Source organism: Electrona antarctica, assembly GCF_951216825.1.
Source record: "Electrona antarctica genome assembly, chromosome: 24".
In the NCBI taxonomy this organism is placed as follows: Eukaryota; Metazoa; Chordata; class Actinopteri; order Myctophiformes; family Myctophidae; genus Electrona; species Electrona antarctica.
The window spans coordinates 27,180,226-27,252,314 of NC_136803.1; the positions used below are offsets into that span (position 1 = coordinate 27,180,226).

A 72,089-nucleotide genomic window follows, 5' to 3' on the forward strand; every position below is an offset into this window, starting at 1 on the left:
TTATTTGAAAATATAATTCATCAAATGATTATACATAATCATCAATAGAAATGATTACAAATCATGAATTGATCATTCAATGTATGACAAACTGGTCGATCTTTCTACAATACCATACAATAAAATAAATATTGACTTCCTTGTTCCAACAGTACCACTATTGCATACCATGTAAATTTACTTTAAAAACTTGCTTATCGTTATAACCATTATAATTACACCTTCATTGGGGTTACTTAAGTAACAGTTTTGGATGGCTTTCCACCCAATGGCGACGATATTAATAGAGCAGTCGTTTTTTCACGGACAAAGTGTACATTACACACTTGTAAAGTCTGTTACAGACCTGTAAGGGTCCATTTGAAAAGAGCTGTGAAAAGGTACGACAAAGTTTGATCAAATTGACTACTTTTGTAAGTATGTTTGTAAGTATATTTTGATGCCAATACTTAAAAATACAGGTAAAAATGCAGGTAAAACTTGTATTTCTGCTTTGTGGTATTACTTTTACTGAAGTAAAAAAAAAAGTAAAAAATTGTCCTAGCAGACAGAGACCTCAAACTAAATCACTTCTCTCACTTGGACGTTCACTCTTTAACTCTCTAAGCACCTGCATGTATGATACTTTTATTAAAAATCCTTAGTCCACGTTTCAACAGAAACTTTCATCTGAGGATGGCAGGGCCAAATGATCCCTTTTAGCCCATTTTGGGCGGGAACCCCTTTTGGTGTTAGCATCATGTTATGCTTCAGCTATTGAAAAATAGCAGATCTACAAGCTCATAGCGCGCCACCGAGTGGCGCGCTACGAGCTTGTAGGTCTGCTATTTTTGAAAAATCGACGACTGACATAGAAACATAGCTTTTTCAGAAAACTGAAATGGTTAGGCGTCAGATGATCATGGGGCCAATTATAATCACCTCCTGCAACATCCATTTATAGCATTACAAAGTGCCAGACGAACAAAAAAGCCGGGGCAATATTCAGAACAGTTTAGCTCCCCTTAACCTTTACCGTCGAGAACTAACTCTTGCCGACTAATTATGACTTGATAAAACATATATAGATAGATTCATTGTAATATCTGCCAAGATAGGGAGTATGAATTGGATGGAAGGTGGAAAAAACACACCCTCGTTTCAATCATGCACTTCGCTAACACGTGGTTTAGGCATTTCGGAAACCAAATAAAACATAATGTCTGAGGGTTGTCTTGTTTAAGCCACTTCAATGTCTTATGAGCCTAGTGTTCAAGGCATTACCGTTCATCTGCAATTTTGGGGGGAAGGGGGTGCACGACATCTTCCTAAAAACTTTCACTTGATAACACTAGGGTTTCTATTTTTTACTATTGAAAGGATCATGCTCAACATGCCAGCTACACGGAGAATGGACATGATGCAAAGGGAACCGGGGGTTGAGATATCCCCCAATGTCAACACAAATAATTTGTCATACAATGACATTTATACTTTGTCATACGATGACGCGTCACGTGTTCAGTTTGAAACCGGTCATTTTCGGCCGAGTGACGCGGTCGCACGACTAAGTATGGATGAAGCTTTACAGTAGTCGAGAGCTTCTCAAAAGCTAGGAAAGAAACAAAAACCCAACATGGAAGCCACATAGATGGTGATGGACCAATCACACAAGGCCGATCAGTGAACAGACCACCCTACTGTAGTTGACTTTTAATATATATATATATGTTTTAACTCTACTGTTACCTCAATGTGACTTTCACCATAATGTTTTCAAACCCACAAACGATCGTTTAGCAAGAGATGCTCTTGTAAACCAATCCATCTAAACATCCAGTTTTCTATTGTTTTAGTGAAGCCGGCGAATGAGAATATCCAGAAATGTTATGCCGTCTCTTATAGCGTGACAGTATCTATTCCACTCTGAGCGCATGTCCCCAAGACGACATCAAATACCATACTCATCTTCTCGTTTTGCTTTTTACTGTCATAACTCTATCATCTATTGCCGATCTCTAAATGTCCAAGTGCTAACTGTTGAGAACAAAGCCAGCATCGGCAGTCCCAACACTGTGTCGAGATCCGATCCCGGCACCATCAGACATGCTCAAGCTCACGGGGTGAACGAGGTAGCCTGGCTAATAAGCCAGACTCAAATCACACTGTCGTGTGGTATTTGAGTCTGGAGATGCTGTGTATGGATCTTGTTTCCTGGGGGGCGGGTTCAAACATTTTCTCTTTGACGCAATTGGTCAGAGCTACTGTCAGTCAAAGGTCTCAAACATTGAACGTCACTGTACCAAAGCCCGCCCATATTGCATACCGTGTCCCGATTGGCCACACCAGTTATCTGGTGTAGGAAATGGGCGTACAATTGAGCCTCTCCAGACCGTAATCCGCCGGCAGGCTTATTAGCCAGGCTATGAACGAGGGGCCTTCGATCTCTACACGCCTCAAAAAATGAAAATCGTAAAACGCTATGCTACTGAAAAACACTGGCCAACCACAAACTGAATGTCAAACGGTTATTATTATTATCTGGCAAGTGGAAAAAAGTGCTGGTCGACAAAACCAGCAGGCAAACCCAGTAGTCATTGAAAAAACCCGGACCTCCGCGTCAGCGCCTTTGTTCAGCAGAGTTGTCCCATGAAAGGCGGGTACTAAACCTCCGCGGAGAGTGGAGGTTGATACTCCGTCGTCAGCATGCAAACAGCTAAGTGGTGAGGAGGATTTACATTGAGCACGGTGGGGGGGATCAGGGACAGCTGTGTGTCTATGTGCAGCGGGGTTCCATCCAAGGCCGGTGGCTCCTCCCAGGCACTTATAAAGCCTGTACATGTGTACCATCCAACCGCACTCCCCCTGCGGACCTCGCCGAAACTTTATCGCCCCGGGGTCAGTCTGCACCGCATGTCCGCTGAGCGTGCATCCATTGAGTACTGTTAGTGCAAACGAACCCAACAAGTCCCCAGAAAAGGAAGAAATACGGACGGTTAAAATAAATCAGAGATCACAGCAATTAGCTAATGGTGGCTCTCTCTCTCTCTCTCTCATGCTGATTAATCAAAGAGTTTTGGATCGACAGGGTTTCCCCGGCAGGCTGACTGAACACAATCTGACTGTGTAGCTTGTTGGACTTTGTTAGAGAAGGAGAAAAGAAAAAACAGGACAACAAATTAGTATCAACATGAAAAAATGATAACAATAAGAACAATTTGGGAGCCTTCTTGGTTCTGTTGCAGTGTTTTCTTTTAAGGGGGCAAGGTGTTGTGGGGAGGTTCAGTTCAGGCCATAAGTAAAATTGGCAAAAAAGGAGGGGGTGCTCAGAGCCGGTGCCGGGAATCATGGCTGTAGCTACCCGGCGAGCTGCGGTTGCGGTGGGGCTTGTAGGCGTCCTGATAGGGGTCCTGGTAGTCCTGGTAAGGGTCCTGCTGCTCCCCCCGGCTGTGCTGCGAGCCCGACGACATGCGGTTGCGTCCCTTGTGCGCGCGCTCGTTGTGGTAGTTCTCGTCCGACGTCATCAGGTTGCGGCGCTCGTTGGGGGTGGAGTGGTCTCCCGTGTGGTTGCTCTGCTTCATTCTTTGGCTCTGCTGGTCGCAAGAATGTTTAGCGAGAGAACACAGGTTACACACTGAGAATGTGAACGCAGAGGTTTAGGTTAAAAACGATCTGAATGAGAACTCAGGATCAGGCTAAACAATGACTTGGCGACAATAATATCAAGGCAGTCATTTCGAACCATTAAAACAAAAAATACAAATAACAGCCTGGCTTTGTGTGTGCCCTATTGTGATGTCATGTGTGATTATGCATATATAATATAATGCAAATATAATGATCACTTATGGCCATTCTAGTAGTTATGAATTCAAGGTAGAATTATTTATTTAAGGGCCTTTCTGTGTGGAGTTTGCATGTTCTCCCCGTGTCCCCTAGGGTAGGTACCCTCACAAAAAACATGCAGTAATCCTGGTCTCTAAACTGCCTCCCCCTGGCCAGCCGGGGCGCCTGATGGAGGGGAAAAGAACTGGTCGGAATAACGTGTTCCTTAATCCACGCGCTATGTCCGGCCAAGGAAATTCCCCCCTGTCAGGTGAAAAGAAGCAGCTTGGACTCCTCATGCATAGAAGGAAGCATGAGGTCATTCCGCTGCCCACCCCCCCCCCCCCCCCCAGGTTGTAGCGCCCAGGATTACATTGGATATTTGACACTGGGTGAAAAAAAAATGGGTTGCAAAATTGTGGGAAAAAAGAAAAAGTCATGCAATGTTTAACCCATTTCGGGGCGGGAACCCCTTTTGGTGTTAGCATTATGTTATGCGTTAGCTATTGAAAAATAGCAGATCTACAAGCTCAGCTTGTAGGTCTGCAATTTTTTTTTAATCGTGAAAATGCGGCACAAATCTTTGAATATATATTCTTTCAGAAGACATTTTTTTATTTCGATATCAGCTTTTATTTCCCTGCTTTGCTGAGCCTCTACCTGCAGTCCAGAGATGGTGGTGGGATAGGGAGAGAGGGCAGTGGGTCCCAGGTTCCGTCCCAGCAGGGGGTTGAGGGGCGTGGCCAGAGAGGTGTGCGTGGCCTTCCAGTAAGCCTCCAGATACTCGGCTAAGTGCTCGCAGGCGTCCTCCAGCTGGTTCTCGTCCAGAATGATGTCAAACATCTCCTGTTAGGAGGACCAGAGACCAAGAGAATGGATGAAGAGCGAGAAGAGGGTTTCTCTGCTGGGTTACGTAAACAGTACATGCTAGGGCATTCACTTCTAGTCATTTTTACTAGTTGACTAGTTGTTTAACTCTTAGCCTGCCGCCATTAATTAATCCCTCGATTGCGTATTGCCATGGTTTAATCACGCGTGACACTTACTTTGAAGAGCCAAGTATCCGTATCGCATTTTACTATGAAACCATTCCGTGTGTGTTGACGAAGCTGGTGCTCGTTCTCTCGGTCGGTGGTGGAAAAAGTGGACCGCGAGTATCACAGCGCCTGCTACAGGCCGTTGAAAACGCTTGTCTGGGACAAAGCGTCCTCTGCAATGTCGCTTCTGTGAGATAAAGCCGTCTGAAAACAGAGCCGGCAATGTTAGTGGATGCGCGCGCATTTTCAAAATGGCCGCGCCCATTGTGTCAGAAGCATAACAAAGCTAACGGACGGTAGATTTCGATACGATCGTATTAAAACATGCATTCATGAATACATCGCTGTTAAAACGGCTTTTCCGTTTGTGGCAGGCTACAAGATTCTACGTGTTAATATTCCTATGTTCCTGGCGGGTAAACGATTAACTACCTATTATGTAAAAAAATAAATATTTGTACATTTAAAAACTGTGTACATTGGTGACTATAACTATAATCTAAAGAGTTTAAGTTTTAAAAAGACAAAAAGAGTGGCTGCACACACTGATAGCCAAAGAGCCGATTATTTATTAGGATGCAGAGTTAAACAATAAATAACAATAAATAATCGGCTCTTTGGCTATCAGTGTGTGCAGCCACTCTTTTTGTCTTTTTAAGACTTAAACTCTTTAGATGTTTTCTGCCGTGAGCTGGCACCACTACTAAGACTGGTGTGCGTGTAGCATCCTCCTGCACTGTATATAACTATAATCTACCTGATAGTTGCTTAATGCCCTAGTACATGCAGGCTAGAAAACAGGTTTACACATTATGTAAAACACTTTATACATTCTATGTATTAAGGAACGTTTATGGCTGGGGACCCCCGGAAATGCTTTTGCCATGTCTCGCGACCCCCGCCCCTGCACCCCCTCCCCACCCCCAATACAAACTGACTGCAAAAATAACCTTATAATAGAGAAGATATATCATAAATTAATACTGAAACCAGATATAATCATTAAGGAAAGTTTATGCATGTACTCTTCATTTCAATATTCCAGCCATTCAGTTGCACAATTTGTTTTTTGGAAAATAATTTGGGCACCGAGTGCCGCGCTATGAACTTGTAGGTCTGCTATTTTTTAAAAATCGTGAAAATGTGCCTGAAATCTTTGAATATATATTCTTTCAGAGTTTCAGTTTTTAACTAAAATCTTTGCTTCTGGGGTGTCCCTGGAACAACATATTTTGAAATATTGAGAACCACTGATTCTTTTTAATTTTGACGTCAGGCCTAAATGGGTTAAGGTACCACTAAAATGAAGTTGTATCGTGTCTGTGTGGCTCCACTGAAAAAACCCCCCACTATAATAAAGTTTGTTATGGTTCTTATGACGATCTTACCGGTGGACACTGGGCCAGTTTGTCAGCCGCCACCAGCTGGACGTTGAGGTGTTTGCTCTGGGACTTTCCTCTGGATTTCACCAGCCTTTGCAGAACCTATAGATCACAGGATGGGAGGACAGAGGACACATTTAAGGTTCTGAATGATGGCACTAGACTAGGACCTGACATTAGAGCTCTGTGGTTTCCAATCAGGCTTTGATTAGGCCTGCATTGGTGCATTGGACGGTACAACACCCTGATAGGCGAGCGGTTTCGGATGTTATCTCCGTATTTAACCCATTTTGGGGCGGGAACCCCTTTTGGTGTTAGCATTATGTTATGCTTTAGCTATTGAAAAATAGCAGATCTACAAGCTCATAGCGCGCCACCGAGTGGCGCGCTACGAGCTTGTAGGTCTGCTATTTTTGAAAAATCGAAGAACGACACATAGCTTTTTCAGAAAACTGTCAGGATGTAGAAGACATTTTTAGAATCTGATCTCAGGTCAAAATGGTTTAATGTCCGTCATCAGCCGTTATCAACACCATTCAATTATGCAGCCAGTATGGACAGTTCCTATACTGATGTTCTGCGTCCGTGAGTGTAAAAACCACCACTTTGGCACAGCGAATTCCAAGGTGCAAGTGAGGCACTCGTCCAAAGAGGAATACTTTCCTCAGCGGTAGTGGTAGTCTTAATAGCTAGAAGTAATGTGTATTACGCACAGAAAAAAAGCTTGGAAATGATGCCATCTGGATACAGCCCCTTAAAGCAGCCATGTAAGACAGTTTCATGCTGTTTTCTCTTCGGAGGCAATACATTTCACTTCCGCATTTCCTTGGCCGCCTACTCGCGGTAGGCAGTATGCGGAAATGTCCATTTAACTTATGTTATGCTTTGGCTATTGAAAAATAGCAGATCTACAAGCTCATAGCTCATAGCACCGAGTGCCGCGCTATGAACTTGTAGGTCTGCTATTTTTTTTTAATCGTGAAAATGTGCCTGAAATCTTTGAATATATATTCTTTCAGAGTTTCAGTTTTTAACTCAAATCTTTGCTTCTGGAGTGTCCCTGAAACAACATATTTTGAAATATTGAGAACCACTGATATAGAAACATGAGGTTTTTCAGAAAAAAATAAATTTTAAAAATATTTTTTTGTCCATACTGGCTGCATTGAATGGTCTTGATAAGAACATACTGGCGATTATAGGTTGATAGCATTCGAAGTGGGTGGAGATAGGCCTGGATAGTGTGCAGGTAAATGTGAATCTGTGCAAAACCTCTAGGCCTGTGCAGCTACTCCATGAGGCAATTTATAATATAATTAGCCCATTCTCTACTGTAGAAGCAAAGGTGTTCACTTAAACCACTTATACCCCTACAATATGTGACCACATCTGACAAAATGGTCCTCATCTCGCCTAGAATGAAAAGGCACAACATGACAAAATAAACTCGATTTTTGTTTGGGTGTGATTTTCGTTTTTTTCATATTAACACAGTTTAGGGTTAAAATGGTCACATCTCCTTCAAATATTTTCCAATTTCATTGAATGATACATTTGAGCCATTGAATTCCATGCGTTGAATCACTAGGGTCAACGTGGGTCAACGTGCAACAAGACATATCACACCGCAGGGACAACGCTAAAACCGTCTTGACCCTAGGGCTTAAGATCTCCATATTTGGATATATGTCAGAACCGGTTCTGACATTCCACATGTTGATCCTTCCCCATTCATCCTTTCTCTTTGATGTCTCCCTTTTAACTTATACCTGTCCATTCAAATTTCAAACTAGACGGGCCTGCCCCAAAGTTATTAGTGCAGCCGCGCCCGGCAGCCGGCGAAAACTAGAGTTCTCAACAGGCCCGACCCTACCTGGGCCCTCATCAAACCCTGTACACTCAAGAGAATGTCCCCGCTATCAACCTTAGATCTCCATTATACTGTATGGAGCTGACCTGTTCTGACATTCCATATGTTAGTTGATCTGACCTCATCAAACCCTGTACACTCAAGACATGCTCCTTATATGGCCAGTACATAATACATGTACCCCCTCCATACCAAAGTGGCATGCCAGCCAGCAGTCTGCCGTCAACGAGGCAGATGCGTGCACGCAACCTTGCCCTCAGGCGTCTTACTGGTAATAGTCTTAGGCTGTTATATGGTTTGATTTGTCGTTTGTGACTGTGACTGGCATTTGATTGCATTTATCATCACTGAATATGATGTCATCAAGAGTCAGCCTAAGTTAAAACAAAGACTCTGGATAGTACAGAGCATTCTATTCCAAGCCAGATTAAAAACTGCCATGGCTTTTTGTCATCTCCACTGTTCTCCAGACTATCAGTACAAATTGGCATTTGTCAAGACAGAACAGACCAGAAGTGATGAATTGCATATTCTGGAGCGGATCTACCTGTACAAGCTCACAGTGCATTGAGTGCATCACGTCGTTGTGAGCTTGTAGATCGGCTATTTCTGGCAAATATATTTTCTGTACAGGGTAAAATAGATATAGGGTAGGTCAGATTCTTGGCCAAGTGAACTAATCATTCCAGCCTTGATGGGTTGCGTCTGTGTTCAAAGAAAATAATAGCCTACTCTGGTGTCAGTGAAAGTGGTGCAACGCTGAGATGGAATAGTACTATACAGCACATTTTGAAGAAAGACAGCTATAGGTGGCTCATTTACATTACATTACTGTGGTTGTAATTTAAATGATTGTTGTAAATGTATGCAGTCTCCAATCTCCATCAGGTGAGACAATCCAAAACCATTCGCGTGCTAGCATAGGACAGCACTTGACATGTTCACAGTCACAAACCATTGATATGTAGAGAGCCGTTCATGTTAATTTGTGCTACACCTCTCCATTTGTTGGTTTTCACATTCAAAGCCTCAGACCTGAGTGTGATTGTTTTTGTTCGACGGTGTGAATGTTTGAATAGACCCTCCTCTCATTTACATGGACCCATTGCTTTAGTATCAATGACTGCCATGATGTCACAGGGCAGCGCACTCGCCGCACTGTGAGCTTGTAGATATGCTATTTTCAATGTGCGGCACAGCGAGCGCACATTGATAGTACAGTACATCAAACCTTTGATGAGCTGTTGTGGACCATCTGGTGGCTTTGTATGTATTTGTACATACTATGTTGAGATGTGCTCTATGGATCGCTGTAGGACAGCTGTGGACCAGGCTCATATTGTTGCTAACAGCCTCTGATTAGTCCCTGTGGAGGGTTTTGGTGTCTGGTCTCAACCATCTGCACGATACCGGCTTTCTCTGTTTCCAGGAGGTGCCTTTGACTCAGAACTGAGTCAGAATTACTCAGCATAACCAATAACAAAAATAACACCATTCTATGTTTATGAATTGAATACATAGGACCACAGTGGGCGGCGGTGGCTCGGGTAGAGTTTCCGGATGGTAACCGCAAGGTCGCCAGTTAGAACCCGGGCTCCCCCAGAGTTAGTGTCGAAGTGTCCTTGAGCAAGACACTGAACCCCAAATTGCTCCTGATGTGCTTGTTGGTGCCTTGCATGGTTTCTGCCGCCATCAGTGTATGAATGTGTGTGTGAATGGGTGAATGTAATGCACAATCTATGTAAAGCGCCTTGGATAAAGGCGCTATATAAATGCACCATTTACCATTTACCATATGAAAGCTTACATTCGGTACTTTAAAAATTACTCTGGTCGAGATGAGGACCATTTTGTCAGATGCGGTCACATATATACTTCAGGCCCGGATTGGACAGTCTGGCAATTCTGTCAAATGCCAGAAGGGCTGGGCAGTCATGGCGCCGGGGCTGAGCCAAAATAAAAATAAGAACTAATAAAAAAGACATAGTAGCGTCCTTTGAGCGGTCTTTGGGCCGGTGAAGACAACACATGTCAGGGCCGATTTTCTGTGCCGTTCCGTGCCTTCATTGACCGCAGTTCACTAGGGGTCTGTACTTGCTCTTCACCGAAAATAGTAGCTCACAATACACCACGTTGCGAGCTTGTAGATCAGCTTTTTTCACTTAATGTTTGTCGCATAACAATGACAGTAGGGTTCATGTGGTTAATTGACTTGACCTTTTAAATGAGGGGGATACATCCCAGTGTTCAAAGAAAAGGGCAGCTGATTGTGCACACACTTTTCCATGCATGGTGACATGCAATCATGGATACATAAAAAATATCACGATATTGCATAAATACAGCAATATCACGGTAATAACGCAATTTTGGGCCCCCGCCTACTACCATTGCATGACATACACAAAAATGCCTGCATTTATAGGGTGAGGTTAAAGGAGAATTTCGGCTAAAAAGACTTTCTTACCCTTATTTGTAGTTGCTACATCCCCACCAAAGAGGTCCAGGTGTTATTTTGTGCAAAAACCCATTATTGGCAATTTCCCCTACCATAAGCCCTCAATGGGGCATTGTGTTTTAGTGCTAATTCACTTATTTCCATCGAAATAAGTAGTAAAGTGTGCCACTTGGGATACTATTTACATTATGAAGAGAGGATAAAACCTCTTTGGTGGGGACGTAACGTAACAACTACAAATAAAGGTAAAGGCTCATACATAGGCTGGATTTTCGGTGGTTAGGTGACCACCGAACTACAACATGACGTCACGAGCCGCGGTGAAGAGCAAACCACCGCCACCGCCTCAGCCCTTCTCGCTGTTTTTACTCACCACCGCTCAACGTCATTTCAGCTCCGGTGGTCAGCTCACCACCGGAGCGGTGGTCACCTCACCACCGAACATCCAGACTATGAATAGGCCTTAAGAAAGCCTTCTAGCCCGAAATTCTCCTTGAAGAAGATAATCAAGGCAATCTTTTGAGACATAACATTGCTTATAGCCTAAGATACTGCATGAGTGAGGGAGGGGACACTGACAGCCTTCATCTGTGCTATAGACGGATGCTTTCAGCAGGAGGGAATTCTTATTTAAAGTGTTCATGCGTGTTTGCCTTCATCAACATTCACAATCAATAAAACTCCAATTGAGACATTTTGTGTGACAACTGCAGTGGACAAAACTGAGAGATGCAATTAGTGCTCCACCGTTTTCCACCTGTGTCACCTGTTTTCCGATCAGCTACGCAAGACCAGACGGTGAGCCCCGTGTGTGAGCCACTAAACACTGCTGTTCTGAGGAGAAATAAAGGTCATTGAAGTTGGCTACCTTTGTAAGGTTTAAAGGAGATACAGTATAAATGTGTTAATGTCACAAATAGATGCTACTGTACACCTCACATCAGAGAGGCGAAGGCCAGAATGTTAACTAGGTTGCTAGGTGATGTTGTCAACAGCAATAGAGCGTGGCAGCGGTGGCCGAACGGTTTGCGGAACGGTCTTGATACCGGAAGGTCGCCAGTTCGTATCCCCGGACTGGCACGTTAAAATTACCACCGCTGAAGTGCCCTTGAGCAAGGCATTGAACCACTACCATGAAATGTTCTATGAGCAGGGCCTGGCTGTAAACAAGTAGCTGATGCTTAGTCCAGTTACCCTGGGTAAATATAGTAACTTTGCGCCATCTTGAAAGCCGCGAAAAATCCTGCTTAGGGTGCCAGATTGCTCAGGACCGGCCCTGGTAACTGCCTTCAGTTGGCCCCTTCATTATTTCCCTGTAAAATGGCCGATCTACACTGCGACATACTGTATTGTGAGCTTATCAATCTTTGCCGAATGTTCGGGGTGCTAGGAGATTCATGTGGTTGATATAGTTTAAGGTCTACCATATGCCTTACCTTTGGCGAGGAGACTTTCACATGGACAATGATGGGAGCCAGAGAGGTTTTCAGAAGCTGGGCAGGGTGGTTTATCGTGTCGGCATCCAAGACCACCAGCTGGAGGGAACGAGCGAGCTCGAAGATCCTCTCAATTTCACTCTGCACCTCCGCTAGAAAGGGGGGTTGGAAACAAAATGGACTATTTATATTGATTGCAATGACTCAATTCAACATTCACAACGTTTTTGGCATGGGTAGATATACTAAAAGCTATACAAGTAAATTATTACATTTACTTGTATAGCTTGTGTTGCTTTTGGAAGCGTCGTACTGTACCTAGGCTAGAGCGGGTGTTGGACCTCTCGATGATAGCCCTCTTACTGGGATTATTCAGAACGGACCGTTTGGCTAACGATATATCTGCTGTCACTCGTGTGATGGATATCCTGCAACAGAGGAGGAGAATTAAACCCTTTAACAAAATCCAATCGGAAGCTTTCGAGTTTCTTGAAAAGTGAAAGCTGCAAAATAGCTCCTGTGAGTGAAAAATGAAGCGAGTGGTGCAACTCCTTGTGGGGGTCCTCGCACAAATAATGTATTATTTGTGAAATCTAACTCAGGTCTCCTAATGAGTAGATTTTCTTATAAAACATTAAATATAACAATAATTAAATCAAGTCATTTTGAGGCAGAGACAAGCTTGTAGAATGTAAAGCAATGTGATGTTCTTATGCCTATAAATATATTAAAATGTAATTTTCCTTAACCCCTAAAATCAATCTTTATATTAGGGCTGCCAATCAATTAAAATATTTAATCATGATTAATCGCATGATTGTCCATCGCAAATTAATCGCATATTTTTTATCCGTTCTAAATATACCTTAAATCAGTGGTTTTCAAACCTTTTCATATCAATATTTATTCTGCATTTGAGCCACGGGACGCCATTTGATGAGATTTAGCCTTGCAGACCCAAACTAAAGAATAGCCTATGTTCACATTTCCATGCTGTATTGATGTTGGTAAATTAAAGTAATGCAGATGTTTAACAATAATTAAACTGTTGAGAGTGTAAAATGGAACCTCAAGATTTAAATATCTATTTCAAGTTTTTAATAATCTTATCACCATGGGAGTAGACAAATGCTTTATGCAAATGCATGTTTTTTATTATTATTATTGGAACAATGACAAACACTGTCCAGGATCCTCTCTCTCTCTCTCTCTCTCTCTCTCTCTCTCTCACACACACACACACACACACACGCACGCACGCACGCACGCAAGTCTCTCAATGCTCTATCAAACTTCACATGCATTAATTGCGCGTCAAAAAATGAGTGCTATTAAAATTAATTTGCGTTAAGACGTTATTATCGCTTTAACATTGACAGGTCTAATTAAAATATAAATTTCCTTAACCCCCAAAACAAATCTTTGTAACATTGTTACAGTCAGTTGTGTATTAACTACAGTACTACTAAAAGCAGGGCGAAAAGATGGGCAAGCTAGGTGTTAATTAATTTGCATGTCATTGTGTGAAATCCAATGCGAATTTAGACTTGTTGGTTGGTTGGTGTTGTGTAGACGAAAGCATGCACTCTCTATGTAGGCTACCAGACCAGAATAGTGACCATCCCCCTTCATTTCAAACACTACATGCAAATTAACCTTGCCCATGTGCTTGCATTTGTGTCATAGCTAGGACTCTTGACTGGAAGTTGAAACCAGACTCCTGTAGGCTACACTCTCAGAGATAAATGAGGATTCCATTGTGTAACTGTAACTCATTGATGGATTGACTACTTTATTTGCAAGAAACAGTTTGCAAGAAACACGCACATAAAGTACAGTTGAATACAAACACGAGTATGATATAAAGCGCTTTGGATAAAAGTGCTATATAAAAGCACAATTTACCATTTACCAAAATATGGCCTGTTTCCATTGAGGTCCTGTGTATTCAATTAATCAAAACATAGCCCAGGAGTTCTGTACGGTTACGAAATGTAACTCAGTTTCCACTTCATTTTGTGTGCAGTGGATGCATACTGTAGTGTAGTCTGTCTTCTCTAGGGAGATAGGACTGCATACGACGGCCTTTCTCAATTGCAAGACTCTGCTCACTGAGTCTGTACCCAGTCAAGTTTTGTCTTTGTTTTGGGTCTGTTTGGGTTGCGTCTTTCAAAGTAAATGGAACATGAAAACTAATGATACATTCAAAACAAACGACATTGTGTTAGGGTTCATAGTTGATTGATTTAATCCTTTATGAACAGTGTGCAGGGAAAAAAACACAGGAGAGCACAGTTTGAAGTGAATAAAATGCACCCTGGCTCCATTGTTTGGGACACAGCTAAAGGTGTTGGATGCGCCGTGGGGGGTGGGGTAATATGAACTGTCTTGCCAGGAAATTGTGAAGCATTTTAGCTCACATCTGTATTAAACTCCTGAACATCAGTAAATATTAATTAAAATACTCTATATTCTCTTGCATCCAAAGTATACCTAAAGTATTACCGATTTCCAATACTTTTACTTCTACTCCACATCTCAGAGGCAAATATTGTAATTTTACAGACAGACAGACAGACAGACAGACAGACAGACAGACCCTGACTATCTGTGCCACTATTTGTTAAATAGAGTAAATTTAATAGAGTTAAATATCTATAAGGGTCCATTTGGATAACAACTATCCATTTAGCTGGGGACCACCTGGAGCCCCTCAGGGACCACTGGTGGTCCACAGACAGGTTGAGATCCTCTGCTTTAGCAGTTCATGCAAGGATTTTACATGATTAGATTCCAGCCTTTGTTTATATTTTAATATATTTAAAGATTATAGCCCATTCAATATACCAATGTAAATAACTTTAAAGAGCTAATAAAAGCCATGCATTATTTTGTATTATGTGTAATTCCTGGGTGTTATATTTCATAGATTGTCCCTGCCTCAAAATGTCTTGATTTAAAGCATTCCTGCCTCATACTGACACAAAATGCCTGTGTCTGACCATTAGTTGCTCTCTGCTGCCATCTCCTGGTGACAGCATGGAATAAAGTGGTACCACCAAAGACGTGGTGCCACGTGGTGCCAGGGAGGCACCACCAGTGACACTTTGGAGTGCTCACCATACAGTTAATGTGTGTGTGTGTGTGTGTGTGTGTGTTAGGCTGCACAACAGTGACACTTGGTTGTGAAAAACGAACCAAACGCTATTTTCGTGCTCGGACAGACCCAGCCAGGGACCCATGCAGGGATGGACGCAGGGACACACAAAGCTCCGAAATGAAGTGGTTGTGCCACTAAAAAAACAACCTTATCACTTTAGACCGTTTAGGAGAAAGTCTACCTGAAAATCTCACTATACCATCAACAGCTTTGTAAAAATCACACCCGTGTGAACTGAGTGGTGCAACTCCCCCCCCCCTATCTCTCTCTCTGTTTCTGGCACAACAGCGCCACTTTTGCCCCTACTGGTACTCATAGTCACATAGTCACACACATAGTCACATTAACACGGACATTGCTGTTCCTTGGAGTGGTTGCACCACTCAAAAATCATACATTCTGCTGTTACAGGAGGCAAATTCATCAGGTTTATTATTAGCATGATTCCATGAGGTGAGCTCCCCTGCGGTAGCCTGGAAGCCTCTACTAATAAGCGTCTGAGCGTATCAGAGCCAGAAAGAAGGTGACACAGTGGGAGGCATGGCGTGTGCTTTGCAGTGCTGTTTTTGGCAGAAAACCTTGATTTTAGTTTTAGTCATAGTCTCTCGAATAGTTTTCATTTAGTTTTAGTCACATTTGAGTCACCTGGAATGTTTTAGTGTTAGTCTAGTTTTAGTCGACTAAATGTCATAAGATTTTAGTCGACTAAATCTACAGTTGATTTAGTCGAATAAATTGTATTTTGGCGGGCCTTGATGCCGTCGTTTTTCCACTTGCTGAAAATAGCCGATCTACAAGCCCACAACGCGTCGCAGCGCGACGCGTTGTGGGCTTGTAGATCGGCTATTATCAGCATGCAACTAATTGTAAAATGACTTCTACTGGATCTCTTGTCCACTAGTCCCTTCCTAACATTTTAGTCTAGTTTTTATTTGTTGACGAAATTGTCAGTATATTTAGTCTTAGTTTTAGTCATCATAGCTTAGTTTTTATTTAGTTTCCAATAGATTTCGTCAGTGGAAAAAGGTAGTCGACGAACATTTTTCGTCTCAGTTTTAGTCGACGAAATCAACACTGGTGCTTTGCCCGACAAAGTCAACAAGAGCAGTGAAACTGAGGGAACATAGTGTCACTCTTCTGAGTCATTCTCTCTCCTACCAAAAGTCCACCCGGCCTGGAATTGATGATATGCACACGGCTGCCATCTTGCTGCCAGCAAGGTGCTACCTAGGTGCAACTCCCCATAGACAGCCCATTCATCCAAACAGAACAGTCCTATCAAATTGCATTAACTAACGTCAAACCCACCAGCATTGCAGCTGTACGGAAAGCTTGAATTATCCTCCCTCTTTCTATCTGCAATGTGTTTTTTTTTTTTTTTTTTAATATATATATATATTTTTTTAATTTAAATTTAAAAGCACAGTTAAAGCATAATAACAATAATATTATTATACAAAAAACGTGGACAAAACAAAACAAGAAGAGACAAATCTACTGTACAGAGAATTTTTTTTCCGGAAGCAATCGATCCAGACTGAGATAGCGGAAAATAACTAACCTATAACATTTCTGATACAGGTAAGGACACATTTTCCATATAATTCAAATAAGGTTGCCAAATCTTCAAAAATGTTTCAAACCCTTTCGAATTTCTCAAAATATAAGTAATCTTCTCAAGAGGAACACAACTGTTCATTTCTAAGAACCATCTTGCGATAGGTGGGGGGGGAGTCAGACTTCCATGTTATTGCAATGCAATGTGTTTGTTAATACAAATCCACTGTAGACATGTTGTGAGCTACTCCCTGTCAAGACATTCCTTGCAGATGATTTTTTTTTAAGTGCTGGAGTTTGGAAGTGCTCGTTGACTATCACTCAACAGCCCATGTGTACCACCTGTTTAGAATCTGCATGTAATGCAGGAGGCTGCAGGAGGTTGCTTTGCTGATAAACTCTGACACTTTGAAAAATAATCATCTGCAAGGAATTGCTTGACAGGAAGTAGCTCATAACATGTATACGGTGGATTTTTATGAAACAAACACTTTGCAGATAGTAAGACGATAATTCAAGCTTTCCGTACAGCTGTACTATGTTGGTGAGTTTGACGTTATTTAATACAATAAAATAGGACTTTTCTGTCCATGGGAATTTTCACCTAGGTAGCACCTTGCTGGCAAGATGGCAGCCGTGTGCATATCATCAATAGGACTAAAGCCAATTCTGTTGCATTACCATTAGTAGCTTTATTCAGACAACAGGAAAATCTGATGTTTGTTTGGATCAAACAGGATCAAGACAGAAAAAATCCGGGCACACAAGAGTATAAAAAAAATCACACCCGTGTGAACTGAGTGGTGCAACCCCCCCCCCCCCCCCCTCTCTCTCTCATTAGCAGGCAGCACTATCTCTCTCTCTGGCACAACAGCGCCCCTACTGGTACTCATGAGTCACACATGAGTCACACACAAACATAGTGACAAACATAGGTTAACGTCACGGACATTGCTGTTCCTCGGAGTGAATGCACCACTCAAAAAGAGGAACAGCCATTATTTAATTAAAAAGCGACCATGAAACGTCTTCATCAGGGCGACAGACCTGACATTTAAAACACACACAAAGTAACCACTGCTGTCCTGCTTTAAACGGAAGCGCTGGGCTTGTTCAGCTTACCTGCCGTCAAATCTGTGCTTGAGGAAGTCAAACAGAGCTTTCTGCATCATATCCGTTACCTAGGACAGAACAAGAAAAAATCGGTCAACTTATTGGTAAAGAAATTAGCCTACAGTTGTTATATTTTATAGGCATTTATTTTTGCTGTCTTAGTTTGTTGCCTTTTATGTATTTTGCCGCCGACCCCCATCTGAAAATATGTCGTTCCAGGAACCCCTCAGAAGCAAAGACTTGAGTTAAAAATGTTCGCTCTGAAAGAATATATATTCAAAGATTTGTGCCGCATTTTCACGATTTTTCAAAAATAGCAGACCTACAAGTTCATAGCACGGCACTCGGTGCCGCGCTATGAGCTTGTAGATCTGCTATTTTTCAATAGCTAAAGTATAACATAATGCTTTAAACACCAAAAGGGGTTCCCGCCCCCAAAATGGGTTAAAGGATTTAGTAAACACAGGGAGCTATATATACTGGCAAAATAAGAAAAGTCTTTGAAAGTCTCTAAATAGTCTTTTTGCTAAATCAGGGGTTCTCAACGTTTTTTGGCGGGGGACCCCCAAAAATGCTTTGGCAACGTCTCGGGACCCCTGCCCCGCCCCCTCCCGACCCCCAATATAAATTAACTGCTACAATAACCTTAATAATAGAGACAATACACCATAAATAAATACTGAAACCAGATATAATCATTAGGGAAGTTGTATGCATGTACTATGTGTACTATGTAAACTCTTCATTTCCACTTTCCAGCCATTCAGTTGCAACAAAAAAAAATCACACCCGTGTGAACTGAGTGGTGCAAGGTCTTATATAGCCTGATCAGCTGTGGTCTGACGTAATGTCAGTGACCATAGTAACCATGCTCACCTGTGCACGGACACGTACACAGGTACACAAACATACAGACAAAGCTGGTTGTTGGAGTGGTTTGCACCACTCAAAAACCCACGGGTTGAGAACCTGTGCTAAATGATAGAAATCACCCAGAACTATCTACATTCTACGGTATGTGGCAGCCATGATAAGAGCCAAGTCTTATCTCTAAATGCTAAAGGAAGGTGCTTCAATGCTTTCTTATCTCCTTTAGCATTGGGAACACGGGCATCATCCTTTACCGCCCCACAGATTTGCCGCCCCACAATTCTGTGCACCAAGTAATATTAAAAAAGACAGTACAGTACCTATCAATAAAGGCTCAGAAAAGCCTGAAAGAATTACTTTAAAAGAAAGGAAAAAAAAATCGGCTATGAGTTATGTGGTGATTGAACACAGATCTGTAATTAGATCAGCCTATCATTCTGTCTATAAACCTCAGAATTAACCCATTTTGGTGTTTTAAGCATTACGTTATACTTTAGCTGTTGAAAAATAGTAGATCTACAAACTTGTAGGTCTGCTATTTTTGAAAAATCGTGAAAATGTGCCTCAAATCTTTGAATATATATTCTTTCAGAGTTTCAGTTTTTAACTGAAATCTTTGCTTCTGGAGGGTCCCTGGAACAACATATTTTAAGATGGGGGTCGGCGGCATATTACATATAATTTGTGGGGTCCTTGACATGAAATATTGAGAACCACTGATATAGAAACATGAGGTTTTTCAGAAAAAAATACATTTTAAAAAGACATTTTTTAAATTTCGACGTCAGGCCTAAATGGGTTAAAAGGAAACAATAACCCTGCACTCCTTGAATAATGTGCATGATGGACTGATGCGCAGCATAGGTAATATCAGTATTTTCTGCTGAATACTTAAAAAAAATAAAAATGTAATGTTTTTTTTTGTGGCTTTCGCCTTTATTTTATACTTTTTATGGAGGGACAGACAGTAGGCTGACAGGAAATGGGGAGAGAGATGGGGGGATGACATGCAGTAAAGGCCGTCGGGTTCGGGAGTCGAACCCACGGCACAGACTGGATTACCAGCCAAGGTGCCTGGACCGCTGAGCCACGGCCCAGGCCCTGCTGAATACTTTTAATCACTATTATTTTTATCTATTGGTTTTGTTAAGTATGGTAAAAAGCCTATGTAGTGTATGTGATCTTAAAGTAATAATATCCAAACATAGACCGTCACAACCACATGCATACATTTACATACATTCTCATGCACTCGCATGCACTCGCATGCACACGCACGCACGCACGCACGCACGCACGCACCATTCAGGGGCTGCTTCTCTGCTCTCCCGTTCTAATTTCAAACCTTGTTCTACTTTTGATGCTGATGCGTTTGCACCCAGAAGGTTGTTACCGCGGCAACAGTGCACACTGGGGGGGGGGGGGGGGGGGGGGGGGGGGGGGGAGAGTGATTGTGTTCTCTACTTGCAAGGAGAGGAGGAGGAGATAGAGAGATGGAGGGAGGGAGAGGAGGAGGGGAAGGAGAGATGGAGGGGGGAGGGAGAGGAGGAGATGGAGGGAGGGAGGGAGAGGAAGAGGGGATGGAGGGAGGGAGGGAGGGAGAGGAGGAGGGGATGGAGAGATGGGAGGAGGAGGGGGGGATGGAGAGATGGAGGGAGGGAGAGGGGGGGGATGGAGAGATGGAGGGAGGGAGAGGGGGAGGGGATGGAGAGATGGAGGGAGGGAGGAGGGGATGGAGAGATGGAGGGAGAGGAGGAGGGGATGGAGAGATGGAGGGAGAGGAGGAGGGGATGGAGAGATGGAGGGAGAGAGGAGGGGATGGAGAGATGGAGGGAGAGAGGAGGGGATGGAGGGGATGGAGAGATGGAGGGAGAGGAGGAGGGGATGGAGAGATGGAGGGAGAGGAGGAGGGGATGGAGAGATGGAGGGAGAGAGGAGGGGATGGAGAGATGGAGGGAGAGAGGAGGGGATGGAGAGATGGAGGGAGGGAGAGGAGGAGGGGATGGAGAGAGGGAGGGAGAGGAGGATGGGATGGAGAGATGGAGGGAGAGAGGAGGGGATGGAGAGATGGAGGGAGAGAGGAGGGGATGGAGAGATGGAGGGAGGGAGAGGAGGAGGGGATGGAGAGATGGAGGAAGAGGAGGGGATGGAGAGATGGAGGGAGAGAGGAGGGGATGGAGAGATGGAGGGAGGGAGAGGAGGAGGGGATGGAGAGAGGGAGGGAGAGGAGGGGATGGAGAGATGGAGGGAGAGAGGAGGGGATGGAGAGATGGAGGGAGAGAGGAGGGGATGGAGAGATGGAGGGAGGGAGAGGAGGAGGGGATGGAGAGAGGGAGGGAGAGGAGGAGGGGATGGAGAGATGGAGGGAGGGAGAGGAGGAGGGGATGGAGAGAGGGAGGGAGAGGAGGATGGGATGGAGAGATGGAGGGAGAGAGGAGGGGATGGAGAGATGGAGGGAGAGAGGAGGGGATGGAGAGATGGAGGGAGAGAGGAGGGGATGGAGAGATGGAGGGAGGGAGAGGAGGATGGGATGGAGAGATGGAGGGAGAGAGGAGGGGATGGAGAGATGGAGGGAGAGAGGAGGGGATGGAGAGATGGAGGGAGGGAGAGGAGGAGGGGATGGAGAGATGGAGGAAGAGGAGGAGGGGATGGAGAGATGGAGGGAGGGAGAGGAGGAGGGGATGGAGAGATGGAGGGAGAGGAGGAGGGGATGGAGAGATGGAGGGTGAGAGGAGGGGATGGAGAGATGGAGGGAGGGAGAGGAGGAGGGGATGGAGAGATGGAGGAAGAGGAGGAGGGGATGGAGAGATGGAGGGTGAGAGGAGGGGATGGAGAGATGGAGGGAGGGAGAGGAGGAGGGGATGGAGAGATGGAGGAAGAGGAGGAGGGGATGGAGAGATGGAGGGAGGGAGAGGAGGAGGGGATGGAGAGATGGAGGGAGAGGAGGAGGGGATGGAGAGATGGAGGGAGGGAGGGAGGGAGAGGTGTGGCGAGGGTGATGGATGAATGAAGCTGCAGACTATTCAGATTCTAAAGAATGGATGGAGGGCTGGAATGGAACTATTGAATATTTTATTTTTAGAATAATCGTGTTTTTGATGTGTTTTTAATTTCTATATCAACGATATAGAAATCAATTTAATCGATTAGTCTGATTAACCACTTAAGCCCTATTTTATACTTGTACGTCGTACGTTACAACGACGTCGTGCAAAAATCGTTGCTGCCCTTGCTCCTTTTTTTCGTGCACCTTGGCAGAAATAATTGCTCACGACACGCTGTGTCTCCGCTGGAGGCTAGCGTTCTATAAGAGGATCTTGTATGTCGTGTTTGTCTGTGCTTGTCCGGAGCTAATCTCGCACACCGCTGGACCGATCAGTACCACATTTCCTGTGCACACTGCCAGTAAGCCGAAGAAGAAGTGAACCGAAACTTGTATTGTTAGAACACGTGGCTGGTACCTAATTGTCTCCACCAGGCCGAAGGCATGGGGAGAGAGTATGTTTTGCACTCCGTCCGTGTGTGTGTGTCCGTCCGCCCGTCCGTCCTTCCGTCCGTCTGTTACCAGCTAATCTCCGGCACCATTAACCCGGTCGATGCCAAACTTTGCACACACACTCCCTGGATGCCAACGATGAACCTCTGCCCCACATTTTTCAGAACGGCCTGTTATAGCGCCACCATGAGGCAGCTTTTCACATTTTTTACCTAAAACTGCACCGATCTGCGTGAAACGTTGCATGCACACTCCCTAGAGGCCAAGGACAAACCTTTGACCTGCATTTTCCGCATCTGCCTTTTATAGCGCCACCAGGAGGCCCACTTTTGTAAAACACATTTTTTGATATTACTCCTCCAGATTCTGTCCAAAAATCTCACAAATCGTTACACAGTATCTCTATGGTCATGTGCTCAAGTAGGATCTGTCCGATATTTCATATTCCATCCTAATTGGCTATAATTGGCTTTCACAGTTTGCAAGATTGCCCCGTTTTCAACAAAAGCCTCAAATCATGAACGCAGCATGCAATTTACGTGAAATCTTTCACACATTTTCTTACTAGGCTGAGGAATATATCCCACCCTTTTCACATTGGCCTGTTATAGCGCCACCAACAGGTTGATTTTTGCAAAACACATTTTTGGAACAAAATGCCTCAAATCATCCAATTGCCATCAAAGGCGTATGAAGAAATGGCACCCTTTTCACATTGGCCTATTATAGCGCCACCAGGAGGCCACAACCCGACCTGCCCTGGTGGAGACCTGTGCCCCGAGGGGCACTTTTTCTAGTTATAGTGTGTTTCTATTAGTCACGTGCATTTTTTGCGTTATTTGAAAAACAGTTTAATTGCAGTAATACTCAGGATTTGTTTTAATTTTATTTTTATGTTTTTTGTGGCTTTCGCCTTTATTTAATTTTTTTTTATAGAGGGACAGACAGTAGGCTGACAGGAAATGGGGGAGAGAGATGGGGGGGATGACATGCAGTAAAGGCCGTCGGGATCGGGAGTCGAACCCACGGCACACTGCCAGACTGGATTACCAGCCAAGGTGCCTGGACCCAGTGGCGTGCACAGACATTTAGAGGGGCAGGTGCTCAAGTGAAAAACGGCCGGTTGTCTTAACACTCCCAACGCGGATCGCGTATCAATACGTTATCAATTAATCAAACGTCGGGTGCGGATCACGTATCAATACGTTTCAATCACTTTTTTATAGAATACTTTCATTCATCTTTTTACCCACCCGGACAATGAAGAACCATCGCCCTATCATTGCTGCTTACTCCCGCTCACGTGATCAGAAAAAAAAACAAAAAACAAAAACCCCCCTCCCCTCCTGAAAACAGGAGGGCTGGCCGCTTTACGTGTAGAAGCCAGTTGAACGCTGAACGGAACGCTGCCTATTGCCTAAACACATATGCACCAGATCGGCATTGCAATGCATAACATCTGCAACACACATGGACAGATGCATGTTTCCTTCTTCATACTGTAGCGACCAAACGATCCCCGAGCCTACAATACTACGAACTAACCACAGTATCGAGGGGCTGCCACGACAAGACAGTGTTCCGTTGGTGGATCACGTATCGCCATGCAGAGCCGTCATAATCGGAGATCGCTCAGACGTGTGATTGTAACGCTTTTTTATTCATTATAATTGTAGTGATAAGACCGCAATGAACGCGTCGGGGACGTAATCGACCCGGGTGTAATGTATAACGAACTTTTCCGCAACCTAAACCGTGGTGTTGTCATCTGTGGAAGTCATTTTTTCCTTCTCGTCGACATCACAGCCGGGTGACGCTTTTTTCCCCCTCCATCGCCCCCAAGCTGCATGCCTATAGCCTGGCTTGGCCAGCCTCATAGCGGGGATTCACTGAAGATTCTTCCCCGGAGGAAACATCAGTGAACCCTCGCTATGAGTCTGGCCGTGCCAGGCTAGCATGCCCAGGCATGTTCCCCTACACTAGCTTGAAAAACAAAATCAGCTGATGACAACGCGTCTCGCCGTTATACTATAGTTCTGAACCGAACGGTGGAATGGGACTTTTTATAGCCGTACGGATCAAGACTTTTGCTGCCCAATGTGCCCATGACCCCCCCCCCAATGTTACTGCGATCAAAACAATGAAAGCAGTGAGATAGATTAGGCGAGGCGGCAATCATCATCAAAAAGAAAGCATAGTTATGAAGGTTTATAGTCAGACATTGACAGGCAGATATAACAATAAACACAATAAATATGCTATACATCCTATACATCGAATGAAAGCCCTGAATGTGTACTTTTACGAGGAAAATAGTAAACATTGATCCCATGTACAGTTTGTCATAAATTGGATACTGGGTGGATGCACATTGCGCCCACCAGATATAACTGCAGAGAAGACATGGACCCGAACTCAATATTCACAAAATAAGGCCTATAGCGACATATAAATACTATATACCGTATGAAACAGAAGACTCTCTGCTTTCATAAGGAAAAAAATTGTACTGTAATAATAAAAAAATCACACCCCTGTGAAGTGAGCAGTGCAACTCTACTTCTCTACTTATTCACTACAGCTCGCTATATACGGACTGAGGCAGAAAGTCATGTAAACCTTTTATTTACAGTTTGGTCTGTAAACTTCTACTGTAATAATAAAAATCACACCCCTGTGAAGTGAGCGTTGCAACTGTTCTGTACTTATTCACTACAGCTCGCTATATACGGACTGAGACAAAGTCATGTAAACCTTTTATTTACAGTTTGGTCTGTAAACTTCTACTGTAATAATAAAAATCACACCCCTGTGAAGTGAGCGGTGCAACTGTTCTCTACAGTTGCACCGCGCAACTATAAAGAACAGTTGCACCGCTCACTTCACAGGGGTGTGATTTTTATTATTACAGTAGAAGTTTACAGACCAAACTGTAAATAAAAGGTTTACATGACTTTCTGTCTCAGTCCGTATATAGCGAGCTGTAGTGAATAAGTACAGAACAGTTGCAACGCTCACTTCACAGGGGTGTGATTTTTATTATTACAGTAGAAGTTTACAGACCAAACTGTAAATAAAAGGTTTACATGACTTTCTGCCTCAGTCCGTATATAGCGAGCTGTAGTGAATAAGTAGAGAAGTAGAGTTGCACTGCTCACTTCACAGGGGTGTGATTTTTTTATTATTACAGTACAATTTTTTTCCTTATGAAAGCAGAGAGTCTTCTGTTTCATACGGTATATAGTATTTATATGTCGCTATAGGCCTTATTTTGTGAATATTGAGGAGTTCACGTCCATGTCTTCTCTGAAGTTATCTGGTGGGCACAAGCTGCATTCAATAACCAATTACTGTCTAACTGTAGATGGGATCAATGTTTACTGTTTTCCTCGTAAAAGTACACATTCAGGGCTTTCATTCGGTGTATAGGATGTATAGGATATTTATTGGGTTCAATTTTATATCTGCCTGTCAATGTCTCTGACTTTAAACCATCCATAACTCTGCTCGCTGTTCAAGATAACCACTTCCAGGCAAATGCAGGTGTTGCAAAAAGGTCAATATCTCCAGAATGGAACATGGTAAAATCAAAATGTATTTTTTTAATTGAAGTGGACAAGTTCAGCTTTCTTTTGATGTAGGCGTGTGATTCTTGCTATAAGAGAACATTTTACTGTGGGCCCCCGAACAAGGCCTTTGTGCAATGTTAAACGGCAGCAACATCCAAATAGGCCTGTTGAGATCTTGCAGCAATCAAAGTGTTAATAGTGTGATATTTATAGATTTTGGGGCCTAAATAATATATTAGAAGCTTTTTATCAAGAATTGATCAATGTCACCATGGTCCACATACTGTACAAAAAAATCTAAATAAAAATAATTAATAATTATATATATATATATATATATATATATATATATTTTTTTTTTTTAAAGGGCACATTGCCAAAAGGGCTAGCACCCCCTAGTGTCTATCTGTGCACGCCACTGCCTGGACCACTGAGCCACGGCCCAGGCCAGTACTCAGGATTTTACTGTGTACACGGGGAGAAACAGACAGAGAGAGGTAACGACAGAGAGAGAGAGAGAGAGAGGACTTGGTGTCTCGTCAACCCTCGAAGTGAGAGCAGATGGTCGAGGACCACGTGACTGAGAGGCTACAGTATGTCCGCTCTCAGCTGCTCACCTCGTAACCCTTGAGCGAGGGTCCCACCAGCACCACGGGCCTCATGGAGGGAACCACGTCGTATGGGGGTACGTGTTCTGTCTGTGGGGGGAGAAGAGGGGGAAGGGACGCCAGTCAGTCACCAAGTGGACTCACTCCAGGGCAGGGCAAACTCGACGGACATCAGCAGTAACATCCAGCCATCCAATAGCCTACAGCTTAAAGGAACATACCAGCGTCAATACATGTCATCGTCTATTCACAGCCTCAACCATGTATTGTATTATTATTTCATAAACAAGACGATGTTCCTGTTCATGGCTTTATTTGTAGATTTATTTTTTCCCCCCCCGATAGTAATTAAAACATGAGCAAAACCTGATAAATAAGAGTAAATGTTGGCCAACGTTATTGCGGGATTTATGAGTCACGGGCGTATGAATTTCATTCGTAAATCTATCTTTTCTCCAGTGAACTATGTTCGGCTAGACTTTTTTCAACCACACGATAATGTAACGTTCGCCGTCTCGAGCGAGTTTCGAGTCTCTACATTTTCATACCATGCTGAAGTGAATGGAAGCCGCTAAAAATCCAATATACCAGCATACCATAGTATGCTTTGTAAAAAATGGTCAGCAGCAAAAATGTCAAGTACTGCAGTGTATAGCATGAGTCATTGTCAATGGACTGAACATGCCAGACACACCCGATATGGTCCTTTAAGATCTACAGGGTAGCGTTGCTTAAAGGGATAGTTCAACCCCAAGAATTGCTTTTTTTCCCTCTATCGCTTACTCACCCAATGGAGACTTGAATTCATGGACATTTTGTTGTTTTCGTCGGATTCCTACACAATGATTTGAGGAGACTATTTGTATCTCAGGTTCCCAAAGTGGGGTCCGGGGACCCCCAGGGGTCCTTGAGGGAGTTCCAGGGGGTCCCCAGCTAGATGATAGTTTTGGAACCAAATGGACCCTTATGGGTCTGTAACTCTGAGAGCGTACGCTCTTAGAGTAAAATTTACATTGATTTTACAATATTAATTGGGGTTCCCAGAAATAGAAATGCCATTAAATGGGGGGTCCGTAGACTGTCAAACTGGGGGTCCTTGAAATTAATTGATTGAGAATCTCTGCTAGAGCCGTAAAAATATTCTCTTCATGGGGGCCCCTGGCATATCGCTTCAAATGGGGGTCCGCGGGATAATTAGTCTCAATTTGGCTGTCCTTGACATGAAAAGGTTTGGGAACCACTGCCATAGGGAACCACTGGCGGTCATCAAAGTATTGACTTAGTAATGCAACAAAATACAAAATAAATATCCATGAATGCAAGGCGCCATGGGGGAGTAATCGATTTTTGGGGGGGTTAACTATCCCTTTAATATAACACAATGAAAAGAATCAGCATGAGGATGATTGCAAGTTGTTAGATTTTGTTATATTTAAAGCTGCTATAAGCAATATTATGTCAAATTTTGAATTACTTTTTTTATTTTTATTCAGACAGCCAGCAATGAGTAAAATGCTCCCCAGAAAAATGTAGTCTCTGTGACACATCTAGGGGGCTGCAATCTGCATTCAAAGATGTTCCTAGAAACTTTGTCATTGGTAAAAAAAAAAAAAAAACGGTCAAAATGACTAACCAATCAGGAAGTAGACTAATTTTCTTTGGGGAGCGTTTTACCCATTGCCGTCTGAATACCAAAAAAATCATTACAATTTTCACATAATATTCCTTATAGCAGCTTTGAGTAGAACAGTGGCGTTGAATGGGATGTCAACACATTTCCCTTTTCTCCCAATGAACACATTTTCCTTTTCTCCCAATAGAGCGTCGCAGTCCCGCCCTCTACCAGGGCCCAGGAAATGATTCTCCGTTCATTTTCCTCATAGACATTTCAGAAAGTATTTATTTAAAGACGTTTACGCCGCGGACAAAGCCAACTCTTGTCGTGACAAATCATGACAACAAACACAATTTTTTGGGCCGAACAAATAATTCGAAAGAAGAAAAAAACGGCAGGTTACAACACTTTTTTTGTTGTTTTTCTTCTTTGTAATTATTTGTTTGGTCCAAAATATTGTGTTTGTTGTCATGAGTTGTCACGACTCGAGTTGGCTTTGTCCGCGGCGTAACCGTCTTTAAATAAATACTTTTTGAAATGTCTATGGGAAAAATGCATTGGGAATCATTTCCTGGGCCTGGCGTCGTCATGAAAGGGGGCCGGACTGCGACGCTCTATTGTGGTCTAGATTGACGTGGCAGAATTGTCATTATACCACAGTTATACCTACTAAATTATAATACACTAGCCCAGCTAGAACAAAAGTATGTACTATTGCAATACCATATCATATACAGTAGTAGTACCACAATAACAATACCAAGGATTATTATAATAGCGTGTCATACTACAATACCATGTAATATATACAATGTCATACTACAATACCATGTAATATATACAATGTCATATTACAATACCATGTAGTATGTATCACGATAACATGTAGTATCACAATACCATGTTGTACCACAATACCACGCACTATTATAAAACCAGTCGTACTGTATGTCAATTAGTACAAATGTCGAATGTCATGGAAGGTTAGGACATCCATTAGAACAGAGGCAGACTAATGGTGCAAACAGGCAGGCTTATGATTTTTTTTTTTTTTTTTTTTATCATTATTCCAATGGTTTAATTTATTTAATTGTTATTTTTTTATTGCAACTAATACTATTTGCAGCCCCGTATGCACAATTTATACTGTTATGATCATGCAGTGTTGTTTTTGTCGACTAAAACTAAGACGAAAAATGTCCGTCGACTACCACTGACAAAAACTAAATGGAAACTAAATGAAAGCTAAGCTATGATGACTAAAACGAAGACTAAATATATTGACAATTTCGTCAACAGATGAAAACTAGCCTAAAATGCTAGGAAGGGACTAGTGGACAAGAGATACAGTATAAGTAATTTTACACTTGGTTGCATGCTGAAAATAGCCGATGTGAGCTTGTAGATCGGCTATTTTCAGCAAGTGTAAAAACAGTCATTACGATGGCATCAAGGCCCACCAAAATACATTTTAGTCGACTAAATCAACTGTGGATTTAGTCGACTAAAATCTTATGACATTTAGTCGACTAAAACTGGACTAACACTAAAACATTTCGTGTGACTAAAATGTGACTAAAACTAAATGGAAACTATTCAAGAGACTATGACTAAAACTAAAATAGAAATTTGCTGCCAAAAACAACAATGGTTATGATGTATAAATTGAACATAGCACCAAGTATTGCGACGGGACTGGTATTGCAGATTTTGGTAGCGTGGTAGTAACGTGCAATGCATCCTGGGATGTGGAGTCCTATAGCCTGAGTTATACTTGGTCGGAATGGGTCGCGCGTCGTGTCTCGCAAACATAAACAACAGATCGACAAGCCCACATCGCCTCACGCTGCGACACATTCAGAGCTTGTTGTTCGGCTATTGTTGGACGTGAGACACTGGCACGCGGCAAAGTATAAATCAGGCCTAACTGCTTGTTATTAGCTCCTATTGTTGTTTGTTTATTTGTCTTTTCTAACTGGCAATAACAAGATTCTAGTGGATGGCAAAATGATCCGGTGTTACCGTCACCAACTTACCACTTTCTGTTTCTGTTTTCCTGTGAGGGGGGGGGGGGGGAGACAACAGATAATCGTCAGTCACGATGGCATTGTGGGAAAACGTTTTATATCATCAAAGAAAAGAGAACATCGCTTGGTTGAAACCCAACAAGGGCATGACTAACAACAAGTTATATGTACAGTATATGTTGTTTTAACCCATTTTGGGGCGGGAACCCCTTTTGGTGTTAGCATTATGTTATGCTTTAGCTATTGAAAAATAGCAGATCTACAAGCTCATAGCGCGCCACCGAGTGGCGCGCTACGAGCTTGTAGGTCTGCTATTTTTTGAAAAATCGAAGAACCACTGACATAGAAAACATTTTCAGAAAACTGTCAGGATGTAGAAGACATTTTTAGAATCTGATCTCAGGTCAAAATGGGTTAAAAGAAGGATCTCTATTTGTCCTATTGTGATATTCACACAAAGTCACGAGTGCAGTTCAGAAGGGGGGGGAGTGTCATAGCCTTGCCGTTGGTTTCACACTGTGGTAAGCCCCACGCTCAGAACGCCTGCAGTCCTCAACTGGAGGAAGAGGAGGATCATGGGAAAATGTACCAACAACTCTACAAACTCTACGCACGCAGCAATAACAACATGAACTTAGGCTCTATATGCAGAGGCATGGGAATGCTTTAAGCGTGGGTGTCTCTTAGGGGTGTCAAAAAAAATCGATTCGAATTAGAATCGCGATTCCGTTATGAACGATTCAAAATCGATAATTTCCAAAAAATATATATATATTTTTTTAGATTTATTTTTCTGGTTACAGTTACAGGAGTTTTCACTACATGGTGTCTGTGATATGAAATGTAAGCTTACTCTAATCACAGTAAACATCATGTCTTCAGTCATTTTCAAGTTACTGTAGTCACTTCAGTTCAAGACTGGAGTAGATTGTGATGAAATCCTATGTATTGAATCATTCATCATTGAATCATTTTGAATCGAATCGTGACCCCAAGAATCGGATCGAATCGTGGGACACCCAAAGATTCACAGCCCTTGTGTCTCTCTCTCTCTCTCACACTCTTTCCTTCTCTCTGTCTACGATGGCTCAGTCGATGGAAGCCGGGTTGTCTATAGCTATAGCGGGCTGGCGAGTTAAGCGGTTGCGCCTTCCTCCCCCTCCCTTGTCTGATGCGCTCACCTGTGGAGGAGATGAGGGGTCGGACTGAGGCTGACACCTCATCCTCCACACTGGAAGAATTGGAGTTCCCCCCAGACTTACTGAAAGAGACAACAGGGGATAAAGAAAGACACAAACATACCATGGCATTAATGTGGAAAAAATAGAAGTGAAGAAAAAAGTTAAAGTAAAAATTTAAGAAAAAAGCGAAACAAATGATACAGGGCTAATATACATAGACTCTTATCGATATCGATCATCACACGCCTCAGAGCTAAGATGCTGATCAAGGACAGCTGAGAGAGAGGCTGGGTTGAAGGGGGACTATTGAGCCAAACGCACATTCCACATAATGTATTTTGAAAAATGATTCCACTAAATCTAAGCTAATTTTCTTTTCTATTTTTTTTGTCAGTCTGTTGATGTTGGACAGTTTAATATTACATCTGCTATCTCCATTGTAAAATGTTAGGGATTCATATTTTTTTAAATTAATAACAGGCATTAAGCCCATTTTGGTCGGGAACCCCTTTTGGTGTTAGCATTATGTTATGCTTTAGCTATTGAAAAATAGCAGATCTACGCGCTACGAGCTTGTAGGTCTGCTATTTTTGAAAAATCGAAGAACCACTGACATAGAAACATAGCTTTTTCAGAAAACTGTCAGGAGGTAGAAGACATTTTTAGAATCTGAATCAAAGGTCAAAATGGTTTAATAGACGACACACTCACACACACAAGTACTGTGTGAGTGTGAGTGTGTGCACATCTTGAAATAACCTTTGAGACCCGAGGCTAGATTTATGGAAAATTTGAAAATACTTGATACGTGACGAAGCCAAACGAACAAACTCGGCACAAACGGGACTTGGTTTTATAGTTCCCCTTTTAACAGGGCGATCATCACTCCCATGCAATGAAAATCCCTTAAATCCTGTGAGGCTCAAATTCAAACATTATTTATTCTAAAAGCAAATACAGCCCAGGTTATAGTGGTCAAGAGATCAGATCCCTTTGACTAGAGAGAGTCTAGGAAAGACGCGAAAACCAACCTAACCTAGAGTGGCTGTGCAATTATGCAGAATTAGCGTTATTAGCGTTGAGTGGATGCGTGTAGTAGGGCATAAACCCTGGGCGACAGAAAATTCAAGAGTGATTATGTGGACATGGCCGCTACTGTAGGAGGTTGGAGGGGTAACTACTAAATAATACAGCTCTGAAAAATGGCCACATTGCTACATTCTGCACGAAGAGGGAGGTCGAGAAATGGGTTAATAATCCAGTGATTCTCAGTCTGTGGGCCGGGCCCACTGCTGGACCGTGAATGATGCAAGTGGGCCCATCGATAATTGGCAAAACACTTAAGATTTGAATGATAATAATATAACAATTAACCCATTTTGGGGGCGGGAACCCCTTTTGGTGTTAGCATTATGTTATGCTTTAGCTATTTAAAAATAGCAGATCTACAAGCTCATAGCGCGCCACCGAGTGGCGCGCTACAAGCTTGTAGGTCTGCTATTTTTGAAAAATCGAAGAACGACTGACATAGAAACATTTCAGAAAACTGTCATTTTCAAACAGACATTTTTAGAATCTGATCTCAGGTCAAAATGGGTTAATATAAAACAAGTCATGTAAAACAAAACAAAAAATGTCATGGTGTTTTTGGAGAAGTATACTATGTTAGCTCCACTGATCCAAACTGGAATCGACTGATCGATCGTTATCAAATAAACGGGCCCTGACAATGCACACGGCCCACCCATCTTGCCCACTTAACAGAACACATATTCAAGTTGGGCCCTGATCCAGAAAAAGGTTGGGAGCCACTGGGTTAATGGGTGTATATATACTGTATACGGTGAGCCGAGACAAGACCTGGGTCAGGATACAGTTGCAAAATCCATACACGCCACCTAATAATGCCTGTGCATTTCAGAGGGTGATTGACGTGGCTTGGTAATTAGTACAAACTCAAGCCTCAAGCGTGTGACAGGACACGGTGGAGCCGAGAAAGAAATCTACACCTTAAAAGGTCAATCAAATCCATAATCCATCTTGACAGGAAGTTATCGTACAGTATATAGAATGTATTTTGTGTCAATTGTCTAGTGTAATCCTGGGCGCTACACTCCCTCTGCCAACCTGGGGAGAGCAACGGACTGAACTCATGCTTCCTAGGCTTCAATACATGAGGAGTCCAAGCCGTTTCTTTTCACCTGATAGGTGGGGAGTTTCCCCGGCAGTATAGAGACCAGGATTACTACATGTTTTTTTTTGTGAGGGTACCTACCCTATAGGGGACACGGGGAGAACATGCAAACTCCACACAGAAAGGCCCTTTTACCAACCCCCACCTAGGGTATGGGCACTGGTGACGCGGAGGAGAGAACACGCCCCCAGCGCTCACAGCGTCCCCAGTGGGAATCGAACCCAGGACCTTCTAGCTGTGAGGCGACAACGCTTCCGTGACCCTCGTATATGGAATTTATTGTCTGCTAATATGGAAAGAACCAAATGAACCCAAGTCTGGTCAATGGACACACACTGGATGTTATAATTTAGCTATTGAAAAATAGCAGATCTACAAGCTCATAGCGTGCCACCGAGTGGCGCGCTATGAGCTTGTAGGTCTGCTATTTTTGAAAAACCGTGAAAACATTTATTTCAGAAAACTGGAGGATTTAGAAGATTTTTTTTAAATTTTGCGGTCAGGCCTAAATGGGTTAAAGGAAGGGTAAGTGATATTTATTCATTAAAAAAGTTACATAGTGAGGCTTTAATTATCTGGATAGATATGAAGGCTCTATTTTCTTATTTCCTTTTTATTGTAGACTCCATCTAGAACCCGTTGTTGAGGACTGGGTTTTGCATGGACTTGGGCATAATCTATACTTTGTCGCACAACCTTTTTCACAAGTGAGGCTCAACAAAATATAATTGGTTTCAACTCGCGTGAACTTTTCGATAAGTGCCGCTAAACAAAAACACTTTTTTTCAGTTGAAAATACACAATTATTTTTTTATCGAGCGAAAGGCTGGGTGCGATGCCATATAAATGAGCCTTCATCATTTTGTAATTTCCTTTTCCTTTCCTCTGTGGGTTCTGTGTCTTACCCTTGCATGCGGCCTCTCTTCTGCTCCTGCTGCAGCCGGATGTTCTCCAGCTTCAGTGGGCTGGGGATGAAGCCGATCTCACAGCCCTCCTTCACCAGCCGGCCGATCCACCAGTCATTGTTGAACTTCTGAAGAGGTTGCAAGTGAGGGAAAAAAATCACACCCGTGTGAACTAAGTAAATGGTAAATGGTGCATTTATATAGCGCCTTTATACAAGGCACTTTACATAGATTGTGCATTACATTCACCCATTCATACACCGATTGCGGCGGAAGCCATGCAAGGTACCAACCAGCACATCGGGAGCAATTTGGGGTTCAGTGTCTTGCCCAAGAACACTTCGACATGTAAGACAGTAGGAGCCGGGATTTCGAACCGCTGACCCATGGATCATTGGACGACCTGCTCTAAGTGGTGCAACTCCCCTCTCCCCCTGCCTCTCTCTCTCCCTCTCTGTGTAATTAGCAGGCAACAGTGCAACACTATCTCGCTCTCTCTGTTTCTGGCACAACAGCGCCACTTTTGCCCCTACTGCTACTCATAGTCACATAGGTGAGGACATACTCTAAGGGACGGACGGACATTGCTGTTCCTTGAGTGGTTGCACCAAGGGGGCAGGCAGACTTTCCAACGTTGAAGCTCTAGGTCCTAGTGGTAGGAGGAGGGACTACAGGCGGACCCGTGGATTCATGACCGGGAAACCCCGTGCAGCTGGGCTTTAACATTGAGCGCTCGGTTGCCCTACGTCACCCAGGACCTCAAAGTTGAGGTCCGGGGAGGGACTTCCGGCAGTCTTCCGGGTGCTTCAAAACGCCACTGAGCAACTTCCACTGACATGAATAGCTGGGGGGGCGGAGCTTCGCGCCAGTTCAGTCTCTATTATATATATACTCTATGGGTTGCACCACTCAAAAAAGGGGAGTAATGGCCTGGGCCATGGCTCAATGGTCCAGGCACCTTGGCTGGTAATCCAGTCTGGCAGAGTGCCGCGGGTTCGACTCCCGATCCTGACGGCCTTTACTGCATGTCATCCCCCCATCTCTCTCTCCCCATTTCCTGTCAGCCTACTGTCTGTCCCTCCATAAAAAATATAAAATAAAGGCGAAAGCCACAAAAAATCATTAAAAAAAAGGGGAGTAATTACGCTGAGTTACAAATGCCTTTACTGTTAGTGATCTGTGCCACTTCCTCGTGAAAAAACAGCAACCTTTTGGCAGAGTACTCTGCCGTATAGTAGGACTGCAACTATCGATTATTTTCTTAGCCAACTTCAATCAGAGAAGTGTTTTTACACACACACATGGACATGCGTACGCGTGCACACAAACATCATTATTAAATCATTATTATTTTATTAAAATCTATTCAAATTTTAGTCGATTAATAACTCGACGAAAACTACACAGCAACTTACAATTATTCAACGACAAACCTTGTTATTGCAATGCCGACGACAGCCTGCTGTACAAATGTGAACAGTTCCATAGGGTGTGTTAAGATTTTAGAAGCATGCACTGTACCCTTATAAATGTTTCTGACCCACTCACGTACCTCTTTTATGTGTAGAAAGTCTCTGGCGTCGAAGGAGATGGCAGTGGCGGGCACCGGCACATCCTCGTCCAACGCACCGCAGTAGCTGACATTGGTCTTCACTGCAAAGGCCACGGCTTTGGTCTGAGTGGTGGCAGACGATAGAATGAAAGCAGCACAACGGTGAACTAGGGCATTCACTTCTAGTCATTTTTACTAGTTGACTAGTTGCCTAGTTTACTAGTCGACTAGTTGTTTAACTACCTAAATATTTGTACATTTAAAAACTGTGTACATTGGTGACTTCTTTACTATAATCTACCTGATCTTGAGGCCTACAAAATCGGGAAAAAAAACAAAACAAAAAAAACGTTATTTTTATTTTTATCAACTAGTCAACTAGTACCAACAAGGTCGACTAGTGGATTTACTAGTCGACTAGTAAACTAGTCGACTAGTTGCTTAATGCCCTACGGTGAACGGTTATGTATTCAGAAGTACTCGCTTTGAACACATGTAGCTAGAAGTACTTCTAGCTACATGTGTGGATAGCTACCTGTGTGGATGCACAAAAAGGTCCGGGGAAACCCTGGGGGTCCTTGAGGGGCTCGGCTATTTGAAAATAGCTGATATACAGCTATCTGTATAAGCTCAAAACTATCTATGGAAATATGCAAACAAAATGTGTTCACAATGTTGACAAATGTTCTTTTCTGGGGTCCCTGGAACAAAATCAATTCAAATGGGGGGGTCCATGGCGAAATACATATCAATTCGGGCGGGGACTTGACATGAAAATGTTAGTGACTTCTGCTTAATGCAGTGATTCCAAGTTGAACCCATTTTGGGCGGGAACCCCTTTTGGTGTTTCAAGGATTATGTTCTACTTTAGCTATTGAAATAGCAGATCTACAAGCTCGTAGCTCGAGCTTGTAGGTCTGCTATTTTTGAAAAGTCGTGAAAAGTCAAATCTTTGAATATATATTCTTTCAGAGCGAACGTTTTTAACTCAAATCTTTGCTTCTGGGGGAATCCCATCCCTGGAACTACATATTTTCACATGGGGGGTCCACGGCCACATACAGATAATTCTGGGGGTCCTTGACATGAAAAAGGTTGACCACCGTCCACCACTGACATAGAAACATAGGGTTTTTTCAGAAAACCGTCATGATTTTGAAGACATTTGTAGAATCGTATTCAGGTCTAAAATGGGTCACATTTGGCAGTGGTGTTACACAGGGACGTATTACCTTGGCTCTCTCCAGTTGTATGGTGGCCGCTTGCTCCCTCTCCTGTCGGCTCTGTCCCGGCGCCTGGCCCGGGCTCTGGCTGGGACTCTGGCCCGGCCCGGTCGGGACCTGGGCCGGCACCTCCCGCTCCTCCTCCAGAGAGACATCCGAGTCCGATGGTCTGCTTGTGTAGGAATCAGCTGAGCCCTGCACAGTGACACAACACAATCAATGGACAAGAGTACTATACTTTAGCATGAGATGAGAGAGAGAGAGAGATTGGTACACTATATATTAGTGATGCACCGAATATTCGGCCGCAGAAAATTTTCGGCAGAAAATGGCTAAAAATGCATTTTTTTTGCCTATTCGGTTTCGGCCCCGAATAGGCAGAAAATATATCCCAGAATAGTGTAGTGCAATTAATGCATTAAAAAGAGCTGAATAAATGTTTTATGGACCCATAATAGTGATTATTATTATTTAAGTTAAGTTTTGCCATAACCATTTATTTTGCCATAAATCAGGTAGCTTTAAGGTACGGCCATGAAAGCAATGGTAGGAAAAAGGATATATAATTCCTATATTCGGTTTCGGCCAAGAATTTCCCTTTCGGTGCATCCCTACTATATCCTATATGCCAATTTGCCCATTTCCCATTGCCGCAACCCATGCTTTGTTGCTCATCCTGTTCTGGGGCACCATTTTAAAATGGAAATAAACAGGCTTTCCAACGATATAAATGTATCGCCAAGAAGCATTGTTACAACAAAGACATAATCTACCAAAAAACATTTCCAAAGAAGAAAATAGGAAAATGTGATAGCAATTTCTTTGATTTAATAAAGGAGAATTCCATGCTAGAAGGCTTTCTTACCTTTATTTGTAGTTGCTACGTCCCCACCAAAGAGGTCCAGGTGTTATTTTGTGCAAAAGTGCATTATTGGCTATTTCCCCTAATATACAGTAAGCCCTCAATGGGGGTTGAGTTTTTGTGCTAATTCGCTTATTTCCATCGAAATAAGTAGTAAAGTGTGCCGCTTGGGATACTATTTACATTATGAAGAGAGGATATATACAATTTTTGAGCGAAATAAGCGAATTTGCACCACACCCCAATGCCCCATTCAATTCAATGCAATTCAATTCAATTCATTGAGGGCTTATGGTAGGGGAAATAGCCAATAATGCGGTTTTGCACAAAATAACACCTGGACCTCTTTGGTGAGGACGTAACAACTACAAATAAAGCCTTCTAGCATGGAATTGTCCTTTAATAGGCTTAGGTCTGTGCATATTCATTCATTCATAATGAATTGAAATGCCTTTTACTGTATTTAGTCTGTCACAGTATTTTTGTCTTTCTTATTCCTTTACTTAATAACTCCCAACCATATATCATCATCATGCATGGTTGAATGCATGCATACATTGTGTCTGATCGGATGAAAAGATTCTAGACAAACTAGACAAATTATTATAGTTCAAAGTTCAAATTGATAAAAAAATATATATATACATTTTGGTCAAGCTTTGTCATTATAGAAAGACATCTCGTATTTCACAATGATCCTTTAGCTTTCCAACGAAAGGATATCCACCAAATATCTATAAATAATAATAATAACAACAACAGAGCACATCTTCTCATAATATAATGAAGTTATCATTTAGATACTACTAAATACTGTACAGTCATACGACATTCAGTACATTAAGCAATCGTGCCTACTTGCAGAGACATCGTAAGTACAGGTTCTTGGCGTGGGACGGACGCAATCTAAAAGCACAACCCGATGATGCCGTCTCAATCTTCTTTATATCCTTCCCCTAAATTAGGGAATGAATGATCCACGATGAGGTCCTGTCCTGTCACATCACGTGGGAATACAATCTCCAAAATAGGAGTCCTTCACAACCCTCTCTTCTGACTCTTCCCCACCAAACTGTCCAGCAGAGCACACAAAAGCCCGACAACAATTCCCCCAAAACTTGTCACCTTCCCAAAACGTTACACACACTTTGTTTTGCAGCTGCAGCAGAGCTATGGGCGTTCTTTTTCGTTTTTTTTGCGTTTTGCCAGCTTGCCAATGCCATGCAATGAGGGAGGGCAGCAGTTTTGTTTTTTTCCTGGGACATGATGACCAGCGTAGCCTTCTGCTGTGGTCATCTTAAATGTTCAGCAGTTTAACGATGATTCAATTAAGCAAGAGACGAGAGAGCACTCGCTTCAGAAAGACACAGCGGCTATAGTGCTACGGTGGTCATCATGGCGAAGCACTTTTTTTCTTTTACAAGAAGCAAGCCATGACTGAGCCTTACTTCAGCACACCACTAAATTGAACTACTCTGTCTCTGTGTCTCTCTGTGTGTGTGTGTGTGTGTGTGAGTGCGTGACGTGTGTGTGCGCGCGTGACGTGTGTGTGACGCGTGTCCAAGCACAAAGTGCCAAGCTCGGGAAATCTATACAGTGAGTGTTTCGCTGGCGTCTGGCATATTTTTTCACAGAATAAGCACATTCTATAGTCCAATCTATGGACTGTAACCCCCACCACCGTCACAACTAAGAAGAAACCCTGGATGTTGTTTTACAGTGAGTGTTATGTTATGAAAGGCTGGTATAGCCTGGTGGGCAACATCTCTAGCGATATATATACGCTGGGCTACATGATCCGATCAGCCATGTTCGAAGGCGTTCGTGACTCACGTGACTCATGGTGTGACATCAGAGTCCGCGAAATGACATCACTAGTACCCACGTACACGATGCCTGGAAAAAAGGCACGACACGGCGTGGCAAAGAAAAAAGAAGCGCCGAAGAGAACAGAAATAGAACTAGGACTGCACCTTTAACAAAAGGCTGATAAGCGCAGCAGGGGGACGCCGCGGCGAGCGGAGATTGATCAGTCCTTCCCACCCCGCACGGTCCCACAAAGGCAGCAAAGAACGGGCCTCGGGAAGGAGGCGGGTAGGTGGGTGGCAGTGAGAATGAACATCTCTGGCTCACAAAATAACGTCCGGGTCCTTTTGTATATATATATTTAATTCAATGTATTATTTTCAGATGAGAGCTACGACGTGTGATGTATACACTAAATGGCTCCTCGAGTGTGAACACGGCCGCACATACACGAGAGAGAGAGAGAGAGAGAGAGAGGGGGGTGGGAGGGCTTGTGGTGGGCGAGATGCGGCCAAATTCAGGGTCCATTGGACTAATGCCATGCAGGCAATACAACGCCGTCGGATGGTCACATGCGCCCACACACCCACGTAACGGTGTGCATGTCACACTACATCAGCCGCCATCTCCCTAATGTGTGCAACCAGCTCCCCCACCTCATCTCACGCTACACTGTAACGATGCTTACAGCCACGAAAGCCTGCATGTAGGTCTGTGTGTGTGTGTGTGTGTGTGTGTGTGGTATGTATGAGAATTACAGCTTCCCATCAATAACCCCACACACACAAACATAGGCGACACACATAGAAATGGCACAAATATGCTCATACCAAAAGAGTGCTTTAATCAGCACCCCCTCGCCATATTACCCCTGTATCTCTCTCACACACACACACACGCACACACACGCACACGCACACACACACACACAGTCACACACACACACTCACCGCCTCCGAGTCTTCAAATCCATGCAGGTACAAATTGTCATACATGGAGGTCTGCTATTCCAACGGCAGCTCTAGAAGAATGGAGGAGGGGAGAGGGAGAGAAAAAAAAACGAGAGCGGAGAGGAGGAGGAGGAGGAGAGTGGGAGCTGGGGGGGGGGGGGGGGGGTAGGATCGACCACAAAAAAAGAAAAAAAGGATGGATGGATGAGGGATGGAGGAGGGGAAGGGGGCGGGGTGGGCTTTCGGAAACGGGCGTCGATGACAACGGTCCTCCTTTTCTCCACCACAGCACACAGACGGACGGCGATGGAGGAGGAGATGGAGAAGCAAAGAAGACGAAGAGGAGAGGAGAGCAGGGAAGGAGGTGGATCAAAATAAATAAATAAAGACCAGGAGAAATGGCTCTCGGTCGTTGGAAGACGCCGCTGTGTGGACAAGATGCTCTCCCTCCACCTCCCCCAACCTGCTCCGGTCCGTCCACCCGCCTGCTCCTTCCAACAGGCCCCGCCGTCCGTCCGTTCCACGGAATAGATTTCAACGTCTACCCCCCCCCGCCACAGAGTATGCCCCCCCACCCCCCGGTGCCCACGCCAGCCAAAAAAAAAAAAAAAAACCCCCACAACAACAGGCTCGCTCGCCGCTTAGCTTTTACATCATAGGACCGAGACTCCTCGCTCCCCAGAGGTGGGCCTGAGCTCTCAGCGTTCTCATGTTCAGTTCTGTCTGCCGCTTTCCAAGGGCACGGCACAACGCACACACAAACACACACGCAGCGAGCTGCTGGCTGTATAGAACACAGCAGTTATAAACGGCGAAGAGAGAGAGAGAGCGGCGGGTTAGCAGCAAAGGCAGCAACAGCAGCAATAGCGGCAAAGCAGAGGAGAGGAGAAGAGGATTCTTCCTCAATGCCAGAGAATGATGACAGAGCCAGTGTTGCAAGGAGCTGATTGGCTGGGAACCCTCCACACTCAGCTTGGGGTGCACACACTCTCCTTGATTGGAGAGGGGAGTGTGCTGGGAAACAGCAGCAGTGCCCCTCACCCCCCCACCCACCCACCCTGGCTGTCTCTCCTTTTTATACTGTATCGCTCGTCTGTCTATCTCTCCCCACAGTGTGTGAGGGAGAGAGGAGGGGAGGGAGAGAGGAGGGGAGGGAGAGAGAGAGAGAGGGGGGGTGGCTGGGATCTTTGTTATGGAGGAACGCATTCGAGGTCTTGTGGATTCCGAGAAATGGCAATAAATAGCCATTATTATTGGATTTAAATCTTGTGTCTGGGCTTCTGAAATTAATTCGAAACAATATTGTGATCGGTTGCCGTACATACATATTAGATGGGATCGGAGGTGTCGTGTGAGCGTGCGGTGTACGGATGATTGTGTGACGTGTTGCTCGTCACATTCCTCTCAGCGGATTACTGTGTGTGTGACTCATGGAGCAGCATCGCAGGAGGTGTACCTTGTACTGTACGTGTGCCATGATAATTCATACGCCATATGTACAACCATGGGCAAATGACCATGCTTTACATATGGCAGAGGTTTCTCAAACAGTGGGGCCATGAGATCTTCTTTAAACCCATTTTGGGGCGGGAACCCCTTTTGGTGTTTTAAAGCATTATGTTGTACTTTAGCTATTGAAAAATAGCAGATCTAAAAGCTTGTAGATCTGCTATTTTTTTTTAAATCCTGAAAATGTATTGCAAATCTTTGAATATATATTCTTTCAGAGTGAATGTTTTTAACTCAAATCTTTGCTTCTGGGGGGGTCCCTGGAACAACATTTTCAGATGTGGGTCAGTGGCCAATTACATACATTTTGTTGGGGGTCCTTGACATGAAAATGTATGAGAACCACTGACATAGAAACATGGGTTTTTAAAGAAACTGTCATTGATTTAGAACAGGGGTTTTCAACTGATTATGAACCAGGGACCACCACCCTGACTGAGAATCAACCTGGGGACCACCACCCTGACTGAGAATTAACCTGGGGGCCATTGTTGTGTTGGGAGGGGGGTGGGGGAAAGAAATTAACCTTCCATATTAAATTCATGTTGCTGTTCATTGTAACTTACCCTATGAGTAAACAGACACTTGAGATTGATTATGGGAACATTTCCTTATAATGGTGACTCAACCAGGCAATCCGGTACGGTTTCCCTTGAGATTCTAACTCACTTTTCTGTGGAAGTTCTTGACATCCGACTTCCCAGTAACTGACAACATCGACGCGTCATCATTTGTCACCAGATCATTTACTGCATTGTTTCTCAACTTGTGGTCAATACAATAAATTCAAATACGAATCTTCACTTTCCTACATTACTAAATGCATGGTCAGGGACCACATGCAACACCTTCACGGACCACCAGTGGTCCACGGACCACCTGTTGAAAACCCATGATTTAGAAGACATTTGTAGAATTGTCCTCAGGTCAAAATTGGTTAAGGATCAAGGGAACAAACCTTAATGAACTCTATTGGACTGGTCATATGACATATTATTTGCGAGACAAGACAGGACTCGGATTCGAGCTTGGATCCTTTCACCAATGCTGCCAACTGTTTTGAGCCCACCAGGCACCCAAACACAAAAAATAGCAGACCTACAAGCTTGTAGCGCGCTTGTAGATCTGCTATTTTTCAATAGCTAAATTATAACATAATGTTTAAAACACCAGGAGGGGTTCCCGCCCAGAATGGGTTAAAAATGTATGTTACGTACACATTTTACAGCCATTTCAAATTATGTCTTTGACTTTTAATTAATCAAAGATAGTTCACAGACATACAGGCTTAACTAGGCTTACCTAAATCTATCTACTGTACGTTGTATTCGAGTCAAAACCCACACCAAAAAGGGGGTCAAGAAAGGTCAACTCAAGACTCGGACTGAGGGGAGTCAAGAACCAAGACCAAAATCTGAATATTTTTCTATCCTAATTGAGAATATTAGCAAATTCAGTTTTTCCAAATATTTCAAGTAAAATACAATATAATAGAATGCAATATTTTGATCGGAAACACCGAAATTACAATTACCTGACTTTAGAGAAGTTAATTGGGTACTAAACTGCAGTCTATATTCAAAAGCATGTGGACTAAAATTACAGTACACCAAAAAGTAGTAGTACTAAATCTATTTGAAGTGTATATTATGCATACATTTCTCAAGTAATTAAGTAATTAGTCAAGTAATTATGTAATTAATTTGATTATGAATATAGTATACTGACAGTTAATTAAAGTTGCAGTAGCCAAAATGAGCATAAAGAAAATCCTTCTGTTCCGAGAAAAATGCAGGCGAGAGACCGAGATCATCAAATGTGACCGGTCTCTGAAGCCAAGATATCTTTCCATCCCGTGTGTGATGGCATAATGGTTATATACGGTAGTTAACCCATTTTGGGTGGGAACCCATTTTGGTGTTAGCATTATGTTATGCTTTAGCTATTGAAAAATAGCAGATCTTCAAGCTCATAGCGCGCCACTGAGTGGCGCGCTACGAGCTTGTAGGAACGACTGACATAGAAACATAGCTTTTTCAGAAAACTGTCAGGATGTAGAAGACATTTTTAGAATCTGATCTCAGGTCAGAATTGGTTAAAACAAATGTTTTAATGAGGGTGCCTGCTCTGTGTCTCACACGCTTCTCTTTCTTTTCTTATGAGAAACTTCCAAAAGGACCCTTCGGTAAAGCACTGAACACTTATGGCTTTCACAGTGGGGGCTGTGGACCCCAAGGAGGCCACCAGAGGGCGCCATTGGAAAGAAGAAGAAGAAATGTGGATTGTGTCCACATCACCCAGACCTAGACAGCACTCATTCCGGTTTCCTATTGGTCCAGTCTCCAGGGATCAGAACAGGCAATCTTCTGATCACAAGCTCCACTTTTTACACTTTTATATTAAAGGACAAATGGGCATTCGCTTGTCTAAATACTTCCTTAATGTTAACGAAGTCCACACCCACAACACTAGAGGGAGTGCAACAAACCATGTACAACCCAGATTCGGCACAAACAAGAGACTAAATTATTTTCGCTCCTATGCCACCAAAACGTGGAACGCCCTACCGACAGTCATTAAGACATGCAAATCCCTTGACTCCTTCAAAACCAAGGGCACCTACGGACGGCTGCAATTCGAAACTGGCCCCCGTGAAATCGGAATCCCCCACCCACCCCTTTTTCCCCTCACTGTATATGTTTCTTTTCCCTTTTTATCTCCTTTATGATGAATTCCTGTTCTGTTCTTTGGCTATATAGAAGTGTCTATTTGTACGTATCTGAATTTTTTGATGAATTGAACAAGGTGGACCCTCTTGTAAACAAGTGAGTGTAATGCTTTATTGGGTCGTACCACTCACAGTTAACAGTCTTTGTATTGAGTTGTGCTTGAAATGTACTGTAATTCTGCAAACTGTTAATAAATATTTCAATCAATCAATCAATCAATCTGCTTCCTTATTGGGTTGTATCTACCTGCATCCTGTGCTCCAAGTACCTCAAGGTGTTACATTGTTCCATGATCACCTCAAATGCAACTACAATAAAAAAATCATAATATATATAATTCCGTGCCACCCCCACTGTAAGAAATGGTTGCATTGCAGTACCTGTCTGAGGATGAAGCTGGTGGAGGTGGTGCTTCCATCAGACCTCTTCAACCGGCTCCTCCTTGAGTAAGTCCCCCGGTTCACCTGTAGGGGGCGAACAAATATTAGTTTGCAGACAAACGCTTTGGGCCAGGAATCAACATCAAAATAAAACTCCAATCAATTAAAACTCAAACGCAAAAGCAATAGCAAATGCAGTAAGCTCATTCAAATTATTGAAACATAAAAGACGAGTCAGACTCATAATGCATTAACCCATTTTGACATGAGATCTAAAAATGTCTTCTACATCCTGACATCCTGTCAGTCGTTTTCAAAAATAGCAGGCCTACAAGCTCGTAGTGCGCCACTCGGTGGCGCGCTATGAGCTTGTAGATCTGCTATTTTTCAATAGCTAAAGCATAACATAATGCTAACACCAAAAGGGGTTCCCGCCCAGAATGGGTAAACATTACAACATATTAAAACAAATATTAAAGCAATAGAGCATTTCATACAAATAGGATGTAATTAACCAGTTCAAACACAGTATGGCAAAGCACTGAAATACAATAAAATAAGTGTAATAAAACATCTGACTGGCACGCAAAAGCACAAATGTATTGCACCAATATGCCACTACCAAATTTCACACATGCCAATTTGACCTACTAATATTTCTGTAAATGAACCATTCAACAGTTTCCCTAAAACTGGGTTGCGAGGATTAACTCTGTCTAAAGCTAATATGTGCTATTGTTCTCACCCAGGGGTCCTTGAAGGAGTCTGCTAAACGCTCAATGCCAAAAACCAAATTGCATTGTAAATTGCAATTATGTATTTATGCGGAAATTAAAGGACCACTTCACCACTTTTCAACCAATCTTCATATAATAGGTCCTCACTAATAATCATGAAAAAATGGCGCAATTGTTTTCTACTCAGTCTGTGTCTCATAGGAGGGCAGTGGGCAGTTCAGAAACCGTCTTCCAGTGACATCATCGATGGGGAATACAAGCTAATAGAAACTGCAGGCTTTCTAGTCCTGAAAAGTTGCAATGCGAAAATGGAAACCATCGTTCTCACGATAATGGAAATCTAAACATTTTTGTAAAAAGATCTTGTTTAAAAAATAATCTGCCTAATGATGATGTCACTGGAAGACGGTTTCTAAACTGCCCACAGCCCTCCTATGAGACACAGACTGAGTAGAAAAAGATCGTGCCATTTTATCATGATTATTAGTGAGGACCTATTATATGAAGATAGGTTGAAAAGTGGTGATGGCAATTAAAATGTCATGGCCGTGACAGCCCTAAGTGGGAGGAGTATGGATGTTTGGGGTGGAGTGTAGCCAGGTAGGGATGGGAAGGGCTGAGGGGACACTGGCAGTGAGTGAACGCTAGAGGTCAGAGTGTAGAACCTGAAAGTCAACTGGGAGCCACATGCAGCCCTCACCTTCACTTAATGTGGCCTGCATGTGTTAATATCAGAATACTGATATGTTGTATTGTATTGTATTGTATATATGTATTGATTTCAGCTGTTATAATTCCAAACATGCAAACATTACCGGCTTTAATTATTACTTCAGTCTAAATTAGTAGCTTAATGAGTATTATTCTTTTTTTTTTTTTATGTCCAATGTATTTGTATTTAGTTCATAAACTAAACTCGGACAACTTGGACACTCAGGCATGAAGGAAGCATGAGTTCAAGTCCGTTGCTCTCCCCATGTCCCCCATATATGGGGACTAGGTTGGCGGAGGGTGTGTAGAGCCGAGGATCACATTAGATAATTGACACAGGGGTGAAAATGGGTTACAAAATCGTGGGATAAAAATAAAAAAAAAAGGAAAGCAGGATGTCCTGTTCCGATTACAAAAAGGATACCACCGTTTTGCTCTAAATGAGCAAAAAGATAAATGCATGCAAATGTTTTCATGGGCCAAAAAATGGAATGCCTGCCTGTTCCTCTGGTTGCTTGTAGGGAAAGTATAGTATGTGTACAAGACTTCATGGCTGTAGGTCAACTGTCAAACAGGGCATGAGAGATGTAGCCTGGCTGACTCAAATCACACTGTCGTGTGGTATTTGAGTCTGGAGATGCTGTGTATGGATCTTGTTTCCCGGGGGGCAGGTTCAAACATTTTCTCTTTGACGCAATTGGTCAGAGCTACTGTCAGTCAAAGGTCTCAAGCATTGAACGTCACACTGTACCAAAGCCCGCCCATATTGCATACCGTGTCCCGATTGGCCACACCAGTTCTCTGGTGTAGGAAATGGGCGTACAATTGAGCCTCTCCAGACCGTAATCCGCCGGCAGGCAATTTCTTTTTTTGCCAACGGCTGATTCGGTCTGGCTTATTAGCCAGGCTATGTTTGAAGCTCAACGTTGTCAACCTCTTGCTAGTAAGTAGACAGTGACCCCCTTTAGCCAATCAGAGTAAGATTATTTTTTTGTAAATTGTAAGAAACGCCTAAAGGAAAACTTTGATCATCTGACCAGAACTCGGGCTTAGACCTTCCATTCCTTATTCTTACATTGTGCCGTCAGCTCTATGCCTATCATAATTCACAAAACTCATGAAAAAAACCGAAACAAATATTAAACTCTGTCTTATTAGGGCAATACTAACGATACCTGTAGTAGCCTACTTGCTTGAACCAAATGGTTGGGAATGGCTACCTACTTCTATGCGAGTGCCTTTGCTGTGTTACTGGTAACACAAGCACACAAGGGAGTATCTATAGTAGCCTACAGATATATATGGCCCAGTTTAGATGTCCCTGTTTTATTCAATTTGGGGGAAGTAGGCTAAGTTGAGACATTTCCGCGGCGGTGACATTGGTGCTAACTCTGGAGAATTTACCAGAAATGGGGCAAATCACGGCTAGATAATTAACTTGTCTCTCTAGAGACGACCGCTGTTGCTATATTTAGATTGAAGCGTTTTGGAAAAGCTAAGGATGGAAATTAAGAACAAAAGGAAAGAACAAAAAGTGATAAAGGAAAATAAATACATAAATAGAGAAAATGCAGTAAAAATGCAAAAGACAGGGTACATTTTAGAGACCTGCCCTGTGTGTGATAGCTGACTACTAAGGATATCACAGTTTGATGTCCAACATTTGTCAAATAGATCAATTTATTTTGCTTTACATTTATGTTATATTTGGTCATAGTGGACCAGCAGCACAACACAAATTGTGTACAGATAACTTGCAAATCATAACAAAATGAAAACCTTTATGCATTGCACATAGGCAAAAAAAATACCCCTACATTTAAACTGTAATCTGTTACTTGAGCCACCACTAGCCCACAATAACTCATATAAACTTAATGAAACGTGTAGGCACACGAAGCGCAACTTTTCCGTTCAGAAAATAAAGTCAAATAGAGGGACCTCTCTGCGCGCAGCGTGCAGGTTTCCTACCTGGAAGATGGGCGCTTGGATGCCCTCGCCAATCTTGTTCCGTATGTAGATATGTCGAGACATCTCGGCCAGGACATCGGTCCAAAGGGGTGGTGGTTGCGGCCCCGGCCCAGCCCCAGCCCCGTGGAAGTGTGGTGGTGGGTTCTGAACTGCTTGCTCCAGCTTCAATCACCTGAAACGTCCGCAGGACCGAACATGAGTGGAGCGCGCACACACAGTGGGGAGGCAGCTCTTCTCTCAACTGGTTACCGGCTGGATGTGACGGGTGCGCACATCCCCCTGCGCACGTTTGCGCACGCCGCTCACAAACACGTGGCTCAATCTTAAGAGTATATAGGGCTCAATGGGAGGACTATTTTAGGCATGAGGCGCTCGTCCTGGCCTGGGCTCGTTCGCGTCGCAGTGAGTGACGAGTGAATCCTTACAGTATGATTCAATGAAATAGAATTATAGAAGTTGTCCGTTGGTCAACGGTAATAAGACGTCACGACATCACGTAATGTTTGTTACATGACAAATTCAAATTGTTGAGGGACATTTGCACGGCTCAACATTTGTCAATGGAAGCCTACTTTAAGTAGGCTACAGCTCTGTCCATAGCCTTACTGCTGCACTAAGGCTCTGCTATCAATATGATAGATGAACTGAATCTAAAGATTGAAAAGATGAATTGAATTATGCACTGTTTTTAGGCAGATTATGAAGCAATTTATTCTAGGATTGTATGTTCTGTTTCTATTCTCACCTGTCCTCCCTTTTTAATGCTGACCCTGGGAGCTGCGCTCCAAGATTTCCTATGCACTTGTGCAAATGGCAAATAAAGTCTATTCTACTCTACTTTCGCTTTTAAATCTCACATGGAACTCAGACCAGCCTCTCCTCTTTAGTGGAGAGGCTGACCTACTCACCAATACAAAGACGGGTTGTGTCATTAGAAAGCCTACTGTCCTTAGTGGACGCACTCTGAGCCCCCCACCACACGTATAAACGCTACTTTTTGGCCAGAATTTCCAGAAATGGATTTTTTTTCACCGGAGGAAAAATATTCTCTATGAGGCAATTCTCTGGGCAATATAGGTAGAGGGCGCATTGGAGTAACTAAAAGTATATTTTTCTTCAGTGGAAACAAAATCCCCTTTTGGCCAAAAAGTACCGTTTATACGCGTGGTGGGGGGCTCCGAGTGCTCCCATTAAGGAAAGTAGGCTTTCTAATGACACAACCCACCTTTGTTTTGGTGAGTTTTTATTTACACTAAAGAGGAGGCTGGTCTGAGTTCCATGTGAGATTTAAAAGCGAACTAGCAGAGCCTTACTGCAGGGCAGAATCATAGAAGCAGTAAGGCTATGGACCAGAGCTAAGTAGGCTAGTATTAAATAAATATAATATAACATACCCATAAGTAGGCATATACCTACAAACAACTGCTGGTTTTCTGGCTCATACACATTAGATTTACACAATATTGATAGACACGCTGATTAATTAATTGATAATTAATTGATTAATAATTAATTATCAATAATTAATTGATACTGATTAAACTAATACCGAACCACAGACACTAATTTAATCACAAAGCAAAGCAGGCACAATTTTAAGTAGAAGGTGATACTATACCATGAATTTGCATGGGATCGGTTACTAAAAACGGAGTTTGGACCCTCATCCCGTCACATCTTCAGTCCCCATCCACCTTGAGCAGAGCAGACAGACTAGTGCTTAATTAATCATTATCAAATCATTCCGCTGGCTTATTGAGACATCAACTGTTTTCATAGTTTCACTGTGGACCAGTGTTCCAGGTTCTCCCAGAATGCTCGCACATTTCACAAAGGTTCCACCACCAGATAGATACAGAGCAGGTATCATACCTGCTCTATCTGGTGGGGCAGTCTGTGGGAATCACTACAAAGATGGCAAGAGTTCTGTTTCATTTGATTGTCACGTTTTCAGTATTAAATTCCATTCCAAGTTATTTATGAAACTGTAGATTTTTTACTTTGTTTATATACAGCTATCAACTGTCTGCCAAGCATACGTTGTTCAAAGCAAGTTGCTGCAGGGCTCACTTCTAAAACGTAGACTGAGAACAGGTGCCATACTGCAATACATTTAGGCTCAAGCACTAGAAACTCTCAACACATTTATTCACATTATGGAAAAAAGGGTTGAGAACAAACATTGCATTGAATGAATACTTTGTTAGTCAGTAACAGCACAAGGTACAGGACTACACAGTTAGGCTTAAAGGATAACACAAAAAAGTCCTGAGGGCTTGTTTCCATTGTGGTCCTATGTAATAAAAGGTTTGGCCCTTTATTGCATAGATAAGAGTAACAAGTGTAAATTTGACAGGTGAAATTGAGCTACGAAGGGAAGACTACTTTTTGGTCTCCTTTGACAGGTTCTTTATGATCCCTTTCTTGGCCTGGAGGCGCTCCCCTCAGCGCTTGCAGGCCTCCTTTGTCTTGGTACGGCGAGCCTCGGCCTGGTCAGACAGGAGCATCTTGTGAGCCTTCAGTTTGTGTTCCATCAGGATACGCTTGTTCTTAAAGAAGTTACCCTTGGCCTTCAGGTACATGTGGTACATAAAAAGGCCAATTTTACAAAACCGTAGAAGAATGTAAACAAGCCCCCAGGACTTTTTGCGTTATCCTTTTAACAATCATTTAAATATCCTACCACTGTACGATTTTCAGCTGTTAAAAGTATTCAATCAATCGTCCAAATAACTATTGATAGCCGCCCCCAGCAGGCTCAACATTAAATAACCAAAAGATAATACAGATAACCAAACTTTTCTTAACACAAATCTTTAACACAAAGTAGCCACAGGCTCATACGAAATCTTATTCAAACGAAAACAAAATTAAATAAAGAAAACCAAAAAGAACAGCACACACTTCATGCATTAAAACACCCGCATGCAAGTTTTAAGACAAAATAAAAGTTAAAACATAAAAACGTAAAAAAAAACTGAAAGAAACTCTTGTGGCGATCTATTCCCACTCATCATCTCCATTCTGGGCAGCGGCTTGTGGCTGGCTGTCAGTGGGGAAAGCTCCCCCCTGAGGGTAAATAACAGAAGCCATGTTAGAACATTGTCAAACATGTCCCCACAGAGGAAAAGCTCAAGTTTGCTTTGTTTCACTTTGCCATGTAGTATTTGGGCCACGTGTGCATGACATCTGCAAATGTATATACTCTGTGTGTGCTTAACCCATTTTGGACTGAGGTCGATAAAAAAAAGGCTAATAAAAATATTATTCTGAAAAACCCTCTGTTTGTCAGTGGTGCTCAACCTTTTTCATGTCAAGGACCCCCAGAATTATATCTATTGGGGCACGGACCCCAATCTCAAAATATGTAGTTCCAGGGACCCCCCAGAAGCAAATATGTTCACTCTGAAATATATATATATATATATATATATATATATATAGCGATTTGTGCCACATTTTTAGCGCGCCACTCTGTGGCACGCTATGAGCTTGTAGATATGCTATTTTTCAATAGCTAAATTATAACATGTTTAAAACACCAAAAGGGGTTCCCGTCCAGAATGGGTTAATAAAACCCAGAACATGTCATCTTGTTCGGACCTTGTTCTTGCTTACAGATGGGTAATTAATTGAATGGTGAGCCACGACCTCACTAGAACCTAAAGGTCACATCGAGTGTTTACTTTAATTCATGACAATTACCTTCCTAGAGTCTGTGGAAGCAAAGGTCCGTCCTGAGCTGAAGGATGAAGAACCAGTGGCGCTCATCGCTGAATCCTCAAGCCATTTAGGCACCTCCTGCTGAGCCTGTAAATCACAGTCAAACCAATAGGAACCATTAGGGCTGGACATGGTGCTTTCTAAAGCATTCGGAGTGGTGTGCAGAGTAGTCAGATCACCTACACTAGAGAGAATTTTAACCAGGGAGCGAGCCATTTGGTTGTCGTTGTCACGATCGTAGAAGGAAATGGCCTTGCCAGTGTTGCCACAACGACCGGTCCTCCCGATGCGGTGGACGTATTCGTCAATGGCTTTGGGGAGGTCAAAGTTGACCACGTGCTGCACATCGGGTATGTCCAGACCTCTTGCAGCCACAGAGGTAGCCACCAGGACGGGGCATTTTCCAGAGCGGAAGTCGTGTAGCGCCTGCTCTCGCTCACGCTGCTCACGGTCGCTGTCAAGAGACAATAAAGTTCAAATGCTGCTCCATTTGAACGCATTCTGGCTATAAAACCTTTTTTTTTAACAAGCTCCTACTTACCCATGTATACTAGTAGTAGCAACCTTCTCCTGACAAAGGAACGTTGCAATGAAATCAGCTTGTCTCTTTGTCTCCACGAACACCATCGTACGCTCAGATCCTGCATGAAACAAAACAAAAACTTGAAACAATTGTCGTTTCTTTTTCAAGCCCGTTCAGGTTGTTAATAGCAGAGACTTGGAGGTAGTGAGGTTGGAGACGTTACCAGTGGTCTTTAGGACGTCAAGAAGTTGATCTCTCTTGTTGAACTTGGTGACCTCAATCAACTTCTGCTCCACATCACTGCAGGCTCCGCCCACCACACCCACAGCCAGGAACAAGTAGTCAGTCTTGAGGAACTCGGAGGCCAGCCTGTAAAAAACATCAGCATGCAGAGAAATGGATCAGTATTGAGGAGTTTCACATAAAGATAACCTATAGAAGATACATAACGCAGTGTACCTTTGGATGTCCTCAGGGAAGGTGGCGCTGAACATCAGGGTCTGACGATCCTCTTTTGATGGTAAACCAGGAGAGCCCACCAACTTGCGCATGTCAGGCTCAAAGCCCATGTCCAACATCCTGTCTGCTTCATCCAATACCAGGTAACGCACCTTACTGAGACCCACCTTGAAGGAACATCATTATAGCAAGAATAAACGTATGAAATCCATCTCTTTAACAGTCAGTAGAAATAAAATGCAATGCATCTCAACAGATCCAAGTCTTGAACTAAGAAACTGGAAAGGTTCACTACCATCAAAACTGAATTACTGGTTAGACCTTAATTACCTTTCCTCTTTGAATCATATCCAACAGCCTTCCTGGAGTCCCGCACAACACGTTGCATCCCCTGCAGATGTCTCTGATTTGGTGTCCAGTACTGATGCCACCATACACCACAACAGGACGCACACATGTCCTACACAGGTCAGATGGAAAAGAAAATGCGTCTATTAATGTACTATGGCGTGTTTCATTGGCCTCTGGCCAGTGTGCACTTTTACAGACTCAAATTATTACTTTCCCTGTGCTACTACACTAATGGGTCTGACAGCTGTATGATCTAAAGTGATAAGATATATACCGGTATGTCACTTCCACTTAATAGTAGTTAGAAACACTAAGGACTGCCTACGTGACACTTAATAGTAGTTAGAAACACTAAGGACTGCCTACGTGCCAAAAAACATCAATTTTTCTTGTTAGACTGCTGCTGATGTCCATTAAACAGGACGGGAACCTCTTTGTGTTTTAAGCATTTTATAGTACTTTAGCTATTGAAAAATAGCAGATCTACAAGCTCATCGCACAGCACTGTTTTTTTTTTATTGTGAAAATGTGGCGCAACTCAATTCTTTGCTTCTGGGGGGCCCCTGGAACAACATATTTTTAGATGGGAGTCCTCATCTCCTCGGCCAAATACAGATAATTCTGGGGGTCCTTGACATTAAAGAAGTTGAGCACCACTGACATTGAAAAAATGTTTTCAGAAAACCGGTAGGATTTAGAATCGGCTTCAGGTCTAAATGGGTTAAAAGACTCCTGAAACTTAACAGAGCATGCAGATAATACTTTTCTATCCAACTATTTTGACGATACACACCCATGGGCGAACTTCCTGGCCTCCATGTAGATCTGATTGATCAGTTCTCTGGTTGGGGCAACGATCACGACCTCAGGTTCCTGCAGCTCACTGAACTGACTAGCTGCCACTCCGTCTGCCATCAGCTTCTGGAGCATTGGCAGCAGGAAGGCAGCCTGTAGGGAGGAAAACACATTACAAACAGAAAACTTGAGCTCACCTCCATTTCTGGATCTCGACTAGTCACGCATAGCCAGACCACCACATTGCACACTTCCCGAAGGGTACAGTAGAGCCTGGAACTATATTTAAAATCTCTTTAAATTTTATAATTACCATTTCTGATAAGCAGCAATCACGCTTCTATTATTTTGATTTATATTAGGACACATTTGGAAGCAGGTATGTTCAATCCCTAAAATGGACAATGTGCCCCGTCCTCAATCATTCCAGATAACAGCAAGCTGAATCTCACCGTTTTGCCTGATCCAGTCTGGGCACAGGCCATGAGGTCTCTGCCCGCAGCGATAATAGGGATGCCATGCTTCTGCACTGGAGTTGGCTTCACATAGCCGGATTTACTCACGTTCCTTTTCAGGGACTCGCAGAATTGTGCCTCCTCGAAACTCTGAAGATTAAGACAAACACTGTTTCATTGCAGTCTGAAGAAAAACTAAAACCCATAACTTATTAAACAGATTGTGTAGACGCTGCCAACATATCCATACCATGATGGCCTTAGGTGGGTTGCTGCCACTAACATCCACCATGATCTGATCATACTTGTCAAAGTTAATGCCAGATTCGTAGTGGGAAAAAATTGATTCTTCATCCTCAGGGAGGGGTTCAGGAACATAGGTCACCGGCTTTCCTATGGAAAGGGACAAGGTTTAGTTAGAATGACTTTTGAACATAGGTCACCCTTGGTCCTGGGGAAGAGGTTAGACTGATTTTAAACAAAGGCATAGTAGAAAAGACAAGTTTTCAGTGTGTTCACAATAGACGCATTTACTTACTCTCTTCACCTCCTTCTTCCGTGTCTCCTCTTGGACCTGTAATGGAAACGCATTCACACAATTAAATATCTGCAGCATGTTTCCCCTAAGCCCCAACTCCCAAGCTGACCAACTCAAACATGGAACCTAATTCACACCAATATTACCTTTATTGAAGACTTCTTCATCTTTTCCACGGTATCCTGCAGTGTCACAAAAGGACGATCAGTTGACATTCACTCATTAACATGATTCAATATTTCGCTTTATAGTTATGGCTCATTTACCTCCTCCAGAACCTTCTGTTCCATCTTCTGTTCCACCTTAAAAAGAGTCATTCAAGTGTCATTACACTTACACCACATAACTGTTAATTCCTCAAATTGTTCAGGAATACATATATTACTTTTCACTCAAAATATACATTTGAAAGATTACAACTACATTCAGGTTTTACTATAAAAGGAATAATATTGATTTGAGACAAAAATGGTGCAAATAGAGATGACAGTTAGCAAACGGCATACTTGTTGTAGGCACAATTCACCATGGTAAATGTACAGAAATCTTTGTGGTATGCTAAATGTGTATTTTGATTATCTGTGTTCGTCTCGTTCCATTTTAACCTTTTGGAATGCTAAAATCTTGTTGTGGAGTTTTCCAGAAGAATCAGTTTAACAACCTTTAGAATTTCTAAGCACATTAGGAGAGGATTCAAATTGGTGTTTAGATTACCACTACGGAAGCCTCCTCCTCCTCTTCCTCCGCGACCACCTCCAAAGCCTGAGGAGAATTTTATTTTTAAATATCTTTACAAAAATACATTTCTGTATGGAAAATGTGCTGAATCACATTCATAGTCAAACAACTAGAGGAAAAACACCATTACAGAGTCAAAATTACTACAGTTAACCTAGTTTAAACGTCCTCTCCCCCACCATTACCTTCTCTGGATCCTCCATCATCTCCATCACTCCTACCTCCTCTGCTGCCCCCTGTGAGGTGACAATATTACTGTGGACTGCAAGAACCACTGATTTTGTCTTGTTTTTACATGGATTTCATTAAAAAGCTGCTTCAGTGTGAACTACATCCCATCTCACCTCTGCCTCCTCGCCCTCTGAAGCTTTGCTCTCCTCCACTGTTCCAGCTGCTGCCGCCTCCTCCTCCTCCTCCTCCTCCTCCTCCTCCTCCTCCTCCTCCTCCACTGTTCCAGCTGCTGCCTGCTTCATCTAAACAAAATACACAACTCAGATATATAATTAATGTAATCACTAGTGCGAACAGTCTACTCCCATCCCAACAAGCAAAAACACTGGTACGTACCATTACCGTTCTCATCAGCTCCTGCAAAAGAAAAGTAAAACGGTTTAACAATAGTGTGTCATGGGACAATGGTAATGTCACATGGGGCTTCATGATATTGGGAAATGTAGCAATCTCGAGTTCGATCACTACATTGGCGCAATCCTCAATTTGATTATATTTTTTGCACATAGAACAAAATATAAAGTATTGGTGTGTATAAGGGTAATGATTTTGAGTAGCTATGATGTTGCTGAACTCATATGCTCGATTTGTTACCAGATTATTGGCAAATTAAATGGATCCTTAAAAGTAATACTGTATCGTTAGTGTGCAACCCAAATGTATTTTTACCATTCTTAAATCCTCCTCCTCGTCCACCGCGACCTCTTCCTCCACGACCTGTAGAAAACACCAAGGGTGGGGAATTACCAAGGGTGCCTGAGCCCTCCAGCACCCACTAAGTCAAACTACCAAGGGTGCCTGGGCCCTCCAGCACCCACTAAGTCAAACTACCAAGGGTGCCTGAGCCCTCCAGCACCCACTAAGTCAAACTACCAAGGGTGCCTGAGCACTCCAGCACCCACTAAGTCAAACTACCAAGGGTGCCTGAGCACTCACTAAGTCAAATTACCACGGGTGCCTGAGCCCTCCAGCACCCACTAAGCACTAAGTCAGCACCCCTGAATCAGATCCATCAGCACAATGCAGTGACAGGAGATTAATCGGCATCAGCCGATTTTAGTTGTTTTTAGATTAATCGGCATCAGTTCGATTAATCTATCAGTCTTTACAGATAAACAAGCCCAAAGTAACAGCTTGAACAGATCTACAAGCTCACACTAATAAATATAATGGTATTTAAGTTAAAACTGACTTGCCTAAGACTGCAGTGCAGACACCCTGTTACATGTATTTTTCAGAATGGACAAAATCATTATCATTTTTCAATACAGATCATATCGACATCGGCACATCCCTAGCACAATGTGTTCCTTCTGTCTGAGAATTTCTTACTTATCACTCTTACAGTACTGTGCTTTTCAGTACCCTGGTGTTGTCTGCTGCATGCCAATTTGTGGGAATTTGCCCATTAGGACATTGAGTACGTCAACTGTTTTCACAATTTGGGAACAACATTTGCATTTACCATAGCGTCAACCACCTGATGTCCCTCTAGCAAAGTTAAACTTGAGCCCATTCAGATATCTTGCAACTAAATATCAAGGAGGAATCACATTTCCATTCACAAACACTTACCCCTTCTGTCACCTCCTCCAAATCCTCCATCATCTTTCCAGGAGCTTCCTGGATACAAAAATAAATCCATTCCATCAACCATATGAACAGTCAAGTGGTAAAATGTTACCCCTACTGTTTACATACATGAGGGTATTCCATCATTCATATTCTACTTTATGACTAGTTTAACAGTACAATCATGGGAGTTAATCAAACCCTGAGTACACTACATTAGAACTATGTCATTAGTTCATTGAACAGTCAGGATTTTGCTGTGTGTAGCTGGGGTGCATATTTAGTTTAAACTAAGTACTGCACCCGTGTAGCTGCTATGAGTAAACCCACCGCTGTCTGAAGCTTTGCTGAAGCCAGTGAATGTACTGGTGGTGGTGCTGGTTGCCTGTAAACATGGACACAATGAAACCTGTTGCTGACTTAAACAGAGTCTGAATGTTTCAATCAAGTCAGTTCGCTACATTTTAAGTTACCTCTTCCTCCCACTCGTCAGTCATGATTGTCAGCTGATTTGGAGAAATGAAAAATGAAGATGTATAGCCGGAATGAAGATGTATATAGCCTGCAATAAAATAAAACAGAAAACTATTTTAAGGGCATGCTCTTGGTTTGTTTGTTTAATAAATGCACGACATCACATCAAGGCAATTCAAGTGCTACTGTAGCGGCTACGGAAGGAAAGGGGCTACAGTGTAGCCACTTTCCTTTCGGGACCCTCGGCTAAGAAAGGGCCTGCTAGCTACTGCAACTGTTGTTCACCAATCACCATGGTCGACTCGACACCACACCTGACACCTCTATCATAATATGCAAAAGAGAAATAAGTTATGTACGGTCCCCAGACTCCCCACAGTTTTTAGAAAAGGTGCTGGAACAAATGAAGACAAAAAAGGTGAATGTCCGCACACATAAGTTTGCTCCCCGTCCTCTCTTTAGTTTAACCAAACAGCGTTTCGCCCGACTGGTGTGCATTTCTTTGTCAAACAAATGTTAATGCATAACATAAGTTTATAATTATCGTTCGTAGGCTAATGTTAATTATTGTAAACGCGTCGGTTGCGGCGGCCATTGTGTATTCCTCCGCGTGGTGCCGTGTCAACTACCATCAACCCGATAAAGACATAAAGTTGTAGTATAGCTGACTCATTTGTCAACTTCGTACTAATTAGCCCACTCTCGCGGATTATTACCGTATCTACATTAAAGTATTTCGACACCAAGTCATGCATATTTAGCATTATTATTAATACATATTCATCGTCTACTCATTCTTTGGCCGACCTTACCCTGTCGATGTTGCGCAGAAAAGGAAGGACTCCGGGATAATTGACGCACGTGTGTCGCTCATAGGGGGGGTGGGTGTATCACTGCGTAGCGTTGAGAGAGGAAATGACTGACAGGCTGATTGACCTGTAACAGGTAGCAGAGGGCTGTTGACCCGCCCTGCTACGCCCCGCCCCAGCCGCATGGTTGCACCTTGATTGGTTAGTTCGTCGCCAGGCAACAGGTGTTTTTTTGGTTTTGTTTTTTGTAATTTTTAAAGTCGTTTTCTTTTGTTCAGATTCAGAGGTAGGCTTACTTCAGTTTACATTTGTTTTTGTATATATTTATGTATTTATTTATTTTATTGAACTTGAAGGTCTTATCCACCAGAGAGCGCTACAACAACACCTTCAGCAGCACCAACTGTGATACTGGGATAACTGATTATTAAACTCAGATCTGCTATGTAGTGTTAGCTTGGAATAAAAACCTGCAAACACAGAACTTTGAGTTTATAATTTACACTCATTTTAATTAATTTAAACATTTGCATCTAATGAGAGCAGACCTAACTTGACAGCACCAAAGTGTGCAGACGTGATTCGGTGAAACCAAATTGTCTACAACAAAGCTCAACTATAGCAAAACAGGGGGGGGGGGGGGGACATATGGTTATATGCTATAGCCCCATCACCCATGGAGGTTTAAACAGATAGCGAACAATGAATCAATCACAATAAAAGGTCACAATATGACAAAATAAAGGATACAAAGTATTGCAACATAGCACAAATGCATAGATCATAACAGTGACAGCAAAACACATCAATTGCTGTCTGTCTTCAGTAACCCCGTCCAACACAAAGTCCCAAAAGTGCAGAGGCAGCACAAGACCTCCATGGTCATGATGAGCGCTCATCATGGGGTGGGAGTGGGATGGCTGTTTGTTTAATCATTTGGACAGATGTAAAAACAAAACAAAAACAAACAAAAAAAACTGTCAAATTGAACAATTTATACAATTTAGCAGACGCTCTTAATCCAGATTTAGGCCTAAAGTAAGCAAATAAAACATTTTAGCTGGATTCCCCCACAAGATGGCGGTATTACCAAGGATAATGACACAGTCTTTTAATAGTGGAGAAGGATCAAAGCAGCATTTTCAGTTTAGTAAGCCTAGAGTGATTGATTGATTGATTGATTGATTGATTGATTGATTGATTGATTGATTGGTTGATTGAAATATACATTAACAGTTTGCAGAATTACAGTACATTTCAAGCACAAACTCAATACAAATACTGTTAACTGTGAGTGGACGACCCAATTAAGCATTACACTTGTTTACAAGAGGGTCCACCTTGTTCAATTCATCAAAACATTTAGAGACGTACAAATAGACACTTTATAGTCAAAGAACAGAACAGGAATTCATCATAAAGGAGGTAAAAAGGGAAAAGAAACATATACAGTGAGGGGAAAAAGGGGTGGGCGGTGGGGGGGGATTCACATTTTACGGGGGCCAGTTTTGTACAGTTTCGTACAGTGCAGTATAGTATCAGAGATATGAAGTTACCTCATATATACAGAGTACATTTTCTTACTGTATTGAATTTCCTATTCAATAATACTTTATTTTTGAGTGGTGCAACCACTCCCTTACGGAGCTATGTGTGTGGATGGGTGGCTGGCTGGCTGGCTGGGTGCGTCTGAGCACGAAAACAGCATGGTTGTTTTTCACCACCTAACAACCTAACACACACACAAACACACACGCACAACTGTATATATGGTGATTTTGGGTGTACCAGTACAGTACAGTACAGTACAGTACAGTACAGTACAGTACAGTACAGTACAGTACAGTAGAGGGACCCCCACATGGTAACTCTGTCATTTCTCAACCAGTTCGGACGCGGGGCGGCTCGCCGGAATCGGGCCGGCACCCTGGGTGCGTTCCTGTGGGTCCGGAACCCCCCCCCCCCCCCCCCCACCCGGGGACCTCCACACGGAGTTGCACCACTCACTTCACACAGGTGTGATTTTTTTAATTTTGGGAAGTAGGCAATCATTTAGGTGATTAGTAGTAGTATTATCCACTATCCAGCCAGTGCACTGGCCTCTAACTTCTGAGCTGGTCTGCTGACTCTGCTCAGTGCTCAGTGGCTACCCACAGCTCCTAATGAGGGTTTAAACGCAGAGGATTAATTTATCCACAGGGACCAATACAGAATAACGTAGTTCTTCTACAATGTAGTGATCATCTATTAGATGTCTTCCTTAATTGATCCATTCAACGGGAAGCAGTCTGGAGAAAAAAACGTGAAGTGAGAGTCCCATGTTCAGCTGAACCACTTACACACATTTCCCATCCATTCAGCCCCCCACCCCCCACCTCCACTATACCACTCCAATACTGACCGCAGGTTCCTCAAAAATATGTGAACTGAATACAAACCCTCTCAGAGAGCGAGAGAGAAAATGCTCCTCAAAGTCGTCGTGACGCTCTGCAGTTCCTTGCAGAATTACAACAGACAGCCCGAGGAGACGTCCAGGTCCTATTTGTGTCAAGTCTCAGTGGTGATGGAATGTGTTGCCTGTTTATTCACAATGATGCCCATTAATCCTCACTGGCAGTGCAGCCAGGTGAACGGCACTGCAAGAGCGGGGTAACAAGACAACTCACCCCTTTTGCCTCTTTTGGTGAGTTGTCCGGACAACTCACCCCGAACGTCCGGACAACTCACCAGGGGTGAGATGTCTTCACTTTCGGGGGTGAGATGTCTTCACTTTCGGCCACTTTCGGGGTGAGTTGTCTGACTGAATATGTAGCCTTTTACTGAATATTGCACAATAATACTTTAGCCATATCATCATCGTTGTTGGGGGGGGGGGGGGGGGGGTCAATATTGCTTTGCTATTCAGATGTAATTCAGTCAGTATAAGTAGGCCTATTAGAACTGTGATTGATTGATCATGCAGAAAGTGAAGACAACTCACCGGGGTGAGTTGTCCAGTATTCAAGAGCGGCATGCCAGCTAGGCCAGCCGAGCCAGCCTGCATTGAACGAATTCACACTCTGTAATAGGTAGGAATGCTGGAGGATCTAATTGACTCGAATGGAGTTTTGTGCTTGCGAGTATTTACATGAGCAGAAAAGCTAGTTGACCTTGATCAACTCTGAGGCAGACTCTTTTAATGTGTTTTTCTAGCGAATTCTCTGCAGGCTTACTTAGTCCCACTCACTCCCCCCCATATATATTTAATGTTATTTGTTCTAAAGAACTTTCTTTCTCTGAGCAAGCACAGGAAATTCCGTTCATTTCAAGTAGCTCAGACAGAAAAAGAATAAAAAAGAAACTGTGCCTTGCTGAAAACTCACCTCCCTCTTTCTTGAGAGGTTGGGAAAAGCTCAAAATAAAATAAAAAAAAGACTGCAATTTTCAGCCGAGGCTTCAATTCACCTCCCCTGCTGGACGAAAATACCAGAGCGCACTTTGTAGGTGATTAGACTTTGGACTTAGCAGTAGAGCTATACCCACCCTAGCCACCCGCCCCCAATCCAACTCCTAACTTCAACTTTCTCCTTTCTTTCACCTGAGTGATGGAGGAACTTGGAAGTAAATGGAAGGCTTTCCAAGTACAAGCTGTACTTCCTCTGTTGCGTCCAGTATCTGAACCCTAGCTCAGAATAGAGAGGTTTCCTAACCTGTCATTAAGGAGTCTCTTGGACGAGCTAAACACACTGAGGTCCCATGGCACGGATTCCACTTATAGAACCATTTCGACAAAAAAGTTCAAAGTGAGGCTGTAGGACTTTAAAAAAGTCTAAAGTGGCGATATCCAAAGTGATGGCGATGAATGTAACCTTGCAGGCACCAACCTGCTCACCGGGAGTTAGTCTTGCTCAAAGACAAGTCACTCAAACTTCCGGTTCCAAGGCGGCCGCTCTACTTCCTGAGGTACTTTATATTGGAGCACTCACTCAAATTAAAGTTCTCTTTCTCTCTCTCTCTCTCTCCCCTCTCTCTCTCTCTCTCTCTCTCTCTCTCTCTCTCTCTCTCTCTCTCTCTCTCTCTCTCTCTCTCTCTCTCCCCCCCTTCTCTCTCTCCAGCCTTCATCCTATACTCCTCCCGCCCAACACTCCCTGCTGACAGGTGCTGCCCCAGCCCGTAGGAATACATGCAGTGACATATATCACCCTCCCCGCCGGCTTCCCTCCACTGAACACGGGTCAGTTGTGTTGGTGTAAACGCCAGACAAAGCCAGATGCACCACAGTGGATTTGAACCCACACAGCCTCCGTGGCGGGAGGTGGGCAGGGACTTTACCACAGTTAGCACCACCCAAGCCAAAATGAAGACACTATGACATAGCGAGAGTGGTTAGAAGTGCACCCTTTTGTACTTATTTATAGCACTATAATCCTAGTACTGAAAATATTCTGTATAGTACATTTTGTCAGTCCTGGGTCAAACATTTCCAAATAGTTATTAATCAATTATCTGCCTGCAACAAAGCGTGGCAGTGTGTTGCGACAGGCCTCACGGATTCAAAGATTTTCATGGAACTTGTAGACAATAATCGGTAGGTAATCAGACAGGTCACTTTCAGTTTGAGAAGGTCAAGGTCACAGTCAAGGTCAACATCGATAATGGATGGTTGGATTTCCCGGAAACTTGGTATAGGAATGATCAGCATTCAGCATGCTGACCCGAAGATATGATTAACTTTCGGTTTGATAAGGTTGAGGTCACACACACACACAGAGAGAGAGAGAGAGAGAGAGAGAGAGAGAGAGAGAGAGAGAGAGAGAGAGAGAGAGAGAGACATAGAACAAAAGATATGTATGTGGCAGGCATACTTCTCTTTCTACTGTGCAATGAAATAGAAGCATAGATGCCTGACATAAAGACATTAAAAAAAAGAAGCTCCTACTGGTTTCAATATATCACTCTTTCTTCTCTTATGGCCTTAGGGTCACCAGTGTGATTAATCTGGAGGTGTGATGACACGGTGTAAAAAGTCACACTCACTTAACCCATTTTGGGCGGGAACCCCTTTTGGTGTTTTAAGCATTTAGTTACACTTTAGCTATTGGAAAATAGCAGATCTACAAGCTCATAGCGCGGCACCGAGTGCCGCGCTACGAGCTTGTAGGTCTGCTATTTTTTTTTATCCTGAAAATGTGGTGCAAATCTTTGAATATAGATTATTTCAGAGCGAAACCTTTTTAACTCAAATCTTTGCTTCTGGGGAGTCGCTGGAACAACATATTTTTAGATGGGGGTCGGCGGCCTATTTCATAAAATTTCTGGGGTCCTTGACATGAAATAATTTGAGAACCACTGACATAGAAACATAGGTTTTTCAAAAACCTGTCATTTGTAGAATCGTCCTCATGTCTACAGTCTAAATGGCTTAAACAAGCAGCCCTGTCTGGTTCCCTCTGGCCATCATTAAAAGCTGCCTGTCAGAGGTGGTCGTCAAGGTGCAGAGAGCTAACCCAGACTAGTATGCCCTTAATGAGCGGAACAAAGGGACACCTTTGTGATTGATTCACACGTCCTCTTTGACTCTAACAAAAAGGTGAAAGTTCAGGATTATTTTTGTAGATCCAATTGAGGTTGTAAGAACTCTGACCAAAATATGTAGTACGGTACACTGTATGAATCAAAATTTAACATTTTCTTGTTCTTTTTTCGTGTGTGGCAGGAAATATTTTCACTATAGTTAAAATATACATCTATTCTAGAAGAAGATTCTACAATATTTCCTTGAATGTTGATGTGGGATACAATTTTGATCATATCTTTGCAATATGACCATGTTAGGCCAGGTCACTGCATCTATAAACATTAAGATATACATCACCATTGCCCCTTAAAAGCAGCGGTATGAGACAGAATACTATCATTACTCCTCAACCTGAATTCCACAAAGCTATTCAAATGTTTAATTCAAATAGATTTAATTTAAAATCTCATGAAATGAAACGGGATTGGGGATCGAGACCAGAACTGCATTTGAGCTCTCGGCTATACTTTTGATGTGAAACAAAGGGAATTTTTTTTCCACTAGACCCATTTTGTCTTGGGGGAATTATGTCTTCACGTGTTAAGAGCAAGTTTGATCAGACAAATCCGCTAACAACCGGACACTGACAGATTAACAGAGTTAAAAAGTTGAGGATTAAATTGTTTTGCTTTATTGTGGAACCGCCTGGAGAGATTGGTCAGTGGGTCAAGCTGTTAACCACACAATAGCTGGAATACCGTATTTGCTTTTAAAACATAATATATTTGAAATATTATAGATACATATTATGGATATGAATGTTGTCCATATTCTGGATTCCAGTGCGGCAGTGCCTAGTGTGAAATGTATTGTCTACCTTTTCATTTTGTCATTGTTAATTAAATGTGCAATTTAATTCTGTTGTCATTTTCCGTTTCCATATATTGCAAGAAATCAAACAAAAATCACCATAAAAAGATCTTGGAGAAAAATCAATGCATTCGCCACACCATTTGATCTGGTGTTCTCAGCATGGTGGAGTCCTGACATGAACCTCAGAGGTAATAGGTGCTGCCACACGGTCAAAAGAGCTGCGCACGTTCTCGGCTGCGCGTAGCTTAAAGCTTGAGTTTTTAGACAGCTGGTGGATGGAAATTAAGCTCCACCTCCGCCGAATACTTGCGCGACGGCCAGATTCCCGGAAACGCTCTCCTCCGCTCAAGTCTTCCGCGGAGGTGGAGCTTAATTTCCATCCACCAGCTGTCTAAAAACTCAAGCTTTAAGCTGCGCGCAGCTTAAGAAGTGCGCAGCTTAAGAAAGTTTTGCGCTATGGTGTGGAGACGGTGAATCAGTCACTACACAGACAGACACCGTCTCCACACCATAGCGCAAAACATTCTTAAGCTGCGCACTTCTTAAGCTGCGCGCAGCTTAAATTCTGAGTTTTTAGACAGCTGGTGGATGGAAAAGAAGCTCCACCTCCGCGGAAGACTTGAGCGGAGGAGAGCGTTTCCGGGAATCTGGCCGTCGCGCAAGTATTCGGCGGAGGTGGAGCTTAATTTCCATCCACCAGCTGTCTAAAAACTCAAGCTTTAAGCAGCGCGCAGCCGAGAACGTGCGCAGCTCTTTTGACCGTGTGGCAGCACCTAGACCTATCCTATCTTAACAAGTGGCGAGGAAGTGGTGCCGTTATCATGCAGCCGTTATCGTGCAACTGTTATCACTGCCCCCACTTTGCATATTGCTATGTTTGCGCCCGTTACATCTCTAATTATCACATCTCTAATTACCACCAGCTGCATAAGCCACTGCAGCGTTGCACCGTGCTATTGAGCATTGCTCCATGTAATATAATTGTGAAAATAATAATAATAATAACAATAACAATAACAATAACAATAACAATAACAATAACAATAACAATAACAATAATAATAATTGTAATAATAAAATGAGTGCTTGCTTATGTTATGGATAAACATACAGTACTGTTGACTTTGTCATCAGTAATTCAACATAAAATACTTTGCATTATACAGTGCTTCAGGGCGGGTCTTGGCGCAACCCTATCGATGCTTGGAATTAAGCGTATATGTCACGTATATGTCATGACCTGCGCTGTAGACGCTATCATTTGTTTTGGGTGGAAAGTTGCGGGATTTGGGCATAAATACCGCTCAAGGAAATTACGTTGATGCTTTACAAATCAGTTTACATTCTCCCAGAGCCATAGAGTAGGCCTATAGACAGAGTTGCGACATTGAGGGGGCAGAAAACAGCCCGGTCACGTGGTTCATGCACTCGCGCGATCCATAGACTCCAATGCATTCCGTAAACTTCCGGTGTCCCTATTCGCCAATAATAGAAGTCTATGTAGAAGAGCCGCCATTGGACTGGCCCCATGAAGTGAACAGAGTTGTCGTAACTCTGTCTCAAGCCCTAACCACACCAAAGGGTCACCATGCAACTCCTTGGGTCCAAACGGTTGCAAGGAGTTAACGCTAAAACTCTCGGCCCTTTGGTGTGGTTTGGGCCATTGAATTCCATGCGTTGAATCACTAGGGTCAACGTGGGTCAACGTGCAACAAAACATATCACACCGCAGGGACAACGCTAAAACCGTCTTGACCGTTTGGTGTGGTTTAGGGATTTATTCTATGGCTCTGCATTCTCTGTAGTCTCGTGTAGCCAGACAACTATTCCACAATCTCCGAATGCTAAGCATTTGAAAATTGCGAGAGGCAACAGTCTGGTAGAGACTACATTCACGGAGACTACATTCTCCGTGAATGAAAGTGTTTTGATTGGTCGGAAAAATATCGTATACGGGGGAAATGCATCTGACGGTGGTTCCAGACAGATGGCGATAGCGTCTCTCCATTAGGGCTTAAGGTGCATTTTTTAAGGTGCATTTGTTTTCTTTCTTTTTAATTATTTTATTGTATATATTTTATTTTCCAAGACGGGACCATGCCCGTGGCGCGCGACAATTCTAGTTCAGTACTAGGGTGCGTTCGGAAATGCGCACCGGGAATGTGGTCAGTTTGTTGAGTGTGGTGGGCGGTGACGTCACAGAGTGCGTTCAGTGTGCCTTATTTACGAACGACCACAGCTGTGACGCATTCACACTGGACAACCCCAGCTTCAGGGTAGGGTCGCTCAGTGCGGGCACTCGGCACACCTGGTGCGCAGCGCACTGGATAGGGATAGAATTAAAGTAAAGAAAAGAAAGAAAGAAAGAAAGAAAGAAAGAAAGAAAGAAAGAAAGAAAGAAAAAACTCTCCTTTATAAAAACTTGAATTCTCTTCTGTTTTCTTAACTCAATATTGCAGTTTGAGCAATGCGGTACTGCTGCTTTGGCACCTAGACAGTCAAAGCAGCTTCATTACACTAAAGTTCTACACTGAAGTGGTCTAAGTCTATGGGGACAACCTGATAAATTTCAATTACATTATTTAGTTTTCTTTTCTCCCGCCCCCCTTTGAGACATTTAGAGCCTTTGGAGTACCGTATATTAATTTGCTGTATTTCTCTCAGTAGGAGAGGATTGGGTCTCTTCACAGCTGTTGACCCACTGACATTGTTTAGAGTAGCCTATGTGATTAATGTAAATCGCTCTGGATTAAGAGCGTCTGTTGTAAATTGTTGCTGTAACCTGGACATACAGTAATGGACAACAACAAGTTACTGCACAGCAGAGTGCATATTTAGTACAAAAGTCACCCAGACAACAATTAAACCTTTTAACTGATTGTGTCTGTCCATTGAAAGTGGCCACATGAGATAGCAAAATCAGAATTAGTTTAATTCTGAGAGTAAAACAAAAATGCACCATTTAGGGTCAATTTGTATAGGCCTATACTCTCTTCCAAGCTATGGGCGGGAACCCCTTTTGGTGTTAGCATTATGTTATGCTTTAGCTATTGAAAAAAAGCAGATCTACAAGCTATAGCGCACCACCGAGTGGCGCGCTACGAGCTTGTAGGTCTGCTATTTTTGAAAAATCGAAGAACCACTGACATAGAAACATAGCTTTTTCAGAAAACTGTCAGGATGTAGAAGACATTTTTTTAATCTGATCTCAGGTCAAAATGGGTTAACACAAAAGTATTTGCACTTTGCACTTTTCCACCACTTCCCCCAGTAAAGCTACAACGTGACCTACATTTACTCTCTGGGCTGCAGCACCAGCCAAAAAATGACAAAAAAATTGAACCGTAATGTCAATACCGCCTCTTATGAATAAAAAATGTGTCAATATGAATGGGAAGTGCGGCGAGAAGGACAGAGAAAGTGAATGAAAGCGCTCTAGTGGATGTGTGAGTGCATCCTTCAGGGTATGTTAAATATTTAAGGCCTATCTCCGGTTTGCAAGTGCTAAATGGAATAGGAGGAGACAGAAAGAAGAACCAACAGGTAAATAAACAAGTGTGGACGAACAGTAGACTATAGGCTTCTCTCTCTCTCTCTGTGTGTGTGTGTGTGTGTGTGTGTGTGTGTGTGTGTGTGTGTGTGTGTGTGTGTGTGTGTGTGTGTGTGTGTGTGTGTGTGTGCGTGCGTGCGTGCGTGCGTGTGTGCGTGCGTGTGTTGGCAGTGTGCGTGCATGCATGTTTTACCGACAGTATATAAAGTAGGCCAGCGGTTTTCAAAGTTTCAATCTGGAAGGAAAGGAAAAATAAATAAATGAATAAATGTAAGTAATAAAACAATTTATATAATGTGTTCAATTCATGCGATTTCTCTGGAAAGATTTGAATGAATTATGCGTAGGTTGCCCTGAACACATGACCCACTTTTGGGTCGAAAAGGTCTACGGTCAAAAGTCATAATTTCGTAGATCAAGGTATGAGTCTTAGCAAAATAACTCGATAGATACCGTTTTTTCCGATACTTGGTGCGATCAGTAGGCTGCCCACGATTCCACGAAGTGATGCTTTTGGGCTGAAAAGCTCAAAGGTCAAGGTCACAATTCGAGAGACTGTGACCTTGAGTTGAGACAGCAAGAGATGCTGGTCCCCAACGCACCCCGCAACGTGCATTTGTTTAATTTAATATACTGCAGTTTCATGACTGGTAGCATTATTATTCAACAGAACAAAATATATAAATCTCAAGAAGTCATATTGTATGTCTTGCAGAATACTAAATAGTTTCAGTTTGACCAAACGTACTCCTCTTTAAGATAAAGTCCTCTCTCTCCTCTCCTTCTCTCATTTCTGTCAAAGTCCACAGCTGTAATTAGAAAGGTTAATTAGAGGCAAGCTGCAAATAGAAAACCCATCAATTCTCACCAAACAGTGATCAGGGCATATGAAGTGGACCACTGTTTACACACACACACACACACACACACACACACACACACACACACACACACACACACACACACACACACACACACACACACACACACACACACACACACACACACACACACACACACACACACACACACACACACACACACACACACACACACACACACACACACACACACACACACACACACACACACACACACACACACACACACACACACAGTTCTTTAGTCTGTTTTTCTTAAATGTAGGGACTCTAAACCGCCTCATGGAGGGCAACAGTTGATATTCATCATTTAAAACGTGTAAGGGGTCAGAAGAGATACTCTTCGCCAGTCTAAGCATGCTCTTGGTCACCTCTTTAACCCATTTTGACCTGAGATCAGATTCTAAAAATGTCTTCTACATCCTGACAGTTTTCTGAAAAAGCTATGTTTCTATGTCAGTCGTTCTTCGATTTTTCAAAAATAGCAGACCTACAAGCTCGTAGCGCGGCACTCGGTGCCGCGCTATGAGCTTGTAGATCTGCTATTTTTCAATAGCTAAAGCATAACATAATGCTAACACCAAAAGGGGTTCCTGCCCAACGTAACACAACCTCAACTGGCCTACCAACAATTTTAGCGCAGATCTTAATCGATCAAGTGATCAATACAGATAATGCTAGAAGAAGAACTCAGACGGGGGTTGGGTACCCCCCAACCACCCCCGTCTGAGAAGGGTATACTAAATGCAAAAAAAAGTCATAATATGGGCCCTCTGGGATGATTGATAGAGTGTGAGAGAGCGCTGAATGGCCATCGCTGCATGGACCCCGCTGCCCTCCTAAGCCACCTGTCCAGCGTCAATGGGGGAAACACAAACACAGGATTACTGCCTTGACCATGGAGAGCAGGATTTCTCAGAAATGGGCCAGGCAGCACCTTTTATGCCATTTAGACCTGGGGGAACGATTCTACAAATGTCTTCTAAATCTTGACAGTTTTCTGAAAAACCCTCAAAGTTTCTATATCAGTCGTTCTCAAACATTTTCATGTCAAGGACCCCCAGGATTATATGTATTTGGCCGCCGACCCCTCTCTGAAAATATGTTGTTCCAGGGACACCCTCCCAGAAGCAAAGATTTGAGTTAAAAACGTTGGCTCTGAAAGAATATATATATACATTCAAAGATTTGCACTAAATTTTCACGATCTTTCAAAAATAGCAGACCTACGAGCTCGTAGCGCGCCACTCGGTGGTGCGCTATGAGCTTGTAGATCTGCTATTTTTCAATAGCTAAAGTATGACATAACGCTATAAACACTAAGAGAGGGGTTCCCGCCCAAAATGGGTTATACCATGGGAGCGCTAATCCCCACCAGCGGTGAAAGGCTCGGATGTTCTGTTCTCAATGTGTGTGTGGAGGGTACACAAATAAACAGACAGCTAACACTTGTCTTGAAGGGACGGTCAGAGGCAGAGTAAAGTTTGAAGGGGGTTTTTACTTCTTCTCCAAACCAGTGATCAAGGCAAATTTGTAAAACTGAAAAATATGACACAAAAGAAGCACCAATTAAATAATGCCTAATTGTACAAACATCTAATGAAATAATAAACAGCATAAACATACAGCTACAATGTCTGCAAACATACATTACAGAGTAGGCTACAGTATATCACTTTTAAATGACATGACTGCATATATAATGTAAATGGCTTGTAGATATATGTAAATAGTTTTTTAACCCATTTTTATAACACTGCACATTACTGAAATATGAATTGGAATGAATTGAACCATGAACTGTATCATAAAACATATATGAATTGCTGTACCACATGTACATGAATTGACACAATGTCAGAATGAAACAATGCTGGAATGCTTCTAGTTTGCATAAAGCTAGTGTTA

General features: G+C 42.9%; 2 protein-coding genes across 3 annotated transcripts; both read right to left on the bottom strand.

Moving 5' to 3' along the window:
- Window positions 1–3,305: 3,305 nt before the first annotated feature.
- LOC306916977 (voltage-dependent L-type calcium channel subunit beta-4-like) lies at window positions 3,306–48,775 on the bottom strand (the record flags this gene model as incomplete). Of its 2 annotated transcripts, XM_079495084.1 has the most annotated exons (14): window positions 3,306–3,569; window positions 4,465–4,650; window positions 6,230–6,325; window positions 11,988–12,139; window positions 12,306–12,415; window positions 17,827–17,885; window positions 26,370–26,450; window positions 30,012–30,031; window positions 31,184–31,263; window positions 34,283–34,410; window positions 35,835–35,957; window positions 37,067–37,252; window positions 45,294–45,377; window positions 48,713–48,775. In XM_079495084.1, the coding sequence occupies 14 exons, from the start codon at window positions 48,773–48,775 to the stop codon at window positions 3,306–3,308; spliced, it is 1,632 nt and encodes a 543-aa protein (XP_079351210.1). The 2 variants fall into 2 exon arrangements, with proteins under 2 accessions (XP_079351210.1, XP_079351211.1); XM_079495085.1 differs by lacking the exons at window positions 45,294–45,377; window positions 48,713–48,775 and adding an exon at window positions 40,676–40,720.
- A 2,062-nt stretch (window positions 48,776–50,837) lies between these two features.
- LOC306917444 (putative ATP-dependent RNA helicase DDX4) lies at window positions 50,838–59,153 on the bottom strand. Its single transcript, XM_079495670.1, has 22 exons — window positions 59,004–59,153; window positions 58,571–58,659; window positions 58,428–58,482; window positions 58,101–58,148; window positions 57,195–57,242; window positions 56,862–56,882; window positions 56,639–56,767; window positions 56,480–56,530; window positions 56,271–56,318; window positions 55,823–55,858; window positions 55,703–55,738; window positions 55,557–55,592; window positions 55,269–55,411; window positions 55,016–55,168; window positions 54,562–54,716; window positions 53,748–53,877; window positions 53,418–53,584; window positions 53,182–53,327; window positions 52,977–53,076; window positions 52,619–52,889; window positions 52,418–52,522; window positions 50,838–51,781 (listed from the first exon to the last, which is right to left on the bottom strand). The coding sequence occupies exons 1-22, from the start codon at window positions 59,005–59,007 to the stop codon at window positions 51,713–51,715; spliced, it is 2,040 nt and encodes a 679-aa protein (XP_079351796.1). The 5' UTR covers window positions 59,008–59,153; the 3' UTR covers window positions 50,838–51,712.
- Between the last annotated feature and the right edge of the window lie 12,936 nt (window positions 59,154–72,089).

Bases quoted from the DNA above. Each gene is read 5' to 3' on its own strand.
- LOC306917444 (XM_079495670.1), bottom strand. The intron at 55,859-56,270 runs GTAATCTAAACA...ACTCTTTTTAAG, and splicing joins AGGAGGAGGCTTCCGTAGTG to GTGGAACAGAAGATGGAACA. The intron at 55,739-55,822 runs GTAAATGAGCCA...GTGACACTGCAG, and splicing joins AACAGAAGGTTCTGGAGGAG to GATACCGTGGAAAAGATGAA.